At 45.7% G+C, this 71,771-nt stretch overlaps 1 protein-coding gene and 2 long non-coding RNA genes across 5 annotated transcripts in view; 2 read left to right on the top strand and 1 right to left on the bottom strand.

Moving 5' to 3' along the window:
- RBMY1F (RNA binding motif protein Y-linked family 1 member F) overlaps window positions 1–4,616 on the top strand; it is a 20,039-nt gene extending 15,423 nt beyond the window's left edge. For 2 of the 3 annotated variants that reach the window (NM_001382383.1, NM_001382382.1), the window contains 2 exons: window positions 1,705–1,851; window positions 4,445–4,616. In NM_001382383.1, coding sequence (NP_001369312.1) covers window positions 1,705–1,851; window positions 4,445–4,455 — 158 coding nt within the window. In that variant the 3' untranslated portion in view covers window positions 4,456–4,616. The remainder of the gene's footprint in view (window positions 1–1,704; window positions 1,852–4,444) is intronic. The other variant, NM_001382384.1, reaches the window with a different exon arrangement.
- A 15,344-nt stretch (window positions 4,617–19,960) lies between these two features.
- LOC102725532 (uncharacterized) lies at window positions 19,961–65,809 on the top strand. Its single transcript, XR_001756092.1, has 13 exons — window positions 19,961–20,217; window positions 20,552–20,861; window positions 27,411–27,551; window positions 37,520–37,742; window positions 38,051–38,136; window positions 45,315–45,433; window positions 45,864–46,217; window positions 59,860–59,949; window positions 61,416–61,751; window positions 63,552–63,637; window positions 63,758–63,954; window positions 64,499–64,616; window positions 65,132–65,809. It is a non-coding gene; the product is annotated as an uncharacterized LOC102725532 (long non-coding RNA).
- Window positions 20,667–22,514, bottom strand: TTTY6B (testis expressed transcript, Y-linked 6B). The gene is made up of 3 exons (NR_002175.3): window positions 22,422–22,514; window positions 22,066–22,203; window positions 20,667–20,908 (listed from the first exon to the last, which is right to left on the bottom strand). It is a non-coding gene; the product is annotated as a testis expressed transcript, Y-linked 6B (long non-coding RNA).
- Window positions 65,810–71,771: the final 5,962 nt, after the last annotated feature.

Below are 71,771 nucleotides of genomic sequence, written 5' to 3'. Positions count from 1 at the left end.
ATGAATTAATTTTCCTGATTATACAAACTAAAGAAATGAAATACATCAAGTTCCAGAAGTTTTGCAGTCCATAATTCTTACAATTGACAGACTAATCTGCAAGGAGGAAGTATTTTCTTGAAAAATTTTGACACAATCATCAATTTTTACAGGGTAAGGGTACAAATAATTTTAAAGGGAGAAGTTACCAACTTTGATTTTCAAGTGAGTTATTCATGTTATGGAGTGTTTTCATTCACCTGTAGCATTGTGAGGATGAAGTGAAAAGATAAATCTCCCGAGTCTTGTGTATCTTACTGTCCATGTGTGACGGCTCAGGTCTCTAATTCTAACACTTGGGGAGGCCGAGGCTTGCAGAGCACTTTAGGACAGGAGTTGAAGACCAGGCTGGCCAACACCATGAAACCCCATCTCTACCAAAAATACAAAAATTAGCCGGGCATGGTGGTGCCTGCCTGTAGTACGTTGCAGTTAATTGGGAGGCTCAGGCAGGACAGTGGTTTGAACCTGGGAGCCTGATGCTGCGGTGAGCCGATATTGCACCATGCACTCTAGCCTGGGTGACAGAGTGCGACTCCAACACAAAAATAATTATATCAATGAACAAATATATACATAATAAATAGGGTATCCTTCAGTTCAAGCACTTACCGATTCTTTTTTCTTTTTTAGAGACAAGGTCTCACACTGTTGTCCAGCCTAGACTGCAGTGGCACCATCATAGCTCACTGCAGCTTTGAACACGGGCTTGAAATGTGCAAGCCTTCCATTTCAGCCTCCCAAGTAGCTGGAATTACAGACACACACCAACCACCGTGCCCAGCTTTTGTGTTTGTGTGTGTGTGGTAGGGACAATGCTTTGGATATATTGTTCAGGCTGGTCTCAAACTCCCAGACCGAAATAATCCTCCTTCCCTGGCTTCCCAAAGTGTTGTGATTATAGCCGTGAGCCACTGAGTCTGGCATATCTTTTCTCATTATGAGCGACATTCCACCTCACTGAGTCTGGCGTATCTTTTCTTGGTATCAGCGACATTCCACCTTCGCTCTATTAATTATTTTGAGATGTACAATAAATCATTATTAAGTGTAGTCATCCTGTGCCACTGAACACTAGATATTATTCCTTCTAAGCAAGTATAATTTAACCCACCCCCATCCCCTCTTTGATCCCTCGCTTACCAGTTCACATTACTTGTATCAAAATATCACATGTATGCCAAAAGTATCTACAACTGTTAGGTACAAATTTTCATTCCCTTCCTCCTTCCCTCCCTTCCTTTCTTCCTTCCTGTCTTTCTTTCTTTTTGTCTCTGTATCTTTTTCTCTCACTGATTTTTTTTTTTTTTAAGAAAGAATCCTGCCCTGTCACCTAGGCTGGAGTGCAGTGGCGTGATCTCAGCTCACTGCTCCCTCCTTATCACGGGTTCAAGCAATTGTCCAGTCACACCCTCCTAAGCAGCTGCGACTGCAATCATGTGACACCAATCCTGGCAAATATTTTGTATTTTCAGTAGAGACCAGGTTTCACAATATTTGCTCAGGCTGGTCTTGAATTCCTTTCCTTTAGTGATCCACCCACATCAGCCTCTCAAAATGCTGGGATCCAGGCATGAGCCACAGTGCCCACCCAGTGGTATGCATTTCTCTCTCCCGTGATCTCTCCTATTTTATTATTTTATTCTCTTTTTATTTCTGAGACAGCGTCTCGCTCTGGTGCCCAGGCTGGAGCACAGTGGTGTGATCTCACTTTACTGCAAACTCCATCACCAGGGTTCAATGGATTCTCCTGCATCAGCCTTCCAAGTAGCTGGGATAACATCCACGGGCCACCAAGCTTGGCTAGCTTTGGTATGATACTAGACGTGGCATCTTGTCATGTCTAATTTCGTATCTGTTTTAAAGCTCGATTGATAAGCAATATTGACTTCCTGGAATGTTTTATGTTTACAAAACAATTATAGTACTACTATTTAGCCTCCTCAGATAAAATATGGTAACACACAAAACATACACACACAGACAAAGACACAGTCAGTGATCAAAAAAAATCAGTGTAGGCCACGACCTAAATGAAAGGTGAGCTGCTGCAGTTGCCTAGAATTAAAGCAGACCAGAGTTGACCCATACCAGGCTGAGAGATGTGAACAGAGGCTTTCCAACAACTCTATCAGATACATGTTAGATTATTCTCCAGCCATAGCGAAGGGACATTAAAGATCTGTTGTGCTTAGAAGAGTCTCGATGATTTGACTTTTCCAGGGTATTAGCATTCATGATGTTGGCCTTTACAGCTCTCTGCAATGAAGTCAGTAGACAACACAGTTTTTCTAGGAGTCTAAAGTGCTTTTCAGAATTATCTAAAACTTAGTGGCTTAAAACCATAATTATAATTTACTAACTGTCAGTCTCTGCAATCGCCCTCAGTCTCTCAGCCAAATGAATGTGGTTCAGGGGCACTCAGGAGTTTACAATCTAGTGACGGCTCAGGATGGGGACATTGTCAGGTGTCTTCTCATCTCCCTGGTGCCATAGCTAGCATAACTCAAATTGTGGGGCTGGACTGCTGAGATTCTTGGGCATCTCCTTCTATTTCTATGCATCTCTCCATGGGATGTCCCTACTGCATAGTGTTATCAGGGTGTTAGACTTCATAATGTCCTGGTCCATGGCTTCCAAGGGGTTTGTCCCCATGAGAGCAGGAGACTTAGGCAGAGCTGTATCACCTTGTCTAACCTAGGCCAGAGGTGGCCCAGTATCCAGAAAATGCTTTCACTGTTTTCTATTAATTAGAAGCAAGTACTGTGTTCAGTTACATCAGGAATAATTTCAAATTGGTTTGTGAAGAATTTCAAAGTGTATTTTAGACCACTACTGTGGCCATGCCTAATAATTACTTATTTTTTTAAGTGCTGGATGGGTTTTACCCAACGTAATAGCTGATACAGACTTTTAACCTTGAAACCTTTATGTAATAGCTCCAAACATTTGGTTATATGTTGAAATAACTCTCAAGCAAAAATTGATTTTGAAATTAGAGCTACAAATCTATAAAACAAATGAGATAATGTCATAAATATCTGCATGAAATGCTTATAAAGAGATCAGCCTTAAAAATATTATGAAGTCTAATATGCCACTCTTTTACTATTTCTATGGCTATTACTTGGACAGGAGGACAAGGACTCAGGGGTCTGCTGGTCAGTCTCTGGACCTTGAAACAGTGGCTGGGGCCCCAGGAGTAACACTTCGGGCCATACCATGTAGTGAGGATGAGGAGTCCACCTGGGTTAAGGGGAGTGTCACTATATATATCGCTATATGAATATATATATATATATGTACACACACATATATAAAACACTATATCAGAAACTCAGTAGTCATAGTAAAATCAAAAAATAATCATAGTCAATTTGATCTCATACCTAGACTGAAATATGAAACTTCAAAAGAAAAGAAAGTTAAGAACTTTGGGCTTGTCAAAATTTTCCTACATAGATACAATTATTGGTGACTTTCTTTCACTAGAAAACATAAACAAACATCCATGTTTTGTATATGTGTAAATGAAAATATTTTTATTTCTATCAGTTGTGACATGCAAGCAAGTAATAAAGTGAAAGTACAATAATAAATCATAAAATTATATAAGGACATTTCTGTGTCAAAAAATTCCATTGAGACTATTAATTTTATAAAACCATAGAGAATGCTTCATGAAACTACATTAAATAGTACTTTTTAGTATTTCACTTAATTTTAAAAGTCAACAAATTAAAGGAAATTCTGAATCATTATTTCTTACCAATATCATTATTCTACTCAACAAATTCTTTTGAGATTAAATATTTTAAATAAAACATTAAAAACAAATTGTATTCACTGATACCAGCTTTTGATGAAATAATACTTCTGTATTTGTAATCATGTGAAATATATCTTTCTCCTCACAATGGATCTTTTATAACACCAGTGTTATTATTTTCTCTGATAAAAACCCTGTGATACCTCAGGGCTTTACTGTGTCCATACATTACATGCCTCCAGAGAGTAGGCTTCAAACAGATGGAAAAATTATATTTGTGACAAAATTCTAGGAAAGGGAATGATAAAATGGGAGAATAATTTCTAAATTTCTAACTGTTCATCAATGGATTTGGATATATTTAGATATAGACAAATATATGCACACTGCAAGTTTGCACATGTGTATATAAATTTATATGAGATACCCATAACGTGTGGGTTGTATAATCTTTTAATTAATTCTCAATTTTACATGTGGAAAACTTGATTAAGTGTTTACCCTCATCAAATACTCAGTTTGAAGTACTATACTCAATTTGATGTAAAGCCAGCAAAATCTCTGCCAACATTCATTTCAATTAATCCAATAATGTTAACTGTTGATAACTTCATTCTCCTTGTCCCCTGTTAACAGCTGAAAGTTGATTCTCACCCTAATTCAGCAATCAGGGTGTCATCCTCAAGAGACTATCACCTTGCTTTGGATTGTGACCTCTGACTCCACCACTTTCATCCTATAGCAGTCCTACCTTTGTGTATTTAATCAACTTTGTACATGGTTAAAAAAATAAAAGTGCAGTGAAATGTCAGGCCATGCTGTGAAATGTTCCAGTGTTTCTATATCTCAAATTGACCTTTCATGTTATAGAAGATAAGAAAAACAATTCATTTCTTAGTATTCAGTCCAATGCACCCTTTCTTATTAATATGCCAAACCTGTCCCTTCAAGGCACTGACATCCAAGCACAGCTAGACGTATCAAAATTTATTCTCAACAATAACCATTATGTTAATAACTGTTGCCCAGATCTGGACCCTGCCTGTGAAATCTTTGGTTAGAAGTTGCTATAATGGCTCAAGCTAGGGGAATGACTATTTTTTTTGGCATAATTACTGCTGTCATCTTACTGAAAAAATATCACATTAGATGACAGCTTTTAGTTAGATCAATTCTGTTGATTCATTTTTAATGTCTATCATTTATGATATTGCACAAGTAAAGATCTTTGATAACTTAAATGGTTAACTGAGAAATGACTAAAATAACTCACAGCAATTCAAACATTCATTTACTTACTAGAAGTGCCATACATCATTAACTTCAGATGAAAACAAAGTTGGGAAATTGTGAGTGCTAAATTGCTTACTAAAGTATGTATTTCAGGGTATTTTATAAAACTATCCATGCCACGTATGATGCTTCACCAGCAAGGATAAAGCTTTAGCCTATATAAAAAATAGTCTTTGGTTCTTAATACATCTGTACATTTGTCTCCATAGCCTCAAAACAAGTCACCCATGTACTTGACTTTCAGCTGAGTTGACTACCAGTTATTAGGATTTAAGCAAACAGAATAAAGATTTCAAAATCTGGTGACCAAATATGAGAAATCACACTCTCACCATAAGTAATAATTATTCTCAAGTGCCACTGCAAATGCAAAACTGAAAGAAGAAATTAAGTCTAATATATTGCAATATTCTAAAATCTAAAATTTCCTCTTTGAGGTCTGGTTGTTCATGCCTGGAATTGCAGCTCTCTGGGAGGCTTAGAAGGGAGGACTGCTTCAAACCCAGAGTTTGACAGCAGCATAGGCAACACAGCAAGAACCATTTTTAAAATGTAACTAAATATTTAATTAGTTAAATTGGGCATGATGGCACACATCTGTTGTTCCACTTAGGAGTTCACAGTTGTAGTTTGCTGTTATCACACACTGCATTTCAGCCTGGGCCATGAGGCAAGACTTTGTCTCTACAAAATAATTCAATATAAAAAACAAAATAAATTAAAATAAAAACACTTTCAGGTGTTTTTTGGAAGTTTGTATAATTGCTCTAAAAGTAGAGACATTGTTTAAAGTTGAGCAGTCAATGGGGGAGTGGAGAGTGATTGTTTATATTGTTTTCCAGAAATTAGGATGAATGTATTATAATGTTATATATAAATATCTAATAACCTTTTGTGCAATAAATGTTGACAAATGTCAAGCCATTGTGTTTATAGACTTTTCCTTCAAAATATTCATAGTTTAATTGGAGAATGAAGAAAACAGCCATAATTGGAATGTACTCTGGCAAGTGTTACAATATATACAATTTAGTAACTTAGTTGCAGAGGAAGGAAGTTCTTAACTGCGTTAACAGGGGTGTGGAGAACCTTAGGGAAGGAACAATTGATCGCATCTGTAAGGATACAAATTTTCGAGAAGAATGTTTGCGAGAAAACGTTGTAGAGAAAAAAGAAACATTCTTTCTATCAATGATAGAAGTACCAACAGTGCATATGATGCCATCTGCCGAATGCTTAGAGCATTCTAGCTCAATAAATATTTCTTGAATGAATCCATGAATGGAAGATATTGGGAAAAGGCTTCTGGAAGGGATCATTAAAATCCTATAAAGGGAAGGTAAATACCCTGGACTTTACAATTTTGCCTGCTTTTGTTTATGATCTTTTTATGTTTACTACCTCACAAGCTGTTTTACTTTTTGGTCTTTTCACGAATATCATGAATGAATCATTCCTGAGAGTAATTCTCTCTTTATCTCCTGACACTGTATTTGTCTCTAATACTCCTTTGTGGGAGGCCCTGGGTTTGCATGCCCACAGCTATATCACTCCCTTCTCCCTGGCACTGTTCTGTAATAGAGAGAGGCCTGGCCCCAGGAAGGCATGGTTCCTAGGCTCCTATAAAAATTACTTCTTGTTTCAGTTCAGTCAAGGGGTGACACTGCAGAGATTAGAGAACAAGAAGATATGAGAAGTCAGTTTGTTTCCTTCTCTTTCTCAATAAGGGATATGTTTCTGCAGTGATTCCATGCCTACAGGACATGCTCTCTCTGTTTTCATTTTCCATATAGTGACCCTAATCCCAGACTGGCTCTTCAAATGCCATTTTCTCCAGTTGTCATCTGTAAAGGATTTGGGTACTATTTTGGAGTTTTAAATTTAAAAAATATTGATATGGAAGAGGGGCAGAGAAGTGCCTGGTAGAGAAGGCTGTGGTTCTTGGCTAGGGCTCCACCATCAGGCCTGTGCTCACTGACTTAGTTGAAGACACGCACCTCTGTTTTCTTGCCTAAATTGGTGAGGACATGTGTTTCTGGGTTTTTTTGCACAAGTGTTGCATTTTCCAAGACCACCCTCGCCTGCCATACTCCCATCCTGTTCTATAAGAAATCCTGAGACGCTAGCAGGGAGATACACAGCAGCTGGACTTTTAGAGGAATGATCACCAGAAGAAGACACAACATCTGGACCTGGAGAGGACACCAGAGAAAGGAGAGCACAAGGACTGAGGCTGCAGGCCATCCACTGCAGAAGAACACGAAGTTTCATGGGGCTGTGGGAGGAGAGCACTGAGCTGCCCCATTCCGAGAGAAAACCACCTTCCCATTCCATCTCCATTCTGGCTCCCCATCGATTTTCTGAACACTTCCAATCAATGAAAACTTGCACTTATTCTCCAAACCCACATGGGAGCCAATTCTTCAGGTACACCAAGGCAGGTAATCCCAGGATCCAGAAAGCCCTCTGTCTTTGCAGTAAGGCTGGATGTCTAATTGAACTAACACTAGTAGTCTACAGATGGATGAACTAAATTAACACCGTGCAACACATGCCCGCTAGGGATTCAGGAGCTGTATGCATTCACCCCTAGATGCTGCCTAGGGTCAGAGCCCCGCAACCTGTCCTCACTGATCGCCCAGCTGCAGGTAATAAGAGAGGTTTTCCCATTTTAATGAGTCTGCTTCCAATGCAGTGTGCTTTCTACAATACTGCAGTGTTACCTTATTGCATATATTTGACAAAGTAAGTTACAAACTATAACTAATCTGAGAAGAAAATAAATGGTGAAGAATAAGGAAGAAAAATGAAGCATTGTGTCTCACAATGAATACAAACAACTATAAGAATAATTAATCAATACATGAGTCTAGCCAAGCAGGTGATTAATGTCATGGGGAGGCACTCTCCATCATCTTGGGATTTCATTCTGGGACAGAGAGTGTGAACAGCTATAAGGTCAGATAGAAAAGAGGATAGAACCTGGTGAGGTGTGGATTGTATCCCGCATGTTCACCTGCAAAAAAGATGAAGACAGATGACACAGAAGTTGCTTCCAACTGAATCCCCACATCCCCTTAATTGCACAAGCAGTGCACACCGAGGTCCAGTGTTCAAGTGTGAATTCTCCAACGTGCCGTGAACCTGTGGAGTGCAAACCTAGGGGTTTGCACTTTGAGGGCTTTCATACACTGGGCCAAATGGGAGTAGGATGGATTGATGCTGTGTGGGATGTGGCCTCCACAGTTGCCTCTTTTTTTTTTTTTTTTTTTTTGGCTTCCATCTTCCTCATCAAATTAGGGTTTGCTTGGTCTTACTCACCGTCTTGCCCTTCAGCAGCACTACTGGACATACTTTTCAGGATTGCCATCGCCAAGCCTTTTGGTGGTGTGTCTGTGTGGCTCTGCTTGGGATGTGGGGATCTGTGTTCTTTATTTTTCTGTGGATCATGAAGTCACAGTGAATTGGGAGGCATGTGTACAAATCACCTCCCCCTGCAAAAAAATTCAGTCTTTTAGAAAGAAGAGGAGCACACCACACCAAAAAACTGGCATCTTCTAGTGTTTCATTGTCCTGCAGCCAAACCAGGGAGAGCCCCTGCAGTCCTATCCCATGGGCCCCATGAATTTACCTTGAATTCAGTTCCCAGCTGAATAGGTGATTCATGTCTTAAAGGAAAACTCCTCCAGCGTCTTGGGATTTCATCCTGGGACATAGAGTATGAGCAGAAATGAGGTTAGAAAGGGGTAATGATACAATGTGGTGAGGGCTGGATGGGGTCCCCCAATTTCACCTGCAAAAAATGAAGACATTACACAGAAGTGTTTCCAATTCCATTTTCACATTCCACTAATTGCACAAGTAGTCCACATCATGGCACGGTGTTCAGGTCAGAGTACTCCAATGTGCAAGGAATATTTGGAGTGCAAATAGGGGCCATGCTGGCAAACTCCCGATTTGAGGACCTTCACGCCTGGAGCTAAATGGAAGATGAATGTATTGATGCTGGGTGGGATGTGGCCTCCATGCATGCCTCTTCTTTTCCTGAGTTCCATGTTACTCATCAGTTTAGGGTTTCCTGGGTCTGGCTTGGCCTCTTCCACACTAAACATTTCCCAGTTCACAGAGAATGACCCTCATGGGAATCCATTGCATGAGAATTTCCTTCTAAACACTGTCATGTTTTAATGACAGGGCAGCTTTGATACTTCTCCTACTTCTATTGGAGGGATGCATGATTCCTGTAGAGTGAGAAGCAGGCAGCCGTGTCTGGCTTTTGCCTGATAATATAGCCTCTGTTTCATTTTGTCTGCCTGGCCTTCTTATAGTGGAGGGGTTCTTTCATTGGGCTGTTGTTGGATGGAAGAGCCTCTTGCCACAGATTATGTAGCTATTGGGAATTTCAGAGAGCAAAAGGGACATCGGCTAGTCTGGCTGCTCTGCAGGTTGTGGGTCATTGTCTCATTGTGGGGACTGTGATTGTTTGCACTTTACAGGGGGCTTTTGGTTCCTCTGACAAGGATCATTGAACCTTGCTTCAACTCCAGCACAATGCAGTTGTTTCTTTCAGGAGAGCCTTGATTTTTGTTTGCTTTCATGGGGAATCCACAGTGCCCCTTCACAGCATTACTGGACACTATTTTCAGGCTGCCATCAGCACAGATGGCCTCTGAGACACTCTCTCAACCTCACCTGCAACCATGTGAGGCCAGTCTGAGGTGTGAGGACATGCACCACCTTGGATTTGCCTTTGTAGTTTCTACCTTTCCCTGAGAGCCTCTGCAAGGCCCAGGATGAAGGGAGAGGGTGAGGTCAAGAGCCCAGCCATCTTTCACTGACACGAACCTCTGGGGTCCCAGGTATGATTCTATCACTCAATGAACCCTCAACAACACACCAGACAATATCCCAAACCCATGGGACCCAATTCTTGCACACAGCCCCTTTCTGAAACGGAGCCAGAAGATCAGTTTCCAGCGACCACCTCACAGTCTTGAAACACCTCATCCTCCAGTGGGATCCTACCATGGAGATGACCCGAAGGGGCCTTGAGGTCAAGACTTTTATGGTCCCAAAGTGGGTTTTCACAGGCAGTGTTTTTACTGATACCAGGCTGGCTCTGCCTGTACCATTTTCCTCTGCTTAAGGCAATTGACAGCTCTTACAGCCTGGCACCTGAGCCTGCCTCACAATGCGCATGCCCTAGTCTAAAAGCCTCTGGCTAGCCTCACCATGAAAGTCACCATTGCCTAGTGACAAGTCCCTGTGCCTTGGCAGAGAAAGAGACTTCCGTGGAGATGTGTCTTTGGTGGACTGTGTCCTGTCTTCTCTGTGGAATCGACCAGATAGTCCCATGTTCCAAGGAGAGGGCAGATGTGAGCCAACCTGAAGAAATGTCAAGCAGAGCCTCAGGAATAAACTGTGAATCCCTGAGGATACAAAATAATCTGCAAGATTCCTCAGGCCTGCCTAGATGTTGTAGGGGTGAGTCTTTTTGAAACTGGCCCCACTGTGATTTCTAGGTATAGCCTGCCTTTTTTCCTTGGGGTTGCTCTCTCCCAGTTGGGGCTTCCCGCAAAACTGCACAACTTTGGGAGTTGCCGGGCTGTGTGTTTCTGAGGGAGTATTGTGAGGGTTGGATTTCTGTGTGTGTGCCTATAAGTGGAGTCTACTTCAAGGAATGTGGCTACCACACTTCAGCAATTCTTTTTTTTTTTTTTTTTTTTTTTTGTCTCCCCACTTTGGTGGATTGTCTTGGTGGCTCTTCTTGGGCTGTGGGGCTCTATGTTCCTTATTATTCTGTAGATCATGAATCCTCAGTGAATAGGGAGGCGGGTTGAGATGTGCAGGCATCTGAGTCATACCCACCCCTGCAAAATAAGCCACTCTTCTTGAGAGAAGAGGGTCACATGACACCAAAAAAACAGGCATTTCCTAGAGTTTCACTGTACTGTGGCCAAACTGGGGAGAGGCAATAGCAGTCTTGTCCAAAGGGCCCCTTGAATTTACCTCGAATTTGTCCTCTGCTGAGCACATGCTTCACATCATGAGAGGGCAGTTCTCCATCATCTTGTGATTTCATCCTGGGACTTACAGTGTGAGTAGAAATCGGGTCAGATGGGGAAAGGATACAATCTGCTGAGGAATGGATGGTGTCCTGTAACTTCACCTGCAAAAACCAAAACCTAAACAAAACAAAACAACAAAAAAAAACGAAGACAGATGACACAGAAGGTGCTTCCAAATACATCCCCGCATTCCCTTATTTGCAAAAGCAGTCCACACCATTGCCGGGTGCTGAGGTAAGAGTACTCGAATGGCAAAAGCAGTCCACACCATTGCCAGGTGCTGAGGTAAGAGTACTCGAATGCAAGAAATATTTGGAGTGCCAGTTGGGGGCATCCTGGAAAACTCCTGATTTGAGGGCTTTCGTACCCAACGCTAAATGGGGAGTGGAAATGATTGATACTGGGTAAGGTGTGGCCTCAACATTTGCCTCTTCTTTTTGAATTTTATGTTCCTCACTGACCTAGGGGTTCCTGGGTATGGCTCAACAACTTCCACACTAAATATTTCTCTGTTCATGGAAAATGATCCTCATGGGAATCCATTGCATGAGTATTTCCCTCTAAACACTTTCAGGTTTGAATAACTGTGCAGCTTTAATACTTTTAAAACCATAAATTTCCATTACAGCCACCAAGAAGGAAAGTCTTATTGTCACACTTCTATTGAATGCCACATGATTTCTGTAGGATGAGAAGTGGGCAACCGTGTCTGGATTTGCCTGGTAGTATAACCTCAGTTTCATTTCATCTGCATGGCATTCTCATTGTGGAGGGACTCTTCATTGGGATGATGCTGGATGGGACTGCCTTATGCCACAGATTATTTAGCTGCCAAGGATTTCACAAAGCAAAAAGGACTTTAGGAAAAATGGCTGTGCTACTTGTTGTGGGTAATTTTCTCTTCATGGGGGCTGAGGTTGTTTGCCCTTTGCAGGAGAGTTTTGGGTCCTCTGACAGGAATTATTGAACATTGCTTAAATTTCAGCCTGAGGAGCTCATTCTCTCATGCGAGCCATGATTTTTTTTGTTATTTTGTTTTCATGGTGGAATCCACAATGCCCCTCAAAAGTGCTACTTGACATGATTTTCAAGCTTGTCGTCACCACAGATGGTCTCTGAGATAGTGACTCAACCTCATCTGCACCCGTGACAGGAAGGTCCAAAGTGCAAGAACACTCCTCCATCACATGCTTGCCTTTGTCTTGGTTCCAGCCTGTTCCAGCGAGCCCCTACAAGACCCAGGATGAGGTAGTGAGATCTAGAGTCCAGACATTTTCCACTGAAACCAGTCTCTGGGGTTTCAGGTATAATTCTATCAGCCAAAGAACACTCAACAACAAGCTAGACTATATACCAATACCCATGAAATCAGATTCTTTCACCAAAAAACAGACATCTCCCAGTGTTTCATTTCCGTGTGGCCAACACAGGGAGACACACTAGCAGTCTTGTCCTCAGGTCCTCATGAATTTACTTCAAATTCAATTCACAGCTGAGCAGATGCTTCACATCATGAGGGGTTACTCCTCTATTTTCTTGGGATTTCATCCTGAGACATAGAGTGTGAGCAGCAATGAGGTCAGATAAGGGTGAGGATACAATCTGGTAAGCAGTGGATAGTGTCCCACACTTTCACATGCAAAAAAAAAAAAAAAAAAAAAAAAAGAAGACAAATGAAACAGAAGGTGTTTCAAACTCCATTGCCATATGTTCAGATGGGAGTACATCAACGTGGAAGGAACACTTGGAGTGCAAATTGGGGCAACCTTGGCAAACTCCTGATTTAAAGCTTTCATACCCAGAGTCAAATAGAAGTCGAATGGATTGATGCTGGATGTGATATTGCCTCCAGATATCCCTCTTCCTTTCCTGAATTTCATGTTCCTCATCAGCCTAGGGTTTCCTGGGTCTCGCTCAATGACTTCCACACGAAAGGTTACCCGGTTCATAGAGAATGGCCATCATGGGAATCCACTGGGTGATTGTTCCCTTCTAAACACTGTAACATTTTAATGACTGGTCACCTTTAATACTTTTAAAACCATAAATTCCCATTAAACCCGCCAACAAGAAAACTCTTGTTCTCCCACTTCGATTAGAGGGCTGCATGACTACTGTAGGATGAGAAGCAGGCAACCATGTGTGGGTTTTTACCTGGTAATCTAGCCTCTGTTTCATTTCATCTGCATGGCCTTCTCATTGTGGAGGGGGGTTCTTGAACTGTTGCTGGATGGGACTGCCTCTTGCCGCAGATTATTTAGCTAGCAGGGATTTCAGAGAGCAAAAGGGACTTTGTGGAGGCTGGTTGTGCTCAAGTTTGTGGTTTATGGTCTTGTTTGGGGGACTGAGGTTGCTTGCAGTTTGCAGGAGCATTTTGGGTCCTCTGACAGGAATCATTGAACATTGCTTGGACTCCAGCACAAGACAACTCATTCTCTCAGGTGAGCTTTAATGTTTGTTTGCTTTCTTGGGGAATCCACAGTGCCCCTTATCAGCACTACTGGACACCCTTTTTAGGCTTGCCATCACCACAGACGGCCCCTGAGACACTGATCTCAACCTCATCTTCACCTGTGAGAGGTCAGTCCAAGTTGTGAGAATTGTGCTCCACCTTGGACTTCCCTTTGCTGTGGCTCCTGCCTTTCCCACAGAGCCCCTCAGAGGCTCAGGATGAAGGGAGGCAGTGACGTCAAGGGCCCGGCCATCTTTCACTGACACCAGCCCATGGGGCTTCAGGTATGATTCTATCATCGAAAGAACCGTCAACAACACATCAGACTTTATTCCAATCTCCACCTGACCCGATTCTTGCACACACCCTCTGTCAAAAAGGGAGACAGAAGAGTAGTTTCCACAGACCACCTCACAGTATTGATATGCTTCCTCCTTTGGCGGGACCTGACCACAGAGATGGCCTGAATGGGATGTGAGGTCAAGACTTTTACTGTCCCCCAGTGGTTTTGCGGGCATCCCTTTTCTGATACCAGGCTAGGTCTGCTTGTAGCATTTTCCTCGGCTAAGGAAGGCTGACAGCTCTGAGAGCCAGGTGCCAAGGCCGCCTCATGAATGCGCATGAGCTAGTCTCAGGGCATCATTCCTGATTGTGAGCTCTGGCTATCATCACAATTAATGTCACCGTTGCCTAGCAACAAGTTCCTGCGACTTGTCAATGAAGGAGACCTCTGTGGAGGTGTGTCCATGGTGGACTCTCGCCTGTCTTTTCTGTGGATCCACGGGAGAGTTCCATAATCCTAGGAGAGGGCAGATGTGAACCAGCCTGAGGAAACATCAAGCACAGCCACAGGAATAAACCACAAAGTCCCTAAGGATCCAAAAGTATCCACACGATTATTCAGGCCTACCTACACATTGCAGGGGTCAGTGTTTTTGAAACGTTCCCCTCTGTGATTTCTAGGCACAGCACACCTCTGTTCCTAGGGTTGCTCTCTCCTAGGTGGAGCTTCCTGCAGAATGATGCAGCCTCTGGAGCTGCATCACTGTGTGTTTCTGTGGGAGTGTTGCGAGTGTTGGATGTCTGCATGTGTGTGTGTGGCACTGTGTGTTTGTGTTGTGTGTGTGTGTGTTTGTGCCTGTAAGTAGAGTCTGCTTAAAGAAATGTGGATAACCCAATTCAGTGCTACTTTATTTGAGTCTCAACACCTTTTGGTGGCCTGTTTGTGTGGGTCTGCTTGGGCTGTGTGTTCTTTATTTTTCTGTGGATCATGAATCCACAGTTGGGAGCTTGCCAAGTCCCGCTGGCATCCAAATAAACTCCCACTGTAAAAACAAAGCCACTCTTCTGGAAAGAAGAGGAGCACACCACACCGAAAAACAGGCATCTTCCAGTGTTTCATTGTCCTGCAGCCAACCCAGGTAGAGACACTAGCAGTCCTGTCTGCAGAGCTGATTGTATTTACCTTGAATTCAGTTGACAGCTGAGGAGGTGCTTCACATCGTTGTGGGGAACTCCTTCATAGTTTTGTGATTTCATCCTGGAACACAGAGTGTGGGCAGCAGTAAGGTCAGACAGGGTGGAGGATCCAATCTGGTAAGGAGTAGATGGGTCCTGCAACTTCACTTGCAATAAAAATGAAGACAGATGACACAGATTGCTTCCAACACAATCCCCTCATTCCCTTAATTGCACAAGCAGTCCACACCATGGCCTATTGTTCAAGTGGGAGTACTCCAACGTGCAAGGAACACCTGGAGTGCAAATTGGGGATATCCTGGCAAACTCCTGATTTGAGGGCTTTCATAATTGGAGCCAAATGTAAGTGGAATGGATTGACATTGCGTGGGATGTGGACCTTCACACTTGCCTCTTCTTTTTTTGACATTCATGTACCTCATCGGCCTAGAGTTTGCTGTGTCTGGGTCAAGGACTTCCACACTAAATGTTTCCCAGTTCATGAAGAGAGACCCTTATGGAATCCACTGCATGAGGGTTTCCTTCTAAACACTCACATTTTAATGACTTGGCAGTTTTGACATTTAAAACCATGAATTCCTGTTACAGCCACCAACAAGGAAACCCTTGTTCTCCCACTTCTATCAGAGGGCTGCTTGATTCCTGTGGGATAAGAAGCAGGCAGTCATGTCTAGCTTTTGCCTGGCAGTCAAGCCTCTGTTTTATTTTATCTGCTTGGCCTCCTCATTGTGGATGGTCTCTTTCATTGGGCTTTTGTCGGATGTGACTTCCTCCTGCCACAGATTATTTAGCTGCCAGCTATTTAAGAGAGAAAGAGGGACTTCGTGTAGGCTGGCTGTGCTTTAGGTTGTGGGTTGTTTTCTGGTTGTGTGGGATGAGGTGGTTTTCACTTTGCTGGAGGGTGTTGGGTCCTCTGACAGGAAGCATTGAACATTGCTTGGACTCCAGCACAAGGCAGCTCGTTCTCTCAGGCGAGCATTGATTTTTTTGTTTGTTTCATTTCATGGGGAATCCACAGTGCCCCTCAACAGCACTACCGTCCAGGCTTGTTCAGGCTTGCCATCACCACAGACTGCCACTGAGACACTGTCTCAACCTCATCTGCACCCGTGAGCCTCCTGTCTGAGGTGTGAGAACACTGCTTTACCTTGGACTTGCCTCTCTTCTGGTTCCTGCCTTTCTCAAAGAGCCTTTGTAAGGCATAGAATAAAGGGAGGAAGGAAGGTCAAAATCCCAGACATCTTTTGCAGACATCCAACTCTGGGGTATCAGATGTGATTCTGTCATCTGAGGAACCCTCAAAAACAAACCAGACAGTATTCCAATCCCAATGGGACCTGATTCCTGCAAACAGCCCTTTCAGAAATAGAGTCAGAAAAGCAGTTTCCATCGACTATCTCACAGTCTCAAAACGCCTTCTTCTCCAGTGGAACTTGACAATGGAGATCCACCAAAAGCGCCCTGAGGTTGAGCATTTTGAGATCCCACAGTGGGTTTTCACAGGCAGCCTTTTTCCCGATACCAGGCCAGCTCTGGCTGTACCATTTTCCTCTGCTTAGGCAGGCTGACAGCTCTGACACACAGGTTCCCAAGCCTGCCTCACAAATGCACATGTGCTAGTCTCAGGGCACCAGGCCTAACTGTGAGCTATGGCTAGTGTCTCAATGAACTTTGCCATTGCCTACTCTCAAGTCCCTGCAGCTTGGCGGAGAAGGAGACCTCCACGGAGGAGCATTGGGGGTGGACTCTCCCCTATCTTCTCCGTAGGATCCCCTGGATATTCCTCTGATCCTAGGAGACTGTAGACATGAGCCAGCCTGAAGAAATGTCAAGCACAGCCCTAGGAATAAACTGTGAAATCCATAACGATCCAAAGTGATCTGCAGGTTTCCTCAGGCCTGCCTAGATGTAGGAATGACTCTTGTTGAAATTTGGCCCTTTCTGATTTCTTGGTACATCCCACCTGTGTTCCCCAGGGTTGTTCTCTCCCAGGTGGGGCTTTCTGCAGAACCAAGCAGCCTCAGGAGCTGCTGAGCTGTGTGTTTCTGTGATAAAGTTGTGAGTGATAGATGTTTGCGTGTGTGTGTGTGTTATTTTGGGTTTGTGTGTCTATGTGTATGTCTGTGTGTGCCTGTAAGTAGAGTGTGCTTAAAGGAATGTGGCTAAAGAACTTCAGTCCTTCTTTTTTTTTTTTTTTTTGAGTCTCCCAACCTTTTGTTGACATGTCTGTGTGGCTCTGCTTGGGCTGCAGGGCTCAGTGTTCTTTATTTTTCTGTGGATCACTAATTCAAAAAGAACTGGGAGTTGGGCCAAGGCATGCCAACATCCAAATCACCTCCCCATGCAAAAAAAAAAAAAAAAAAAAAAAAAAAAAAAGGCACCCTTTTAGAAAGAAGATGAGCACACCACACCCAAAAAACAGATGTCTCCCAGAGATTCATTGTCCTGTGGGAAACCCAGGGAGCACACTAGCAGTCTCATCTGCAGGCCTTTTGAATTTACCTCAAATTTGGTTCCCAGCCTAGCAGGTGCTTCATGTCATGAGGGGGCACTGCTCCATCATCTTGGGATTTCATTGTAGGACATATAGTGTGAGAATCAATAAGGTCAGATGGAGTGAGGATACAATCTGGAGAGGGGCGGATGGGGTCCTGCAACTTCACTTGCAAAAAAAAAAAAAAAAAGAAGAAGAGGACGGATGACACAGAAGATGCTTCCAACTCCATCCCCACATTCCTTAATTGCACACGCAGTCCACACCAAGGCCCGCTGTTCAAGTGGGAGTCCTCCAACATGCAAGGAAGATTGGGAGTGCAAATTGGGGCCATCCTGGCAAACTCCTGATTTGAGGGCTTTCATTGCTGTAGCCAAATGAAAGTGGAATCGATTGATGCTGGGTGCAAGCCAGCCTAAAGAAACATCAAGCAGAGCCCCAGGAATAAACTGTGAAATCCCTAAGGATCCAAAAGGATCTGAAAAAGGCCTCAGGCCTTCCTAGACATTGTAGCAGTTAGTCTTTTTGAAACTTGCCACACTGTGATTTCTAGTTTCAGCCAGCCTGTGTTCCTTAGGCATTGTCTCTTCCAGGTGGGGCTTCCTGCAGAACCATGCAGCCTCAGAAGCTGCTGGGCTGTGTGTTTCTGTGGGAGTGTTGTGAGTGTTGGGGTGTGTGTGTGTGTGTGTATCTGTGTGCCTGTAAGTGGAATCTCTTAAAGGAATGTGGCTATTGCCCTAAAGCACTTCTTATTTTTGAGACTCCTAACTTTTGGTGGCCTGTCTGTGTGGCCTTGCTTGGTCTATGGGATTACAACTTCTTCATTTTTTTGTGTGGATCATGAATCCACAGTGAACTGGGAGATTGGCTGAGACATGCCAAAGTTAAATTATGTCCCACTGCAAAAAACAAAACAAAACAAAACCCTCTTCTAGGAAGAAGAATAGCAAACCACACCCAAGAGCAGACATCTCCCAGTGTTTCATGTTCTGCAGCAAACCCAGGGAGAGACACTGGCAGTCCTGTTCTCAGGGCCCCTTGAATCTACCGCAAATTTGATTCCCAGCTGAACACGTGCTTTTCATCACAATGGGACAATCCTCCATTGTCTTGGGATTTTATTCTTGGACACAGAGTACGAGCAGTAATAAGGTCACATAGGTTTGAAGATACAGTCTGGTAAGGGGTGGTTGGAGTCATGCATATTCGCCTGCAAAAATGGTGAAGACAGATTACACTGTCACAATTTAATGACTGGGCATCTGTAATACATTTAAAACCATAAATTCCTGTTACTGACACCAACAGGGAAACTCTTGTTCTCCCTCTTCTGTCGGATGGGTGCATGATTCCCATAGGATGAGAAGCATGCAGTCATGTCTGGCTTTTGCCTGGTAATCTGTGGTCTGTTTCATTTCCACTGTAGGTCCTTTCTCATTGTGGAGAGGGTCATTCAGCCATTGCTGGATGCGACTGCCACTCACCACAGATCTTTTGGCTGCCAGCGATTTTAGGGAGCAAAATGGCCTTCAGGTAGGCTGGCTGCACTTCAGGTTGTGGGTCGTTGTCTCATTGTGGAGGCTGAGGTTGTTTGCACTTCTGAGGAAGCTTTTAGGTACTCTGACAGGAGTATCTGAATGTTGCTTGGACTCCAGCAAAAGTCAGCTCATTCTCTCGGGTGAGCCTTGAGTTTTTTGTGCTTTCATGGGGTGTCGCCATTGCCCCACAACGGCACTATTGGACGCAGTTTTCAGGCTTGCAATAGCCACAGACAGCCTCTAAGACAATGTGTCAACCTCATCTGCATCCCTGAGAGGGAAGTTCAAGGTGTGAGAACTCTGATCCATCTTAGACTTGCATTTGTTGTGGTTTATGCCTTTCCCAGAGAGCCCCTGGGGGACCCAGAATGAAGAGAGGCAGTGAGGACAGGGGTTTGGCCATATTTCACTGACAACCACCTCTGGGGTCTCACTTATGATTCCATGACACAAAGACCCCTCAACAACTCACCAGACTCTATTCCAATCCCTATGGGACCTGATTCTTACAAATAGCCTCTTTCAAGAATGAAGTCAAAAGAGCAGTTTTGCATGACAGCCTAACAGTCTCAAAACACCTCTTCCTCCAGTGGGACCCGACCAAGGAGATGGATGGAAGGGGTCCTAAGGTTGACTTATTTAGGGTCCCCCAGTTGGTTATCACAGGCAGCCTTTCTCCTGATATGAGGCCGGCTCTGCCTATACCATTTTCCTTTGCTTAGGCAGAATGGCTGCTCTGACAGCTGAGCCCCTGGGCCTGCCTTGCGAATGTGCATCTGCTAGCCTCAGGGCACCACCCCTGAGCTGTGATCTTTGGCTTGCATCACAATCAATAACTCTTTGCCTAGTGAAAAGTCCCTGAGGCTTGGCAGAGAAGGAGACCTCCGTGAAGATGCATCATGGTGGACTGTGGTCTCTTCTCTGTGGAATCCTCGGGAGAGTCCCATGATCCTAGGAGAGGGTGAGAGGGCAGATGTAAGCCAGCATTAAGAAGCCTCAAGCAGAGCCGCAGGAATAATCCGTGAATTCCCTAACAATCCTAAAGGATCTGCAGGATGCTTCAGGCCTGCCTAGATGTTGTAGGGGTGAGTATTTTGAAATTGGTCCCACTGTGATTTCTACATACAGCATGCCTGTGTTCCCCGGGATTGCTCTCTCCCACATGGGGCTTCCTGCAGAACCACACAGCTTCAGAAGCTGCCAGGAGTGTGTTTCTGTGGGAGTGTTGTGAGTGTTGGATGTCTGCATTTGTGTGTGTGTTTCCCTGTTTGTGTGCATGCCTGTAAGTGGAATCTGCTTAAAAAAATGTGGCTAACACACTGCAGCGCTTTCTTGTTTTTGAGTCTCCCAGCCTTTTGGTGGTCTGTCTTTGTGGCTTTTCTTGGGCTGCTGGGTTCCATGTTCTTTATTTTTCTGCAGATCATGAATCCGCTGTAAATTGAGAGGCTGGCTGAGACCTGCCAGGTCCAAATAACCTCCCCCTGAGGAAAAAAAAAAGCCACTCTTCTAGAAAGAAGAGGAGCACATCAAACCCAGGAACAGAAATATTTCACTGCTTTATTCTCCAGTGTACATCCCATGGAGAAACACTAGCAGTCCAGTCCTCAGGGCCCCTTGAATTTACTTCATATTCAGTTCCTAGCTGAGCAGGACCTTCACGTCACTCCTTCATTGTCTTGGAATTTCATTTTGGGACAGATACTTTGAGCAGCCATAACATCAGATAAAGGTGAGGATACAAGCTGGTGAGGGGTGGATGCGGTCCCACACATTCACCTGCAAAAAATGTGAAGATAGATGTCACAGAATGTGCTTCCAACTGTATCCCCACATTTCCTTAATTACACAAGCAAGTCCATACCATGGCCTGGTGTACAGTTGAGAGCACCACAATGTGCAGGGAATGTTTGGAGTGCAAACTGGAGCCATCCTGGCAAACTCCCTATTTGAGGACTATCATACCAGGAGCTAAATGGAAGTGAGATCATTTCACGTGAGGTTTGATGTGGCCACCACACTTGTCTCTTTTTTCCTGACTTCCATGTACCTCATCGGCCTAAGTTCTCCTGGGCCTGGCTCCACATCTTCCACGTTAACCATTTACCACTTCACGGAAGATGACCCTCAAAGTAATCCATTTCATGAGTGTTTTCTTTTAAACACTGTCAGATTTTAATGACTAGGCAGTTTCGATAGTTTTAAAACTAAATTTCTGTAACAGTAGCCAACAAAGAAACTCTTGTTATCCAGCTTTTATCAGAGGGCTGCTTGATACCTGTAGGAGAAGCAGGCAGCTGTACCTGGCTTTTGCCTGGGAATTTAGGCTCTGTTTCATTTCATCTGCTTGTCTTGTTTCATTGTGGAGGGCTCTTTCATCGGGCTGTTGTTGGATGAGGCTACCTCTCACCACAGAATTATTGGCTTCCAGGGATTTCAGAGAGCAAAAGGGACTTTGGGTAGGCTGACTGCACTTTAGGTTTGGGGTCATGGTTTACTTGTGGGGGCTGAGATTGTTTGCACTTTTCAAGAGGCTTTTGGGTCCTGTGACAGAAATCTCTAAACGTGGCTTGGACTACAGCACATGGCAGCTCATTCTCTCATGTGAGCCTTGATTTTCCTTTGCTTTCATGGGGGGTCCACAGTGCCCTTCAATAGCACTACCTGACAAACATTTCAGGATTGCAATTGTCACAGATGTCCTCTGAGACACTGTCTCATCCTCACCTGCACCTGTGGGAGTCCACTTAGAGCTGTGAGAATACTGCTCCACCTTGGACTTGCCTTTGTCATGGTTCCTCCATTTCACCAAGAGCCCCTGCAAGACTCAGGATGAATGGAGGCAGTGAGGTTAAGAACCTGGCCATATTTCACTGTCACCCACCTCTGGAGTCACAGGTATGATTCTATCACCCAAAGAACCCTCCACAACTCACCAGACAACATTCCAGTCCCCCTGGGACTCAATTCTTGCACACAGCCTCTTTCAGGAATAAAGTCAGAAGAGCAGTTCTCAGAGACCCCATCACAGTCTAGACATCTCCTCCTCCAGTGGGAACAGATCACGGGTACAGCTGAAAGGGGCCCCAAGTATGAGACTTTTAGGGTTCCACAGTGGGTTATTGCATACAGCATTTTTTTTTCCCAGTACCAGGCCCACTCTTGCCTGTACCATTTTCCTCGGCTTAGGCTGGCTGACAGCTCTGACTGCCGAGTGCCAAGCCCACTGGTGAATGCACATGTGCTAGTCTCAGGGCACCAGGCCTGAGCTGTGAGCTCTGGCTAGCCTCACCATGAATGCCACAATTCCCTGAGGCTTGGCTGAGAAGGAGACCTCTGTGGAGGTGCATCAGCCAAGGAATCTTGCCTGTCTTCTTTGTGGGATACACAGGATAGTCTCATGATCCTAGGAGAGAACAGACGTGAGCTAGCCAGAAGATATGTCAAGCCAAGCCCCAGGAATAAACCGCAAAATCTGTAAGGTTCCAAAAGGATCTGCAGGATGCCTCAGGCCTGCCTACACATGTAGAGGTGAATCTTTATGAAACTGACACTGCTATGATTTCTAGGTGCACCCCGCTTGTGTTCCCCAGAGTTGCTGTCTCCCACGTAAGTCTTCCTGCAGAACCATACAGCCTCAGAAACTGCTGGGTGGTGTGTTTCTGTAAAATTATTGTGAGTCTTTGATGTCTGTGTATGGGTGTGGCTTTTTTTAGCACTGTGTGTTTATGTGTGTGTGTGTGTGTGTGTGTGTGTGTGTGTGTGTGTGCGCACCTGTAAGTGAAGTCTGCTTAAAGGAATGTGGCTAATGCGCTGCAGCACTATTTTTTTTTTTAAGTCTCCCAACCTTTGGGTCACATGCCTGTGTGGCTCTGCTTAAGCTGCAGGGCTCTGTGTTTTTTAATTTTCTCTGGATCATGAATCCAAAGTGTACTGGGAGGCTGGCTGTGAGACACCAAGGTCCACATCACCTCTGCCTGCCAAAAAAAGCTGCTCTTCTAGAAAGAAAAGGAGCACAACACACGCAATAACAGACATCCTTCAGTATTCCATTGTCCAGTGGTCATCCCAGGAAGAAACACTAGCATTCATGTCCTCAGGGCCCTTGAATTTACCTTGAATTCAGTTCATAACTGAGCAGTTTCTTCAGATCCTGAGAAGGCACTCCTAGATCATCTTGGGATTTCATTTAGGGAAAGAGAACATGAACAGCAATAAGGTCAGAAGGGGTAAGGATGCAATCTGGTGAGAAGTGGGTGGGGTCCCACACTTCCAATTGCAAAAAATGTGAAGACAGATGACAGAGAAAGTGATTCCAACTGCATTCTCAAATTTCCTTAATTACGCAAGTAGTCCACACTATGGCCTGATGTTCAGGTGGGAGTACTCCAATGTGCAGAGAACATTTGAAATGCAAACCGGGCCATCCTGGCAAACTCCCAATTTGAGGGCTTTCATACTCTGCTCCAAATGAAAGTGAGACCTATAGATACAACGTGGGATGTGACCTCCACACTTGCCTCTTCTTTTCATGTCTTCCATATTCCTTGTCAGCCTGGGGTTTCCTGGATCTGGCTCAACATCTTCCCAGATGGCTCAACGGTAAAGGTTTTCCAGTGTTTCCTTCTAAACACTGTCACGTTTTAATGACTGGGCAGCTGTGATAATTTTAAAACCATAAACTCCTTTTACAGCTGCCAACAAGGAAACTCTTGCTCTCCAAATTTTATTGGAGTGCTGCATGATTCCTGTAGGAAGAGAAGCAGGCAGCGATGTTTGGCTTTTTTCTGGTAATCTACACTGTGTTTCATTGCATCTGCACATCCTTTCTCATTGTGGAGGTGGTCTTTCATTGGGCTGTTGCTGGATGGGGCTGCCTCTTACAACAGATCTATGGGCTGCCAGGGATTTCAGTGAGCAAAATGGACTCTGGGTAGGTTTAGTGCCTCTCCAGGTTGTGGGTCGCTGTCTCGTTATGGGTTGTTTGCACTTTGAAGGAGGCTTTTGAGTTCTCTGACAGGAATTTTTGAATATTGCTTAGATTCCAGCACAAGCCATCTTTTTCTCACACACACACCTTGATTTTTCTTTGCTTTCCTGGGAAGTCCACAGTGCCCCTCAACAGCACTACTGGACACCCTTTTCTGGCTTGCCATGGCCACAGATGGCCTCTGAGATACTGTCTCAACCTTATCTGTACCCATGAGAGGCCAGTTTGAGGTTTGAGAACACTGCTCCATTTTGGACTTGCCTTTGTCTTGGTTCCTGTGCTTCACAGAGAGACCCTGCGAGGTCCAGAATGATGGGAGACAGTGAGGTTAAGGGCCCAACCATCATTCATAGACACCCAATTCTAGGGTCTCAGGTATAATTCCATCACCCAAACACCCCTCCTCAACTCACCAGACTACATTCCAATCCCCATAAGACCTGATTCTTGCACACAGCCTCTTTCGGAAAGGGAGTCAGAAGAGCAGTTTTTAGCGACCACCTCACAGTCTCTAAATGCCTCCTACTCCTGTGGGAACTGAACACAGAGACAGCCCGAAGTGACCCTAATTTCGAGCCTTGTAGGGTCCCGCAGTGTGTTATCACAGGCAGCCTATTTCCCATTACCAGCTGGCTCTACCTGTACCATTTTCTTCTGCTTCCACAGGCTGACAGCTGTGAAAGCCAGGCCACTGAGCATGCCCTCAAATGCGCATGAGCTAGTCTCCAGGCACCAGGCCTGATTGTGAGCTCTAGCTAGCATCACAATGAATGTCACCCTTACACAGCTACAAGTCCCAGCTGCTTGGCCAAGAAGGAGACCTCCATAGAGGTGCCTTGTGGTGGACTCTTGCTTGTCTTCTCTGGGGGATCCACAGGATAGATCCATGTTCCTAGGAGAGGGCAGACGTGAGCCAGCGTGAAGAAACTTCAAGCAGAGCCCAAGGAATAAACTGCAAAGTCCCTAAGGTTACAAAAGCATCTGCAGGATTTCTCAGGCCTGCCTAGATGTAGGGTTGAGTCTTTTTGAAACTCACCCAACTGTGATTTCTAGGTAGATCCCACTGTGTTTGCCGGGGTTTCTCTCTCCCAGGTGGGGATTTCTGCAGAAACACACAGCCTCAGAAGCTGCCAGGCTCTGTTTCTGAGGGAGTGTTAAAAGGGTTGGATGTCTGGGTGTGGTGTGGCTTTTTGGCTTTGTGTGTTTTTGTGTGTGTGTGCGTGCGTGCACACACGCATGCACCTGTTAGTGGAATCTGCTTAAAGGGATGTGGATAACACACTGCAGAGCTTCTTTTATTTGAGACTTCCAACATTTTGTTTGCCCATCTGTGTGGCTCTGCTTGGTCTGGAGGCCTCCCTGTTCTTTATTTTTCTGTGAATTATGAACCTGCGGTGAATTGCAAGGCTGGCTGTGACACGCGGGGTCCTCATAACCAACCGCTGGAAAAAAACAAAGCCACCCTCTAGAAAGATGAGCAGCACACCACAGCCAAGAACAGAAATCCTTCAGTGTGTCATTTTTCTGTGGCCATCCCAGGGAGAAACACTAGCAGTCCTGCCCACAGGGCCCCACGAATTTACCTCAATTTTGGTTCATAGCCGAGCAGATACTTCCCATCATCAGGATTCACTCCTCCATCACCTTGAGATTTCATCCTGGGACATACAGTGTGAGTAGCAATAAGGTCAGATAGCGTGAGGATACAATCTGATGAGGGGTGGATGGGGTCCCACACCTTCACCTGCAAAAGTATAAAGACAGATGACACAAAACGTGCTTCAAACAGCATTCCCACATTTCCTTAATTGCACAAGCAGTCCACAACTTGGCCCAGTGTTTAGTTGGGAGTACTCCAATGTGCAGGGAATATTTGGAGTACAAACTGCGGCCACCCTGGCCAACTATCGATTTGAGGGCTTTCATAGGCAGAACAAAATGGCAGTGAGATTGATTGATACAAGGTGGGATGTGGCCTCCACACTTGCCTTTTCATATCCTGACATACGTGTGCCTCATCATCCTATGGATTCTTGGGTATGGCTCAATGTCTTCCATGCTAAACATTTCCCAGTTCATGGAAGTTGACCCTCAGGGGAATACATTGAGTGAGTGTTTCCTTCTAAACACTGTCACATTTCAATGACTGGGCAGCTGTGATAATTTTAAAATAGTAACTTCCTGTTACTGCTGCCAACAAGGAAACTCTTGTTCTCTAGGTTTTATCGAAAGGTTAAGCAGGCAGCCGTGTCTGTATTTCACCTGGTAATACCGGCTCTGTTTCATTTTATCTGCACATCCTTTCTCATTGTGTAGGGGGTCTTTTATAGGGCTGTTGGTGGATGGGGCTACTTCTCACCACAAATTTATTGGCTGACAGGGATATCAAGGAGCACAAGGGACTTCAGGCAGGCTGGCCGCATCCCAGGTTCTGTGTCTTGGTCTCATTTTGTGGGATGAGGTTGTTTGCACTTTGCAGGAGGTTTCAGGGCCCTCTGACAGGAATCTTTGAACATTGCTTGGACTCCAGCCCAAGGCAGCTCTTTCTCTCATACGAGCTTTGATTTTTTTGCTTTCATGCCAGTCACTAGCACTACTGGACACCCTTTTCAGGGTTACAATCACCAAAGACAGCCTCTGAGACACTGTCTCAACCTCATCTGCCCCTGTAAGAGGCCAGTTTGAGGTGTGGTTCCCGCTTACCCGAGAGAGATCCTATGAGGCCAAGAATGAAGGGAGGCACTGAGGTTAAGGCCCTGGTCATTTTTAATTGACACCCATCTCTGGGGTATCAGGTAGGATTCTATCACCCAAAGACCCCTAAACAATGCACCAGACTACATTCCAATCCCCATGGTACCCAATTCTTGCACACAGCCTCTTTCGGGAATGGAGTCACAAGAGCAGTTTTTCACGACAAACTCACAGTCTAAAAATAGAAATGCATTCTCATCCTGCGGGACCCAGCATCAAAGATGGCCAAAGGGGCACTAAGGATGAGACTTTTAGGGTCCCAGAGTGGGTTATCACAGGTGGCATTTTCCTGGATAACTTTCTGGCTCTGCATGTATCATTTTCCTCTGCTTAGGCAGGCTGACAGCTCTAACAGCAGGGCCTGAAAATGCGCATGCTGTAGTCTTGAGGCACCAGGCCTGACTGTGAGCTCTAACTAGTGCCACAATGAATTTCACCATTGCCTAGTGACAATTTCTGCATCTTGGCAAAGAAGGAGATGTCCGTGGAGGTGTATCAGTCATGAATTCTCACCTGCCTTCTATGTGTGATCCACAGGATTGTCCCATGAGCCTAGGAGAGGGCAGATGTAAGCCAGCCTGTAGTAGCATCAAGAAGAGGCCCAGGAATAAACCACAATATTTCTCAGGATCCAGAAACATCTGCAACATTTTTCAGATGTGTCTAGACATTGTAGAGGTGAGTCTTTTTGAAACTTGCCCTATTGTGATTTCTAGGTACAGCCTGCCTGTGTTCCCCCAGGGTTGCTCTCTCCCAGGTGGGGTTACCTTCAGAACCAAGCAGCCTCAGGAGCTGCTGGGCTGTGTGTTTTTGTGACAGTGTTGTGAGTGTTGGATGTCTCTGTGTGTGTGTAGCATTGTGTGTTTCTCTGTGTGTGTTTGTGTGTGTATGTGTGCCTGTAAAGGGAGTCTTCTTAAAGCAATGTGGCTAACATACTTCAGTGTTATTATTATTATTGTTATTTTGAGTCTTCCAACCTTTTGGTGGCCTGTCTGTGTGGCTCTTCCTGGGCTGCAAAGCTTCATGTTCTTTATTTTTCTGTGAATTATGAATCCGACATGAATTGGGAGGTGGGCTGAGTCCCACTGGTGTCCAAATCACCTCCCCCTGCAGAAAAACCCACACTTCTAGAAAGAAGATGAGCACACCACATCAAAAAAACAAACAAACAAAAAACTCCCCCACAAACAGACATTTTTTGGTGTTTCATTGTCCTGCAGCTAAACAGGGGGAGACACTAGCAGTCCTGTGCAGAGGGCCACTTGAACTCACCTTGAATTCAGTTCCAAGCCTAGCAGGTGCTTCACATCATGAGGGGACACTCCTCCACCATGCTAGGATTTTATCCTGGGACATAGAGTGTGAGCAGCAGTAAGGTCAGATACAGGTGAAGATACAATCTAGTGAAAGGTGGTTGGGGCCCTGTAACTTCACCTGCAATAAAAATAAAGTCAGATGACACAGAAAGTGTTTCCAACTCCATCCACACATTCCCTTAATTGCAGAAGCAGTCCACACAATGGCATGGTGTTAAGGTGGGAATACTGCAACATACAATGGACATTTGGAGGGCAAATTGGGGCCATCCTGGCAAACTGCCGATTTGTGGGCTTTCATATTCAGAGATCAATAAGAGTGGAATGGATTGATGCTGGGTGGGATGTGGCCTCCACATTTTCCTCTTCTTCTTCTGACTTCTATATTCCTCACCTGCCTAGAGTTTCCTGTGTCTGGCTCAACCACTTCCACACTAAAGCTTTCCCAGTTCACAGAGTGTTTCCTTCTAAACACTGTCACCTTTTAATGACTGGGTAGCTTTGATATTTTAAAACTGAAAATTCCCATTACTGCTGCCAAAATAAACTCTTTTTCTCCCACTTCTTTCAAATGGCTGCATAATACCTGTAGGATGAACAGCCTTGTCTGGCCTTTGCCTGGTAATCTAGCCTCTGTTTCATTTCATCTGGATGGCCTTTTCATTGTGGAGGGGCACTTTCACTGGGCTGTTGCTGGATGTGACTGCCTTTTGCCACAGATTATTTAGCTGCCAGAGATTTTAGAGGGCAAAAGGGACTTCGGGCAGGCTCCTGCCATCCAGGTTATGGGTCGTTGCCTTATTGGGGGGCTAAGGTTGTTTGCACTTTGCAGGGGGCTTTTAGGTCCTCTGATAAGAATCACTGAACATTGCTTGGACTCCAGCACAAAGCATCGCATTCTGTCAGACATGTCTTGATTTTTCTTTGCTTTCATGGGTAATTCACAGTGAATCTCAACGGCACTAATATTCACCTTTTTTAGGTTTGCCATCACCACAGATGGCCTCAGAGACACTGTCTCAACCTCGTCTGTGCCCGTTGGAGGCCAGTCTGAGGTGTGAGAACACTGCTTCACCTTGTAGTTGCCTTTGTCATTGTAACTGCCTTTCCCAGAGAGCCCCTGTTAGGCCCAAGATGAAGGGAGGCAGTGAGATCAAGATCTCAGCCATCTTTTGCTGACACAAGCCTCTGGGGTTGTGTCAGCAAAATAATCCTTGACAACACACCAGACTATACTGCAATCCCCATGTGACCTGATTCTTGCACACACACATTCTTATTTGGGAATGCAGTCAGAGAAGCAGTTTGCAGCGACTATCTCCCAGTCTCAAAATGCCTCCTCCTCCGATGAAAAACTGACCACAGAGACAGCCTGAAGGGGCTCTGATGTAGAGACTTTTAGGGTCCCGCAGTGGGTTTTTGCAGTCATATTTTTTCCGATACCAGGCTGGCTCTGCCTGTATTATTTTTCTCTCCTTAAGCAGACTGACTGCTGTGACAAATAGGCACCTGAGCCTGCTTCACGAATGCACATACACTAGTCTCAGGGCACCAGGACTGATTGTGAGACCTTGCTAGCATCACAATGACTGTGGCTGCTGCATAGTGAGAAGTCCCTGTGGCTTGGCAGAGAAAGAGACCTTTGTGGAGGTGCATCAGTGTTGAACTCTCACCTCTCTTCTCTGTGAGATACATGGCATAGTCCCATGATCCTAGGAGAGGGCAGACTTCAGCCAGCCTGAAGAAATGTCAAGCTCAGCCCCAGGAATAAACCACAAAATCCCTAAGATCCAAAAGGATCTGCAGAATTCCTCAGGCCTGCTAGACATTGTAGGGGTGAATCTTCTTGAAACTTGCCCCACTATGATATCTAGGTACATCCCGCCTGTGTTCACTGGGGTTGCTCTCTCCCAGGTGGGACATCCTGCAGAATCACACAGCTTCAGGTGCTGCCAGGATATTTCTTTCTGTGGGATTGTTGTGACTGTTGGATGTCTGTGTTCGTGTGTGGCACTGTGTGTGTTTTGTATTTGTGTGTGCCCGTTAGTGGAGTCTGCTTAAATGCTTAAAAGAATGTGGCTAACACACGTCAGTGCTTCTTTTTTTTTTTTTTTTTTTTTTTTTTTAGACTGTAACCCTTTTGTGGGCACCCTATATGGCTTTGCTTGGGCTGCGGGACCTCATGTTCTTGATTTTTCTGTGGATCATGAATCCACTGTGAATTGGGAGGCATGCCAAGACCTGCCGGCATCCAAATCAACTCCCCCTGCAAAAGAAAAGCCACTCTTCTAGAAAGAAGAGGAACACACCCCACCAAAAAACAGACATCTTCCTGTATTTTATTGTCCTGCAGCCATCTCAGAGAGAGACACTAGCAATCCTGTCCACTGGACCCCTGGAATTTACCTCAAATTAGATTCCTATCTGAGCAGGTACTTTACATCATGAGGGGACCCTCCTCCATCATCTTAGGATTTCATCCTGGGACATACAGTGTAAGAAGCAATACAGTCAGATGGGGTGAGGATACAATCTGGTGAGAGATGGATTGGGTCCTACAACTTCACCTGCAACACTGAGAAAGACAGATGACACAGAAGGTGCTTCCAACACCATTCGCACATTCCTTTAATTGCACAAGCAGTCCATACAATGGCCCGATGTTGAGGTGGGAGTACTCCAACACGCCAAAAACATTTGGTGTGCAAATTGGGTCCATCCTGGCTAACTCCTGATTTGATGGCTTTCATACCCAGAGTCAAACGGGAGTGCAACGGAATGACGCTGTGTGGGATGTGGCCTCCACACTTTCCTCTTTGTTTCTGACTTCCATTTTTCTCATCGGTCTAGGGTTTCCTGAGTTTGGCTCAATGAATTCCACACTAAACATTTCCCAGTTCATGAAAATCTGCCCTCATGGGAATCCATTGTGTGAGTGTTTCCTTCTAAACTCTGTCACATTTTAATGAATGGATCTCATTGATACTGTTAAAAGCATAAATTCCTGTTACAGCCTCCAAAAAGAAATTTTAGTTCTCTCACTTCCATTGCACAGCTGCATGATTCCTGTAGGATGAGAAGCTGGAAGCCATGCCTGGCTTTTGCCTATTAATCTAGCCTCTTATTTCTTTCATCTTCATGGCCTTCTCATTCTGGAAGGGCTCTATCATTGGGCTGCTGCTGGATGGGACTGACTCTCACCACAGGTTATTTAGATGCTAGGGATTTCAGAGGGCCAAATGGACTTTGGGTAGGCTGGCTGCATTATAGATACTTGGTCATTGTCTCTTTGTGGGGGTTAAGGATGTTTGCACTTTGCAGGAGGCCTGTGGATCCTCTGACAGGATTCAGTGAACATTGCTTGGGTTCCAGCATAAAGCAGCTCATTCTCTCAAGTGAGCCTTGATTTTTCAAGGCTTTCATGGGGCATCCACTCTTCCTTGTCAACAGCACTGAAACACCCATTTCACACTTGCGTCTCCACAGAGGGTCTCTGAGACACAGTCTCAACCTCATCTGCACCAAGAGAGGACAGTATGAGGTGTGAGAACACTGCTTCACCTTGGAATTGCCTTTTTATTGGTTCCTGCCTTTCCTAGAGAGGTCCTTCAAAACCCAGGATGAGGGAGGCAGTGAGATCAAGAGCCCAGCCATCTTTCACTGACACTTACCTCTAGGGTCTCAGGTATGATTCTATCATCTAAAGTACCCTCAAAAACACTCCAGACTATATTACAATCCCTATGGGACCTGATTCTTGCACACACCGTCTTTCAGAAATTGAGTCAGAAGACCAGTTTCCAGAGCCACCTCACAGTCTTGAATGGCCTCTTCCTCCAGCAAGAGGAGAGTGCCTGGATAGGCACTGAGTTTGAGACTTTTAGGGTCCCACTGTGGGTTTTCTCAGGCAGCATTTTTTGAGATACCGGGCCAGTTCTTTTTGTACCATTACCCTGAGCCTAGGCAGGGTAACAGCTCTAACAGCTGCACACTCGAACCTGCCCAGTGAATGCACATTGGCTAGTCTCAAGGCACCAGTCCTGACTGTGAGTTCTGGCTAGCTTCACAATGAACATCACCATTGCAAAGCGACATGACCCTGTATCTTGGCAGAAAAGGAGACCTCCATGGACGTGCATCGGTGGTGGACTCTTGCCTTTCTTCTCTGTGGGATCAATGCAATAGTCCCATGATCTTAGGATAGGGCAGACATAAGGCATTTTGAAGATACATCAAGTACAGTTCTGGGAATAAACCGCAAAATTTCTAATGATCCAAAAAGATCTGCAGGACTCCTCAGCCCTGCCTAGACGTTGTAGGGGTGAGTCATTTTGAAACTTGCTGCACTGTGATTTCTAGGTAAAATCTGCCTGTTTTCGCCAGGGTTGCTGTGTCTCAGGTGAAGCTTCCTGCAGAATCATGCAGCCTCAGGAGCTGCCAAACTGTGCATTTCTTGGAAATGTTGTGAGTGTTGGATGTCTGCATGTGAGTGTGACATTGTCTGTGTGTGCCTGTAAGTGGAGTCTGCTTAAAGGAATGTGCTAATGCACTTCAGCCTTTTTTTTTTTTTTTTTTTTTTGAGTCTCATGACCTATTTTTGGTCTGTGTGGTTTACATGGGCTGCAGAGCTCCATGTTGTTTATTTTCATGTGGATCATGACCCATCAGTGAACTGGGAGGCACGCCAAAATGCACCAACCTCCAAGTCACCACCCCCTGCAAAAAAGCCACTCTTCTAGACAGAAGAGGAGCACACCATACACACACAAAAAAACAGACATATCCCAGTATTTTATAGTCCTGCAACCACCTCAGGGAGAGACACTAGCAGTCCTGTAAACAAGGCCCCTTAAATTTACCTTGAATTCAGTTCCCAGCTGAGCAGATGCTTCCTGTCATGAGGGGCACTCTTACATTGACTTGGGATTTCATCCTGTGAAATAGAGTGTGAGGAGCAGTATGGTCAGATAGGGGTGAGGATACAATCTGGTGAGGGATGGGTGGGGTCCCACAACTTCACCTGAAAAAAAAATGAAGACAGATGACACAGAAGGTGCTTCCAACTCCATCCCTGCATTCCTTTAATTACAAAAGCAGTCCACACCATGACCCGGTGTTCAGGTGGGAGTACTCCAACATGCAAGGAACATTTGGAGTAGAAATTGGAGCAATCCAAGCAAACTCACGATTTGAGAGTTTTCATATTCAGAGACAAATGGGAGTGGAATGGATTGATGCTGGCTGTGATGTGGCCTTTACACTTGCCTCTTCCTATATTGACATCCGTGTTCTTCATTGGATTAGGGTTTTCTGGGTCTGGCTCAGTGACTTCTACAACAAATGTTTTCCATTTCACGGAGAAAGATCCTCATGAGAATCCATTGCATGGGTGTTTTCTTCTAACCACTGTCAGGTTTTAATGACTGGGAAGCTTTGACATTGTTAAAACTGTAAATTCCCATTACTGCCACCAACAAGAAAACTTTTGTTCTCCCATATCTACCAGGGGGCTGCATGATTCTTGCAGGATGAAAAGCACACAGATGTGTCAATTTTTCCTGGTAATCTAGCCTCTATTTCATTTCATCTGCATGGCATTCTCACTGTGAAGGGTCTTTTTCATTGGGCTGTTGCTGGATGGGACTGCCTCTAGCTACAGATTATTTAGCTGCCAGGGATTTCAGAGAGCAAAAGGGTCATCAAGTAGTCTGGCTGCATTCCATGTCATTGGTTGTGGGGGCTCAGAATGTTTGCACTATGCAGGATGCTTTTGGGTTCTTTGACAGGACTCACTGAACATTGCATAGACTCCAGCACAAGGTAGCTCATTCTCTCAGGCAAGCCTTGGGTTTTCTTCGTTTTCATGGGGAATCCACATTGCCCCTTAACAGCACTACTGGACACCATTTTCAGGCTGGCCATCCCAACAAACGGCCTCTGAGACACTGTTTCAACCTCATCTGCACCCAAGAGAGGGCAGTACAAGGTGGGAGAACAGTGATCCAACTCTGACTTGCCTTTGTTGTAGTTTCTGCCTTTCCTAGAGAGCCCCTGTGAGGTCAAAGTTGAAGGAAGGCAGTGAGGTCAAGAGTCTGGCCATCTTTTCATGATATCCACTTCTGGGGTCTCAGGTATGATTCTATCACACAAAGAACCCTCAACAACACACCAGTCTATATTTTAATCCCCATGGTACTCAATTCTTGCACACAGCCTTTTTCCAGAATGAAATCTGAAGAGCAGTTTCTAGAAACTATCTCACAGTCACAAAATGCCTCCTCCTCCAGTGGAAGTCGACCACCACGATGGCCTGGAGGGTCCCTGAGGTTGGGAGTTTTAGGACCTTGCAGTCTTTTTCACAGGCAGCCTTTTTCACAGGCAGCCTTTTTCCTGATACCAGGCCAACTCTGCCTGTAGCATTATTGTCTACTTAGGCAGGCTGATAGCTCTGACAGCCATGCTCCCCAGCTTGCCTCATGAATGTGCATGCACTAGCCTCAGGGCACTAGGCCTCATTGTGAACTCTGGCTTGCCTCAGTATAAATGTCACCATTATCTAGCAATAAGTCCCTTTGTCTCGGCAAAGGAGAATTCTGTGGAGGTGTCTCAGTGGTGAACTCTCAACTGTCTTCTCTGTGGGATCCATAGATAGTCCCATGATCTTAGGAGAGGGCATATGTGAGCCAGCCTGAAGAAACATCAAATACAGCTCCAGGAATAAACCACAAAATCCCTAAGGATCCAAAAGGATCTACAGGATTCCTCCAGCCTGCCTAGACATTGTAGGGGTGAGTCCTCTTGAAACTTGCCCCACTGTGATTTTTAAGTACAGGCCCCCTGTGTTCACCAGGGTGGCTCTCTCCAGGTGGGGCTTCTTGTAGAACCACACAGCCTCAGGAGCTCCTGGACTGTGTGTTTCTGTGGGAGTGTTGTGAGTGTTGAATATCTGTGTGTTTGATGTCTGTGTGTCTGTGTGGCATTGGGTGTGTGTGTGTGTTTCTGTGTGTGTGACTGTAAGTGCAGTCTGCTTATAACAATGTGGCTAACACACTACAGCATCTCTCTCTCTCCCTTACTTCTTTCCTTCCTTCTTTCCTTCCTTCCTTCCTTCCTTCCTTCCTTCCTTCCCTCCCTCCCTCCCTCCCTCCCTCCCTCCCTCTCTCTCTCTCTCTGTCTCTCTTTCTTTCTCTTTCTTTCTTTCTTTCTTTCTTTCTTTCTTTCTTTCTTTCTTTCTTTCTTTCTTTCTTTCTTTCTTTCTTTCTTTCTTTCTTTCTTGTCTCCCAACCCGTTGATGGCCTGTCTATGTGGCTTACCTTGGGCTGCATCGCTCTGTGTTCTTTATTTTTCTGTGAATCATGAGCCTGCAGTGGACTGGGAGGCATGCCAACATGTGCTGGCATCCAAATAACATCCGCCTGCAAAAAAAAAAAAAAAATGCCACTCTTCTAGACAGAAAAGGAGCACAAATACTAAAGGTTTCCCAGTTTGTGGAGAATGATCATCATGGGAATCCATTGTTTAGTGTTTTCTTCTAAACACTGTCACAATTTAATGAGTGGGACATTTTGATAGGTTTAAAACCATAAATTCCTGTCACAGACACCAACAAGAAAACTCTTGTCCTCTCACTTCTATCAGAGGCCTGCATGATTCCTGCAGGATGAGATACAGGCAACAGTGTCTTGCTTTTCCTGGTAATCTAGCCTCTGTTTAATGTCATCTGCATGGCCTTCTCATTGTGGAGGGGCTCTTTCATTGGGATGTTGCTGGATTGGACTGCCTTTCACCACAGATTATTTAGTGGCCAGGGATTTCAGAGATCATAAAAAATGACAGGTATTCTGGCTGCTCTCCAGGTTTTGGGCTGTTGCCTCTTTGCGGGGGCTGAGGATGTATGCACTTTGCAGGATGGTTTTGCGCCCTGTGACAGGAATCATTGAACATTGCTTGGGCTCCAGCACAAGACAGTTTGTTCTGTAGTGAGCCTTGATTTTTGTTTGCTTTCATGGGGAATCCACAGTGCCCATCAACAGCAATACTGGACACCCTTTCAAGGCTTGCCATCACCACAGCTGGACTCTGAGACACTGTCTCAACTCATTTGCACTTGTGAGAGGCCAGGCCATAGTGTGAGAACATTACTCCAACTTTGATTTGCCTTTGTCTTGGTTCTGGCTTTTCCCAGAGAGCCCTGCGAGGCTCAGGATGAAGGGAGGAATTGAGATCAAGAGCCTGGCCATCTTTCACTGACACCCACCTCTGGGGTCTCAGGTATTATTCTATCACTGAAAGAGCTGTCAACAACACAGCAGACTATATTCCAATCCCTGCTGGAACGGATTCTTGCATATAGATCTTTCTTGAATGGAGTCAGAAGAGCAGTTTCCTGTGACCACCTCACAGTAACAAAATGCTTCTGCCTCCAGCAGGACCCGACCACCGAGACAGCCTGGAGTGTTCACCAGTTTGACAGTTTTAGGGTCCTGAAGTGAGTGTTTGCAGGCAGCGTTTTTTTTTTTACACCAGCACGGCTCTGCCTTTACCATTTTCCTCTGCTTAGGTAGGGTGACAGCTCTGACAGCACTGCACCCGAGCCTCCCTCACGAATGTGCATGTGCTAGTCTTAGGGCACCAGGCCTGATTTTTGAGTTCTGGCTAGCATCACAGTGCATGCCACCGTTGCCTAGCAACAAGTCCCTGCTACTTGGTGGAGAAGATTTCCATGAAAGTGTGTTGGTTTTGATCTCTCACCTGTCTTCTCTGTGGAATCCATGACATAACCCACATTCCTAGGAGGGGGCAGACGTGAGCCAGCTTGAAGAGACATCAAGCACAGCCCCAGGAATAAACCATAATATCCCTAAGGATGCAAAAGATCTTCAGGATTCCTCAGGACAGCCTAGATGTTGTAGGGGTGAGTCTTTTTGAAACTTGCCTCATAGTGATTTCTAGGTACAGCCCAAATGTTTTTTTGGGTTGCTGTCTCCAAGATGGGGATTCCCACAGAACCATGCAGCCTCAGGAGCTGCCAGTGTGTGTTTATCTGTGGGAGTGTTGTGAGTGTTGTTTGTGTGTGTGTGTGGCATTGTGTGTGTGTGTATGTGCCTGTAAGTGGAGTATGCTTAAAATAATGTGGCTAATGCACTTCAGCGCTTCTTTTTTTGAGTATCCCAACATTCTGTTGGGTGGTCAGTGTGGCTCTGCTTGGGCTGTGGGGCTCCATGTTCTTTATTTTTCTGTGGATCATGAATCTGCAGTGAATTGGGAAGCAAGTTGAAACACATGGGCATTCAAGTTACCTCCCCCTGCAAAAAAATGCCACTCTTCTAGAAAGAAGAGGAACACACCACAGCAAAAATAAGACATCTTCCAGTGTTTTGTTGTCCTGTGGTGAACCCAGGGAGAAAATATAGCAGTACTGTCTGCAAAGCCGCTTGACTTTACCTCGTATATGGGTCACAGCTGAGCACGTGTTTCATGTCGTGAGTGGGCACTCCAACATCGCCTTGAGATTTCATCCTGGAACATAGAGGGTGAGCAGCAATAAGTTCAGGTAGGGTTGAGGATACAATCTGGTGAGTGGTTCATGGGGTCCCACAATATCTCTGCAAAAAAATAAATAGATAAGTAAATGAAGACAGATGACCCAGAAGGTGCTTCCAACTCCATAGCTAGTTGTTCAGTTGGCAGTACTCCAACGAGCAGGGAACATTTCAAGAGCAAACTGGGGCCATCCTTGTAAACTCCCACTATGTGGGCTTTTATATCCGGAGCCAAAGGAGAGTGTATTGGATTGATGCTGGATAGGATGTGGCCTATATACTTACCTCTTCTTTTTCTGCCTTTCATGTTGCTCTTCAGCCTAGGGTTTTCTGGGTCTGAATCCACGTCTTCCAAACTAAAACTTTCTGAGTTCACAGAGGAAGACCCTCATGGAAATCCACTGCGTGAGTGTTTCTTTCTAAACTGTCAAGTTTTAATGACTGGGCAGCTGTGATACTTGTAAAAACTTAAATTCCTCTTACAGCCACCAACATGGAAATTCTTGTTCTCCCACTTTTATCAGAGGGCTGCATGATTCCTGTAGGAGGATATGCAGGCAGTCGTTCTGCATTTGCCTGGTAATCTTGGCTTTGTTTCACTTCATCTGCACGTCCTTCTTCGCTGTGGAGTGGATCTTTCATTGGATCTTGCCGGATTGGACTGCCTCTCACTACAGATCTTTTGGCTACCAGGAATTTCAGGAAGCATAAAGAACTTTGTGTAGACTGGCTATGCCCCAGGTTTTGTGTCATCAGTCTCCTTGTGGAGGCTGATGTTGTTCACACTTTTCAGGAGGCTTTTGGGTCCTCTGACAAAAATCTTTGAACATTGCTTGAACTCCCACACAAGTCAGCTTGTTCTCCCAGATGAACCTAGATTCTTCTTTGCTTTTATGGGGGGTCCACTTTGCACCTCATCAGCACTACTGGATAGCCTTTTCTGGCTTGCTATCACCACAGATGCCTCTGATACACTGTCACAACCTCATCTGCACCCATGAGAGGCCAGTTTGAGGTGTGGGAACAATACTTTATCTTGGACTTGCTTTTGTCGTGGTTTCTGCCTCTCCCGGAGAGTCCCTGATAGGTCCAGGATGATGGGAGACAGTGAGGTCAAGGGGCCAGCCATCTTTTGCTCACACCTGCCTCTTGGGTCTCAGCAATGATTCCATCACCAAAGGACCCATCAAAAACTCACCAAAGGGCATTCCAATCCCCATGGGAATGGAATCTTGCACACAGCCTCTCTGGGGAATGAAGGCAGAGATGCAGATTACAAAGGCCAGTTCAGTCTCAAAGCGACTCCTCCTTCAGTGGAACCTGACCTCAGAGACTGCCAAAATGGCCCTATGGTCTAGACTTTTTCGATCTGGCAGTGGGTTATCACAGGTAGTATTTTTGGCCATGCCAGGCCAGCTCTGCCTGTACCAATTTCCTCTGCTTAAGCAGGCTGACAGCTCTGAGAGCCAGGTGCCTGATCCTTCCTCAAGAATGCACAGTCACCTGTCTCTGTGGTATCCACGGGATTGTCCCATGATCCTAGCCTGGAGAAACATCAACCACAGCTCCAGGAATACACTGCAAAATCCCTAAGGATGCAAAAGGATATGCTGGAATCCTCAGGCCTGCCGAGGCATTGTAGGAGTGAGTCTTTTTGAAACTTGCCCCACTGAAATTTCTAGGTACAGTTCTCCTGTGTTTCTTGGTGTTGCTCTCTCCCAAGTTGGGATTCCTGCAGAATCACGCAGCCACAGGAGCTATCCAACTTTTTTTTGTGTGTGGGAGTGTTGTGAATCTTGGATGTCTGCCTGTGTGTGTGGCATTGTGTATTTGTTTGTGTGTGTTTGTGTGCCTGTAAGTGGAGACTGCTTAAAATAATGTGGCTAATGCACTTCAGTGCTTCATTTTTTTTTTTGTCTCCAAACCTTTCTGGTGGAGTGTTGCAAGTGTTGGATGTCTGAATGCGTGTGTGGCATTGAGTGTTTGTGTATATGCGTGTGTGTGATTGTATGTGCAGTCTGCTTAAAGGAATGTTGCTAACGCACTTCAGTGCTTCCTTTTTTTGTGTCTACCCAACTTCTGTTGGCTTGTCTGTGTGGCTCTGCTTGGGCTGTGGGGCTCTTTCCCAGGTGGTGTTTCCTGCACAACAATGCATCCTGAGTAGTTTCTGGGTTGGGTATTTCTGTAGGAGTGTCGCAAATGTTGGATGTCTGTGTGTGTGTGGCATTGTGTGTGCCATAAAAACCACCATTCTAGAAAGAAGAGGAGCACACAACACCAAAAAATAGATATCTTTCAGTGTTTTATTGTCCTTTGGCAAACCCAGGAGAGACATTAGCAGTCCTGTCCACAGGGTCTCTTGAATTAACCTCGAATTCCCTTCCCAGCTGAACAGGTGATTCACATCTTGCTGGGGTGGGGGGCACATTTTAAAAATCATTTTGGGATTTCACCCTAGGACATAGAGTGTGGATAGCATTAAGTTCAGACAGAGGTAAAGATACAATCTTGTGAGGGGTGCATGGGGTGACAAAACTTTACCTGCAAGAAAAATGAAGACAGATGACACAGAAGGTGCTTTCAGCCTCATCGCGTAGTGTTCAGTTGGAAGTACTCCAACGGGCAGGGAACATTTGAATTGCAAACTGGGGATATCCTGGCAAACTCCGGATTTGAGGGCTTTCATACCCGCAGCCAAATGGGAGTGAGATGGATTGATGATGGGTAGGATGTGGCCTTCACACTTGCCTATTCTTTTTCTGACTTCCTTATTTCTTGTGGGCCTAGGGTTTCCTGGGTCTGGCTCTAAGTCTTTCACACTAAATGTTTCCCATTTTGCGGAGGACGACCCTCATGGGAATCCATTGCTTGAGTGTTTCCTTCTAAACACTGTGACATTTTAATGAGTGGGCAGCTGTGATACCTTTAACATGATAAATTCCCATTACAGCCACTGACAAGGAAACTGTTTTTCTCCCACTTATATCAGAGGGCTGCATGATTCCTGTAGGATGAGAAGCAGGCCATCGTGCCTGGCTTTTAACTGGTAAACTAGACTCTGTTTCATTTCAGTTGCACGTCCTTTCTCATCATGGAGGGTGTTGCTGGACAGGACTGCCTCTTGCCACAGATCTTTTGGCTGCCAGGGATTTCAGGGACCAAAAGAGACTTTGAATAGGATTGCTGTGCTCCAGGTGGTGGGTCATGGTCTCCATCTGGGGGCTGAGGTTGTTTGAATTTTGCAGGAGGATTTTGGGTCCTCTGATGGAAATCTTGGAACGTTGCTAGGCCTCCAGCACAAATCAGCTCATTCTCTCAGGAGAGCCTTCATTTTTCACTCCTTTCATGTGTGGTCCACTGTGTCCCTCAAAAGCACTACTGGATACTTTTTCCAGGCTGGCAATCACCACAGAGGGCATGTGAGACATTGTCTCAACATCATCTGCATGCATGATAGGCCTTTTGGAGGTGTGAGAATGGAGCTCCACTTTGGACTTTCCTTTGTTGGTGTTCCTGGCTTTCCCAGAGAGTGGCAGTGAGGCCCAGTGTGGAGGGAGACAGTGAGGTTAAGGACCCAGTCATCTTTCACTGACAACCACCTCTGGTGTCTCAGCTATGATTCCATTAACTAAAGATCCCTCAACAACACACTAGCCTATATTCCAATCCCCAGGGGACTTGATTCTTGCACACAACCTCTTTCATAAATGGAGTCAGAAGAGAATTTTTCAGTAACCACCTCAGCATCTCGAAACACCTCACCTTACTGTGTGACCCAGCCACAGAGGTGTCCTGAAGATGTTCTCAGGTGGAGACTTTTAGGGTCCCGCCTTAGCTTATTGCAGGCTGCCTTTTTCCTGCTCCCAAACATTCTCTGCCTGTACCATTTTCCTCTGCTTAGGCAGTCTGACAGCTCTGACATCCAGATGCCAGAGTTGGCTTCATGAATATCCATGTGCTTGTCTCAGGGCACAAGGCCTGAGCTGTGGTCTCTGGCTAGAGTCACAATGAATGCCACCTTTGCCTAGTGACAACTCCTGCAGCTTCACAGAAAAGGAGACCTCCATGGAGGTGCTTTGGTGTTGGACTTTCCCTTGTTTTCTTTGTGGGATCCAAGGAACAGTCCCATGATCCTAAGAGATGGTACAGTGAGCCAGCCTGAAGAAATGTCAAGGAGAGTCCTAGAAATAGACTGAGAAATCCCTACACATACAAAAAGATCTGCACAATGCCGCAGGCTTGCCTAGAGGTTGTAGGATGAATCTTTTTGAAACTTACCCCACTGTGATTTCTAGGTACAGCCGAGCTGTTTTCCCTAGGTTTATTCCTCCAGGTGGAGCTTCCTGCAGAACCAGGCAGCCTCAGAAGCAGCCAGGCTGTGTTTCTGTGGAAGTGTTTTGCAAGTGTTGGATGTCTTCACGTGTTTGTGGCTTAGAGTGTGTGTGTGTGTGTGTGTGCACGCGCGTTTTTATGTGTGTGCCTGTAAGTGGAATCTCCTTAAAGGAATGTGGCTAACGAATTTCAGCACTTTTTTTTTTTTGAGTCTCAGAAACTTTTGGTGGCCTCTCTGTGTGGGTCTGCTTGGGCTCCAGAGGTCCATGTTCTTTATATTTCTGTGGACTATTAATCCGCAGTGAATTTGAAGGTGAGCTGATACATGTGGGCATCCAAGTCACCTCACCCTGCAAGAAAATTGACTCCTTTAGAAAGAAAAGGGGCACACCACACCAAAAAAGAGGCATCTCTCAGTGTTTTATTTTCCTGTGGCCAACCCACAGAGAGACAATAGCAGTCCTGTCTGCAGGTCCCCTTGAATGTACCTTGAATTCGGTTCCCAGCCCAGCAGGTGCTTCACGTCATGAGGAAACACTCCTCCATCATTTTGGGATTTCCTTCTGTGAAATAGATTGTGAACAAGTCAGATAGGAGTGAAGATACAATTTGGTGAAGAGTAAATGGTGTCCTGCAACTTCACCTGCCAAAAAAAAAAAAAAAAAAATGAAGGCAGATGACACAGAAGTGGTTTCCCACTCCATCCCCACATTCTTTTAATTGCACAAGCAGTCCACGCAATGGCCTGGTGTTCAAGTGGAGTCCTGCAACGTGCCAGGAAAAGTTGGAGTGCAAATTGGGGCCATTCTGACAAACTCCAGATTTGGGGTTTTTCATACCTGGAGCCAAATGGGACTGGAAAGGACTGATGCTGAATGGGGATGTGGCCTTCATGTTTGCCTCTTCTTTCCCTGACTTCCATGTTCCTTGTCAGCCTATGGTTTCCTGAGTCTGGCTTAATCACTTGCACGCTAAAGGTTTCCCCCTGCACGGAGAACGACCCTCATGGGAATCCATTGAGTGAGTGTTTCTTTCTAAGCACTGTTATGTTTAAATGACTGGGCAGCTTTGATACTTTTAAAATCATAAATTACCACTACCGCTGCCAACAAGGAAAGTCACGGTACTACATTCCTATCCCCTTGGGACCAGATTCTTGCACACAGCCTATTCCGGAAATGAAGTCAGAAGAACAGTTTCCACCCACCACTTCACAGTCTTGAAATGCCTCATACTCCAGCGGAACCCAACCACGGAGACGATAAGAAGTAGCCCTAAGGTCGAGACATTTAGAGTACCACAGGATATTACCCCAGGCAAACTTTTTCTCAGTATGAAGGCGGCTCTACTTGTACCATCTTCCTCTGCCTAGGAAGGCTGACAGCCAGTACATGAGCCATCCACACAAATGCACGTTTGCTAGTCTCAGGGCACGAGGCCTTAGTTTTGAGCTCTGGCTAGCATCACAATGAATGCCACAGTGGCCTAAGTCTACACATCTTGGCAGAGAAGGGGACCTCTGTGGAGTTGTGGATCCTCAAGATAGTTCCATGATCCTAGAAGAAGGCAGATATGAACAAGCCTGAAGAAACATCAAGCAGAGCTTCAGGAATAAACCACAAAATTCATAAGGATCTAAAAGATCTGCGGGATGTCTCAGGCATGCCTAGATGTTGTAGCAGTGAGTCTTTTGAAACCTACCCCACTTTGATTTCTAACTACAGCCCACCTGTGTTCCCCAAAGTTCCTGTCTTTCAATTAAGGCTTCCTGCAGGACCACGCAAACTCAGAACCTGCCATGCTGTGTTCTTCTGTGGAAGTGTTGCAAGTGTTAGATATCTCCGTGTTTGTGTGGCTTTGTGTGTGTGTGTTTATGTGTTAGTGTGTGGCTAAGTGGAGTCTGCTTAATGGAATGTGGATAACACACTGCATCGCTTCCTTTTTTTGAAACTCCACACCTTTTGGTGGCCTGTTGGTGTGGCTCTGCTTGAGTTGCAGGGCTCTGTGTCCCTTATTTTTCTGTGGACTATGAATTTGCAGTGAATTAGGAGACTGTCTGAGAGAGGCATAGGTTCAAGTTACCTCCCCCTGCAAAAAAAGCCATTCTTCTAGAAAGAAGAGGAGCACATCACACCCCAAAACAATGTGTTTCATTCTGTGTTTCATTGTTCTGCAGCCAACCCAGTGTGAGAAACTAGCAGTCCTATGTGAAGGGACCTTTGAATTTACTTTGAATTCTGTTCTCAGCTGAGTAGGTGCTTCATGTCCTCATATGGCACTCCTCCATCATCTTGTGATTTCATTCTGGGACAGAGAGTGTGAGAAGTAACAAGGTAAAATAGGGGTGAGGATACAATCTGGTGAGGGGTAAATAGAGTTCAGCACATTCTCCTGCAAAAACGGTGAAGACAGATGACACAGAAGGTACTTCCAACTGCATGCCCACATTCCCTTAATTACACAGGCAGTTCATATTATGTCCTGGTGTTGAGGTGGGAGTAATACAATGTTGAGGGAACATTTGGAGTGCAAGCTGGGGCGGTTCTAACAAGCTCCCGATTTGAGAGCTCTCATACCCTGAGCCAAATGAGAGTGGGATGTGTTGATGCTGGGTGGGATGTGCCCTGCACACTTGTCTCTTCTTTTCCTGACTTCCATGTTCCTCATCGGCCTAGGGCTTCCTGGGTCTGGCTCCACATCTTCCACACTAAGCAATTCACAGTTCATGGGGGATGACCTTCATGGGAATCCAATGCATGAGTGTTTTCTTCTAAACACTGTCACATTTTAAAGACTGGAAAGATGTGATAATTTTAACACTGTAAGTTTTCGTTACAGCCACCAATAAAGAAACTCTTGTTCTCCCACTTTTATCAGAGGGCTGCATGATTCCTCTAGCATGAAAAGCAGGCAGCTGTGTTGGGCTTTTGCCTGGTAATCTAGCCCCTGTTTCATTGCATCTGCCAGTCCTTTCTCAATGCGAATGAGGTCTTTCATTGGGCTGTTGCTGGATGGGGTTGCCTCTCACCACAGACCAATTGGCTGTCAGGGATTTCAAGGATGAAAAGGGACTTTGGGTAGGCTGACTTCATCCAGGTTGTAGTTTGTGGTGTCATTGTGAGTGCTAAAGTTGTTTGCAGTCTGCAGAAGGTTTTTGGATACTCTGACTGGAATCATTGAACATTGCTTGGATGCAAGCTCAAGGCAAGTCATTTTCTGAAGTGAGCTTTGATGTTTCTTTGCTTTCATAGGGAATCCACAGTGCCCCTCAACTGCACTACTGTTCACCAGTTTCAGGCTTGCCATCACCACAGAGGGCATCTGAGATATTGTCTGAACCTCATCTGCACCCATGAGAGACCAGATCGAGGTGAGAACACTGGCCCTCTTTGGAATTCCCTTTGTCATGGTTCCTGCCTTTTGTGGAGGGCCCCAGCAAGGCCCAGGGTGGAGAGAGACAGTGAGGTAAAGAGCCCAGCCATCTTTCACTGACACCCATCTCTGGGATCTCAGGTATAATTCTGTCACCCAAAGAACCCTCAACAACACACCAGACCAAATTCTGATTCTCATGGGATGGGATTCTTGCAAAAAGCATCCTTTCGGAATGGAGTAGGAAGAGCAGTTTCTAGTCGCCACCTCAGAGTCTCAAAATGCCTCCTCCTCCAGCAAGACTCGACCATGGAGATGGCCAGAAGGGGCCCTGAGGTCGAGACCTTGGGGTCTGACAGTGGTTTCTCATGGGAAACCTTTTTCCCAAGACCAGACTGACTTTACCTGCACAATTTTTCTCTTCTTAGGCAGACTGATAGCTCTGACAGCTAGGTGCCTGTACCTGCCTCAGGAATGCATATGCACTAGTCTCAGGACACCAGTCCTCATTGTGAGCTCTGGCTAGCATCACAATGAATGTCATCATTGCCTAGAGACAAGTTCCTGCCTCTTGAGGAAGGAGACCTCCCTGTAGGTATGTCGGCTGTGGACTCTTGCCTGTCTTCTCTGTGGGATCCAAGAGATAGTCCCATGATCCTACGAGAGAGTAGATGTGAGCCAGCCAAAAGAAACATCAAACAGAGGCCCAGGAATAAATTGCAAAATCCCTAAGGATCCAAAAGATCTGCAGGATTCCTCAGGCCTGCCTAGATGTTGTAGGGGTGAGTCTTTTTCAAACTTGTTCCATTGTGATTTCTAGTTACAGCCTGCATGTTCCCCTGGGTTGCTGTCTCCCAAAAGGGGATCTAGCAAAACCATGCAGCGTCAGAAGCTAACAAGCAGTGTGTTTCTTCAGGATTCTTGCAAGTGTTGGATGTCTGCCTGTGTGTGTGGTATTTTGTGTGTGTGTGTGTGTGTGTGTGTGTGTGCGCCTGTAAGTCACTTCTGCTTAAAGGAATGTGGCAAACACACTCCAGGGCTTCATCTTTTTTGAGTCTCCCAATCATTTGTTGGCCTGTCTGTGTGGCTCTGCTTCAGTTGTGAGGCTTTGTGTTATTTATTTTTGTGTGGATCATGAGTCTGCAGCAAATTGAGAGGTGGGCAGAGACCTGCCAATGTCCAAATCACCTGCCCCTGCAAAGAAAACCACACTTCTGTAAAGAAGAGAAGCACACCACACCAAAAAACAGACATCTCCCAGTGTTTCATTGTCCTGTGTCCCACCCAGAAAGAAACACTAGCAGTCCTCTGCAGAAACCCCTGAATTTACATCGAATTTGGCTCCCAGCTGAGCGGTTCTTCATGTCATGATGGGGCACTCCTCCTTTGTCTTGGGATATCATCCTGGGACATAGAATATGAGCAGGGAGAAATTCAGATATGGGTGAGGATACAATCTGGTGAGGAGTGGATGGGGCTCTGCAAATTCATCTGCAAAAAAAAAATAAATACAAATGACAAAGATCCTTCTTTAAACTCCATCCCTGCATTTCCTTAATTACACAAGCTGTCCATACCTTGGCCCAGTGTTCAGGTGGGAGTACTCTAATGTGCAAAAAACATTTGGACTGCAAATTGAAGCCATCTTGGTAAACCCTGGATTTGAGGCCTTTTACACCCAGAGGCAAATGGGAGTGGAATGGGTTGATGCTGTGTGGGATGTGGCCTCCACACTGGCCTCTTCTTTTCTGACTTCCATGTTCCTCATCAGCCTAGGATTTCCTAGGCTGAGCCTAGGGTCTGACTCAACGACTTCCACACTAAACATTTCAGAATTCACAGAGAATGGGCCTTATGAAAATTCACTGTCTTACTGCCTCTTTCTAAACACTGTCATGTGTCAATGACTGTGCAGCTTTGAATTTTTTAAAACCATAAATTCTCATTACAGCCATCATAAGGAAACTGTTGTTCACCCATTTCTATCAGAGGGCTGAATGATTCCCGAAAAGTGAGAAGAAGACAGCCATGTCTGCTTTGACCTTGTAATCTAGCCTCTGTTTCACCTTGTCTGCATGGCCTTCTAATTGGGGAGGGTCTCTTTCACTGGGCTGTTGCTGAATGGAACTGCCCCTCACCACACATCTTTTGGCTGCCAGGGATTTGAGAGAGCAAAAGGGACTTTGGGTAGGCTGGCTGCACTCTAGCTTGTGGTGCTTTTCTCATTGTGGGAGCTGAGGTTGTTTACATTTTCCAGGAGGATTTTGGGTCCTCTGACAGGAATTATTGAACATTACTTGGACTCCAGCACAGGGAAGCTTGTTCTCTCAGGTGAGCAGTGAATTTTTTTTTTTTTTTTGCTTTCATGGGGATTCAACAGTGCCCCTCAACAGCACTACTGGACACCCTTCTTCAGAGTTGCCATCACCACATATATCCTCTGAGACACCATCTGAATCTCATCAGCACCCCTGAGAGGCCAGTATGAGGTGTGAGAACACTGCTTTACCTTTGACTTGCCTTGCCGTGGTTCCTGCTTTTCAAAGAGGGCCCCTGAAAGGCCCAAAATAAAGGGAGGCAATGAGGTCAAGTGCCAGGCTATCTTTTGCTCACATCCACCACTGGGGTCTCAGGTATGAATCTATCACTTAAAGAACCCTCAACAACACACCAGACAATATTCCAATCACCATGGGACCCATTTCTGGCACACAGCCTCTTTTGGGAATGGATTCAGAAGGTTTCCAGTGACCACCTCACAGTCTGGAAACACCTCCTCCTCCAGTAGGACCTGACCAGAGAGATGGCCAGAAAGGGTCTTTAGATTGAGAGTTTTAGGGTCCTGCAGTGGGTTTTCACAGGCAGCATTTTTCTCAATACCGGCCAGCTCTGCCTGTATTATTTTCCTCTGCTTTGGTAGGCTGACAGGTCTGACAGCCAGGTGCCCAAGCCTGCCTGCCTCATGAATGTGCATGCACAAGTCTCAGGGCACCAAGACTGTTACTGAGCTTTAGTGAGCATCCCAATGATTGTCATTGCTGGCTAGTGACAAGTCCCTTCATCTTGGCAGAGAAAAAGACATACATGGAGCTGCGTGGTTGGTGAACTCTCATCTGTCTTCTCTGTGGAATCCACAGGATAGTCCCATGAGCCTATGAGAGGGCAAATGAGAGCCGTCCTGAAGAAACGTCAACCACAGCACGAGGAATAAACCTCAAAATCCCTAAGGATCCAAAAAAATCTGAAGGATAACTTAGGCCTGCCTAGACTTTGTAGGTGTGAGTCTTTTTGAAAGTTGCAGCACTGTGATTTCTAGGAACAGCCCACCTGTATTCCCTGGGGTTGCCTATCCCAGGTTAGCTTCTTGCAGAACCACAAAACCACAGGAGCTGACAAACTGTGTTTCTGAAAGAGTGTTGTGAGAGTTGGATGTTGGCATGGGTGTGTGACATTGTTTTGTGTGTGTGTGTGTGTGTTTGTAAGTGGAGTTTGCTTAAAGAATGTGGCTACTACACTTCAGCGCTTGGTTTTTTTTGAGTCTTGCAAACTTTTGGTGGCCTGTCTGTGTGGCTCTGCTTGGGCTGTGGGGCTCCATGTTATTTATTTTTCTGTGGATCATGAATCCGCAGTGAACTGAGAGGTGGGCTGAGACCTGCCAGTGTCCAAGTCACCTGCCACTGCAAAAAAAAAAAAAAAAAAGCCACCCTTCTAGAATGAAGAGGAGCACACCACACCAAAAAACGGGCATACCACGAATTCAGTTTCACTGCTGAGCAGGTTCTTCAGGTCATGAGAGGGCACTCCTCCATCATCTGGGCATTCATCCCAGGACATACAGTATGAGCAGGAATAAGGTCAGATAGGAGTGAGGATACAATCTGGTGATGGGTGGAGGGAGCCCCAGAACTTCATCTGAAAAAAAAAATGAAGACAGATGACACAGAAGGTGATTCCAACTCCATCCCCTCATTCCCTTAATTGCGGAAGTAGTCCACACCATAACTCAGCTTCAGATTGGAGCACAGCAACGTGCAAGGAACATTTTGAGTGCAAATTGGGGACATCCTGGCAAACTTCTGATTTGAAGGATTTCAATCTGAGAGCCAAATGCGACTGGAATGAATTGATGTTGGGTGGGATGTGGCTTCCAAACTTGCCTCTTCTTTTCCTGACTTGCATGTTCCTCATTGACCTGTGGTTTCCTGGGTTTGCCTCAACAACTGTTACACTAAATGTTTCCTAGTTCATGGAGAACAACCTTCATGGAAATCCATTGAGTGAGTGTTTTCTTCTAAACACTTTCACATTTTAATGACTGGGCAGCTTTGATACCTTTAAACGGTAAATTCCCATTACAGCCACCAACAAGGAAACTCTTCTTTTCCCTCTGTTATCAGAGGGCTGAATGATTCCTGTATGATGAGAAGCAGGCAGCCGTGTCTAGATTTAGCCTGGTAATATAGCCTCTGCTTCATTTCATCTGCTCATCCTTCTCTTTGTGGATGGGCTCTTTCATTGGCCTGTTGCTGGATGGGACTGCCTCTTGCCACAGATATTTTCGTTGCCAGGAATTTCAGGAAGAAAAATCGTTGTAGAGTAGACTGGCTGCACGTTGGGTTTTCAATCATTATCTTGTGGGAGCTGAGGTTGTTTGCATTTTGAAAGAGGCTTCTTCTTTCTGTGACAGGAATATGGAAATGTTGCTTGGACCCCAGCACAAGTCAGCTCTTTCTTTCAGGTGATGCTTGATGTTTCTTGGCTTTCATGGGGGATTCACATTGCCCCTCAACCACACTACTGGATACACTTTTCAGGATTGCAATCTCCACAGGTGGCCTCTGAGACACTGTCTGAACCTCATCTGCACCTGTGAGAGACCAGTTCGAGGTCTGAGAACATTGCTTCAATTTGGACGTGCCTTTGTCATGGTTCCTGCTTTTCCCAGATAGCACCTGAGCAACCCAGAATGAAGGAATGCAGTGAGGTCAAGGCCAGGCCATCTTTCACTGACAACTTTTTTCTGGTATTTCAAGTAAGAGCCCATCACCCAAAGAACCCTCAACATCTCACCGTAATATATTCCAATCCCCATGGGACAGGATTCTTGCACAAAGCCTCTTTCAGGAATGGAGTCAGAAGAGTAGTTTCCAGTGACAACCTCACAGTCTTGAAATGGCTCTGCCTCCAGTGTGACCTGACCATGGAGACAGCGTATAAGGGCCCTAAGGTTGAGACTTTTAGGATCCTGCAATGGGTTATCACAGGCAGCCTTTTTCCTGATACCAGGCCAACTCTGTGTGTACCATTTTCCTCTGCTTAGGCAGGCTGACAGCCCTGACACCCTGGTGCTCTAATTTGAGTCACTAATGTGGATGTGCTAGTCTTAGGGCAATGGGCCTGAGCTGCGAGCTCTGGCTAGCATTACAATGAATGCCACCTTTGCCTAGTGACAATTCTCTTTGGCTTGATGGAGAAGGAGATCTCTGTGGAGGTGCATCGGCAGTAGACTCTCACCTGTCTTCTCCGTGGGATCCATGGGCTAGTCCCATGATCCTAGGAGAGGGCAGATGTGAGCCTGCCTGAAGAAATGTCAAGCAGAGCCCCAGGAATAAAGCACAAAATCCGTACAGATCCAAAAGGATCTGCAGAATTCTTCAGGCCTGCCTAGACATTGTAGCAGTTTGTCTTATTGAAATGTGTCCCACTGTAATTTCTAAGTTTAGCCTTCCTTTGTTTTCCAAGCTTTCTCTCTCCCAGGAGGGGCTTCCTGCAGAATGAAGCAGCCTCAGAAGCTACTGGGCTGTGTGTTACTGCGGGAGTATTGCAAGTGTTGGATGTCTGCATGTGTGTGTGGCTTTATGTGTTTATGTGTGTGTGTCTGTGTGTGTGCATGTAAGTGAATTCGGCTTAAAGGAATGTAACTAACACACTGCAGTGCTTTTTTATTTTTTATTCTCCCAACCTTTTGGTGGCCTGTCTGTGTGTCTCTGCTTGGACTGTGGTGCTCCCTGTTCTTTATTTTTCTGTGGATCATGAATCAGCAATGACTAGTTAAGCAGTCTGTGACAAGCTGGGTTCCCCATTATCTGCCCCTGAAAAAAAAAGGCACTCCTCTAGAAAGAAGAGGAGAGCATCACACCCAAGAACAGATAGCTCCCAATGTTTCACTATAATGCAGCCAACCCAGAGACAGTAGCACTCTGGTCCCCATAACCTCTTGAATTTACCCAGAATTCAGTTTCCAGCCAAGAAGGTGCTTCATGTCCTGTGGGTGCACTCCTCCATCAACTTGAGATTTCATGCTGGAACAGAGAGTGTGACAGCAATAAAGTCAGATACGGGTGAGGACACAATCTGGTAAGGTTTGGATGGGGTTCTGCAACTCCATCTGCAAAAAACTATGAATACAGGCGACACAAAAGGAGCTTTCAATTCCATTTCCGTCACTTTAATTGCACAAGCAGTCCTCACCATGGCCCAGTATTCAGGTGGGAGTATTCCAAAGCAAAAGAACTATTTGGAGTGCAAATTTGGGCCATCCTGGAAAACTCCTGATTTGAGGGCTTTCTTACCTGGAGTCAAATGGGAATGGAATGGATTGATGCTGGGTGGGATGTGGCCTCCAGACTTGCCTCTTCTTTTCATGACTTTCATGTTTCTCATTGGCATATGGTTTCCTGGGTCTGGCTCAATGACTTCCATACTAAACATTTCCCAGTTAACTAAGAACAAGCCCCATAAGAATCCATTGCGTGAATGTTTCCTTCTATACACTATCATGTTTTAAATACTGGGGAGATTTGATACTTTTAAAAACATAAATGCCCATTACTGCCAACAGTAAGGAAACTCTTGTTCTCCCACTTCTATCGAGGGCTACAGGATTCCTGTAGGATGAGAAGCAGGCAGCCATTTCTGGCTTTTGCCTGGTAATCTAGCTTCTGTTTTATTTCTTCTGCATGGCTGTCCCATTATGGAGGGGCTAATTCATTGGGCTGTTGCTGGATGGAATGGCTTCTTGCCACAGATTATTTAGCTGCCAGAGATTTCTGAGAGCCAAAGGGACTTCAGGTGGGTTGGCTGAGATCCAGGTTATGTGTCGTTGTCTTGCTGTGGGTGTTGAGGTTGTTTGCACTTTGTCGGAGGCTTTTGGGTCCTCTGAAATGAGTCATTGAACACTGCTTGGACTCCAGCACAAGGCAGCTCATTCTTTCAGGTGAGAGTTGATTTTTCTTTGCTTTCATGCGGAATCCACAGTGCTCCTCAACAATAGTACTGGACACCCTTTTCAGATTTGCCATAACCAGAAACAGCCTCTGAGACTCTGTCTCAACGTCATCTGCACCCGTGAGAGGCCAGTCCCAGGTGTCAGAACACTGCTTTACTTTGGACTTGCCTTTGTCGTGGTTCCTGCCTTTCACAGAGAGCCCCTGCAAAGACCAGGATGAAGGGAGGCCGTGAGGTCAAGAAAACAGCCATCTTTCACTGACACCTGCATCTGAGTTCTCAACAACACGCCACACAATATTCCAATCCCCATGTGAGCTGATTCTTGCACACAACCTCTTTTGAAAATGGATTCAGAAGGGCAGTTTACAGAACTAACTCACAGTCTTGAAACACCTCCCCCTCCAGAGAAACCTGAAAATGGGGATGGCCAAAAGGGGCCCTGAGGTTGAGACTCTTAATGTCCCAGAGTGGATTTTCTCAAGCAGCCTTTTTCATGATACCAAACTGGCTCTGCCTGTACCCTTTTTCTGCTAAGGCAGGCTGACAGCTCTGACAGAAGAGTTCCCAAACTGACCTCACAAATATGCATACACTTGTCTCAGGGCACCAGGCCTGATTGTGAGCTTTGGCTAGTGTCACATTAAATGTCATCGTTGCCTAGTGACAAGTCCCTGCTGCTTGGCTGAGAAAGAGGCCTCTGTGAAGGTGCATCAGTGGTGTACTCTTGCCTGTCTTCACTGTGGGATCCATGGGATAGTCCCAAGATCCTAAGAGAGGACAGGCATGAGCCAGTCTGAAAAACTTCAAGCACAGCCCAAGGAATAAACTGTGAAATCCCCAAAGATCCAAAAGCATTTGCAGGATTTATCAGGTCCATGAAATTGTTGTAGAAATGAGTCTCCTAGAAACTGCCCCACTGTGATAACTAGTACAGCCCCCATTTTTTCCCCAGGATTGCAGTCTCCCAGGTAGGGCTTCATGAAGAACCATGCAGCCTCTAGAGCTGCCAGGCTGTGTGTTTCTGTGGGAGTGTTGCAAATGTTGGATGTGTGGGTGTGTGTGTCTGTGTGTGTTTGTGTGTGTGTGTGCCCATAAGTGGAGCCACCTTAAAGGAATGGGGCTAACACACTTCAGTGCTTCTTTTTTTTTTTTGTTTTTTAGATTCCTATCTTTTCTTGGCCTGTCTATGTGGCTCTGCTGGAGCTGCAGGGCTCCATGTTCTTTATTTTTCTGTTGATCATGAATCCTTAGTGAATTGGGAGGTGGCCTGAGACCCCCCAGCATCCAAATTACCTCCCCCTGAAAAAAAAGGCCCTCTCTAGAAAGATGAGGAGCACACCACACACACAAAAAACGAACATATCCCAGTGTTTTATCATCCTGTGGCCAACCAAGGGGGAGACACTAGCAGTCCTGTCTGCAGGGCACCTTGAATTTACCTTGAATTCGATCACGTGCTTCATGTCATGAAGGGGTCCACTTCCATTGTCTTGGGATTTTATCCTGTGACATAGAATGTGAGCAGAAATAAGGTCAGATGCGGTGAGTATAAAACCTGCTGAGGGGTGGATGGAGTCCCACAACTTAACCTGCAAAAATAAAAAGGAAGACAGATGACACAGAAGGTGCTTCCAACACCATCCCCGCATTCCCTTAATTGCACCAGCTGTCCACACCATGACCTGGTTTCTGGTGCAAGTACTCCAACCTACCAGGAACTTTTGGTATGTAAATTAGGGCCATTCTGACAAACTCCTTATATGAGGGCTTTCATATCCAGAGCCAAATGGGAGCGGAATGCATTGGTGCTCTGTGTGATGTGGCCCCTAGATTTGCCTCTTCTTTTCCTGACTTCCATGTTCATCATTGGCCTAGCATTTTCTATGACTGGCTCAAGAATTTCCACACTAAACATTACCCAGTTCAAAGAGAGCAACCCTCATGGGAATCCATTGCAGGAGTGTTTCCTTCTCACAGTCACATTTTAATGACTGGGAATCTTAGACACTTTTAAAACTATAAATTCTCATTACAGCCACCAACAAGAAAACTCTTGTTCTCCCTCTTCCATTGGAGGGCTGCATGATTTCTGAAGAATGAAAATCAGGCAGCCATGTCTGGCTTTTGTCTGGTAATCTAGCCTTTGTTTCGTCTCATCTGCACCACCTTCTCATTGTGGAAGTGTTTTTTTATTGGGCTGCTGCTGTATTGGGCTGCCTCTCATCACAAATTATTTAGCTGCCAGGGATTTCATAAAGCAAAAAGGTCTTTGGGCAGGCTGGCTGCGCTGCAGGTTTGGGTCGTTATCTCATTGTGGTGACTGAGGTTGTTTGCACTTTGCAGCAGGGTTTTGGGTCCTCTGACAGGAAATATTGAACATTTCTTGGGCTCCAGCACAAGGCAGCCCATTCTCTCAGGCCAGTATTGATTTTCATTTGCTTTCATTTTGAATCCATAGTTTCCCTCAATAGCACCACTGGACAGTTTTGTCAGGCTTGCCATCACCACAGGCAACCTCTGAGACACGGTCTCAATTTTATCTGCATCCATGAGAGGCCAGCCCAAAGTACTGCTCCACATTGGACTTGGCTTTGTTATGGTTCCTTCATTTCCCAAAGAACTATTAAAAGACCCAGGATGAAGGGAGACAGTGAGGTCAAGAATCCGGCCATCTTTCATTGATAGCTGCCTCTGGGGTTTAAGTATGATTCTATCACCCAAACAACCCTCAACAACACACTGACAACACACTGGACTAGATTCCATTCCCCATGGTATTCGATTCTGGCACACAGCCTTCTATGGGAATGAAGCTGGAAGAGCAGTTTCCAGTGACAACCTCACAGTTTTGAAACACCTCCTCCTCCAGCAGGACCTGACCACAGAAGATGCCTGAAGGGGCCCTGAGGCTGAGAGTTTTGGAGTCCTGAAGTGGTTTTTGACAAGCAACATTTTTCCTGATGGTAGGCCAGCTCTGCCTCTACCATTTTTCTCTGCTTAGGAAGGCTGACAGTTCTGAGAGCTGGGTGCCTGAGCCTACTTCACAAATGCACATACACTAGTCTCCAGGCCAGATTGTGAGCTCTAGCTAGCATCACAAAGAATGTCACCATTGCCTAGAGACAAGTACCTTCCTCTTGGCAGAGAAGGAGACCTTTGTAGAGGTTCGTCAATGGTGGACTGTTGCCTGTCTTCTCTGTGGAATCCGCAGGATAGTCCCATGATCCTAGGAGATTTCAGATGAGAGCCAGAGTCAGGAAACATAAGCACAGCCCCAGGAATAAACCACAAAATGTTTAGGAATCCAAAGGGATCTGCAGGATACCTTAGGGCTGCCTAGACCTTGTAGGTGTGAGTGAGTCTTCTTGAAACTTGCCCCACTGTGATTTCTAGTTACAGCCCGCCTGTGTTCCCCAGGCTTGCTCTATGCCAGATGTGGCTTCCTGCAGAACCACACAGCCTCAGGAGCTGCCAGACTGTGTGTTTCTGTGGGAATGTTGGGAGTGTTGGAAGTCTACGTGTGTGTCACATCGTGATTTTGTGTGTGTGTGTGCTCTTGTAAGTGCAGGCTTCTTAAAGAAATGTGGCTACCACACTTCACCACTGTAGGGAGACCCCATGAAACTATTACTACAGAATAAAAGATGAAATGACCTGATTATTGTAAATACAAAGTTGCATGCAGGATTGTGTAAAGACAATGCCAGATTGGACTGCCAGAATGAGCCAACAGCACGTGATGTGCTTCCCCCTGCAGAGACCCTATGAATGGACATGCAGTCAGGTTTCACATCACCAAGACTCCTGTCCCAGAAAAGCAGATGTCCGTAGCTCTGGGAATGGAATGCAATCCTCATAGAGAGCCTATAAATGGACACATGGGGGGCGCCTGTCCATATGGATAAGATAAGGCTATAAATGCCCTCATCTTGCCACGGCTCTTCTAGGCCTCTTTAGGGTTAAGGCATACTCCTTTCTGAGAATTTCTGGTCTAACTGGTTGTCTAGCTTCACATCTTGTTTCCATGGATTGTTTGTAACCAGCTTTGTTGCAATTGTTACTGCTGATTAATATCTTGCTAATCATAGGTTATGGAAAGACTGTGTTTCTGTTCTAAGGCTCTGTTAGAAATTACTGATGCACACACTATATTGTAAATTCTTATCTCTCTGTATACTGTACTTCTACATAAAAAATGTACTGTACTTGTACATACAAATGCTATGTTAAAGAATTACTTCATCCCCATGTGACCATCTCACCTTATAATGAAATGACCCTAAATCCCTCACTAACCTACACCTGCCCTCACTACACTTAATAATAAATGCTGGTATATCCAGTGCATTGTTGGCACCACAGGACCAGAAAGCGGTGACCCCCCTGGACCCAGCTTTCACTATCTTGTGTGTGTCTATTATTTCTCAACCTGCCAATCCACCTAGGAACAAAGAGAGAACTCCATTGCATTGTGGGCTTCTGGCCAGATCCTGCAATACAACGCTTCTTTTTTTGTGCCTCCAAACCTTTTGTTTGACCTTTATGTGTGCTCTGCTTGGCCTGTGGGGCTCCATGTTTTTGAATTTTCTGGTTATCATGAATCCACAGTGAATTGGGAGGCAGGCTGAGACCTGCTGGTGTCCAAATCCCTCCCCCTGCAAAAATAAATAAATAAATTAATTAATAAACATAAAATAAAAATAAAAATCCACTCTGCTAGAAAGAAGAAGAGCACACCACACCCAAAAAATGGACACCTGCTACCGTTTCATTGTCCTGCATCCAACCCAGGGAGAGGAACTAGCAGTCCTGTCTGCAGGTCCCCTTGAGTTGACCATGAATTCAGTTTCCAGCTATGCAGGTGTTTTGTGTTATGAAGGGGCACTTCTCCATCATCTTGGGTTTTCATCCTGGGACACTGAGTATAAGAAGGAATAAGGTGAGATTGGAGTGAGGATATGATTTGATGAGAAGTGGAAGGGATCCCACAACTTCACCTGCAATAAAAATGAAGACAAATGACACAGGAGGTGCTTCTAACCCCATGCTCACGTTTCATTAATTGCACAAGCAATCCACACCATGGCCCAATGTTCAGGTGGAAGTTCTGCAATGTGCAAGGAGTATTGGGAGTGCCAATTGGGACCATGCTGGCAAGCTCTTGATTTGAGGCCTTTCCTACACGGAGCCAAAAGGGAGTGGAATGTTCTGATGTTGGGTGGGATGTGGTCTCCACATTTGCCTCTTCTTTTCCTGACTTCCATGTCCCTTGTCAGCCTAGGGTTTCCTGGGTCTGGCTTAACAAATTCCACAGTAAACATTTCCCAGCTCATGAAGAACGACCCTCATTAGAATCCATTGCGTGAGTGGTTCTTTCTAAACACTGTCACATTTTAATGATTGCACAGCTTTAATATTTTTAAAACTGTAAATTTGTGTTATAGCCACCAAAACAGAAACTCCTGTTCTCCCACTTGTATCAGAAAGCTGCATGATTTCTGAAGGATGAGAAGCAGGCAAACATGTCTAGATTTTGCCTGATAATCTAGCTTGTTTTATTTCATCTGCATGGCCTTCTCATTGTGGAGGCGCTCTTTCAGTGGGCTCTTCCTGGATGGGAATCCCTCTCACTACAGTTGAATTAGCTGCCAGGGATTTTAGAGAGTGAAAGGGAATTCATGTAGGCTGGATGGGTTCCGCATTGTGGTTGTTGTCTCGTTGGCAAGGCTGAGGTTGTTTGCAATTTGCAGGAGGATTTTGGGTCCTCAGACAGGAATCACTGAACATTGCTTGTACTCCAGCACAAGGCAGCTTGTTCTCTCATTTGAGCCTAGATTTTTCTTTGCTTTCATGGGGAATCCACAGTGCCCCTCAACAGCACTACTGCACATACTATTCGGACTTGTCATCGCTACAGATGGCATTTGAGACACTGTCTCAACGTCATCTGCAGCAGTGAGAGGCCTGTCTGATGTGTAAGAACAGGTCAAGTGCCCGGCCATCTTTTGCTGACAACTGCCTCTGGGGTCTCAAGTATGATTCTTTTACCCAAAAATCCCTCAACGAAGTCAGATTCTATCACCCAAAAACCCCTCAACAGCACACCAGACTATAAAACGATTTCCATGGGACCCAATTCTGGCACACATCCTCTTTTGGGAATGGAGTAAGAAGAGTAGTTTCCAGAAACCACCTCACAGTCTCAAAACGCCTTCTCCTCCAGTGAGACCCAACCACAGAGACAGACAAAGGGGCCCTGAGATGGAGGCTTTTTGGGTCCAGCAATGGTTTTTCACAGGCTGCTTTTTTCCTGATACCAGGCAGATTCTGCCTGTACCATTTTCCTTGGTTAGGCAGGCTGACTGATCTGACAGCCAGGTGCCTGAGCTTACCTCCAGAATGTGCATGCACTAGTTTCAGGGCACCAGGCCTGATTGTGAGCTTTTTTGAGCATCACAATGAATGTTATCATTGCCTAGCGACAAGGCCCTGTGACTTGGCAGAAAAAGGAGACATTCATGGGGATGCATGCAAAGTGGACTCCTGCTATTTTTCTCTGTGGGATCTACGACATAGTCCCATGATCCTAGGATAGGGCAGAAGTGGATTCCTCAGGCCTACCTAAGAATTGTAGGGGTGTCTTTTTGAAACTTGCCCCACTATGATTTCTAGTTAGAGCCCAGCTGTGTTGTCCATGGTTGCTCTATACCATGTGGGGCTTCCTACAGAACCATGCAGCTTCAGGAGTTGCCAGGATGTATGTTTCTGTGGCAGTGTTGCAAATGTTGGAAGTCTGCATGTGTGTAGCATTGTGTGTTTGTGTGTGTGTGTGTGTGTGTCTGTAAGTGGAGTCTTCTTAAAGGAATGTGGCTATCACACTGTAGCATTTTTTTTTTTGAGTCTCCAGAACTTTCGGTGGTCTGTCTCTGCTGCTTTACTTGGGATGCATGTTCTTTATTTTTCTGTGGGTCATTAATCTGCAGTTAATTGAGATGCTGGCTGTGACACACCAGGGTCCAAGTCCCCTCCCGCTGAAAAAATGTCACTTTTCAAGACAGAATAGGAGGAAACCACACCTAAGAACAGACATCACAAAGTTTTTCATTGTTATGCGGCCATCTCAGGAAGAGACAGTTGCAGTGCTGTTCACAAGGCCCTTTGGATTTACCTCGAATTTGTTTCCCAGGAGAGCAGGTTCTACATGTCATGAAGGGCAACTCCTCCATCATTTCAGGATTTTTTTTCTGGAACAGAGAGTGTGAACAGCAATAAGGACAGATACAGGTGAGGATACAATCTGCTGAGGGGTGGATGGGGTCCCACACCTTAGCCTACAAAAAAGTTGAAGACAGATGACACAGAAGGTGTTTCCAACTACATCCCCGAATTCCCTTAATTGCACAAGCAGTCCACACCATCCCTGTTGTTCAGGTGGGAGTACTCCAATATTCAGGGAATATTTGGAGTGCAAACTGGGGCCATTCTGACAAAGTCCTGATTTGAGGGCTTTTATATCTGAAGCGTAATGGGAGGGCGACGGATAGATGCTGGGTGGGATGTGGCCTCCACACTTGCCTCTTGTTTTCTTGACTTCCGTGTTCCTGGTCAGCATAGGGTTTCCTTGGTCTGGGTCAATGTCTTCCAAACTAAACACTTCCGAGTTCATGGAGGACGACACTCACGGGAATCCACTGAGTGAATATTTCCTTCTAAACAATATCAAGTTTTAATGACTGGAGAGTTGTAATAATTTTAGAACTGTAAACTCCCATTGCAGAAGCCAGCAAGGAAACTGTTGTTCTCCCACTTCTATCAGAGGGCTGCACAGTTCCTCTAGGATGAGAAGCAGGCAGCCATTTCTGTCTTTTGCCTGGTAAACTAGACTCTGTTTCATTTCATCTATATGTCCTTTCTCATTGTGGAGGGGATCTTTCATTGGCCTGTTTCTGGATGGGAGTGCCTCTCAGCACAAATCTTTTGGCTGCCAGGGATTTCTGAAAGCAAAAGGGAATTTGGGTAGGCTGGCTGTGCTCCAGCTTGTGGGTCATGGTCTCGTTGTTGCAGCTGATGCTGTTTGCAATTTGCAGGAGGCTTTACCGTCCTGTGACAGAAATCTTTGAATGTTGCTTGGACTCCAGCACAAGTCATGTGGTTCTCTCAAGAGGGCCTTGATTTTTCTTTACTTTCATCATGGGTCCACATTGCCCCTCAACAGCACTACTGGAAACCCCTTTTAGGCTTGCAATCATCACAGACGGGCTCTGAAACACTGTCTCAACCTCATCTGAATCCTTTAGGGGTCAGCTGGAGGTGAGAGAACACTGCTCTGCCTTGGACTTGCTTTTTTCATGGTCCCTTCCTTTCCCAGAGATCCCCTGCAAGGCCCAGCATGAAGGGAGGCAGTGAGGTCAAGAGCCCAGCCATCTTTTGCTGACACCCACCTCTGGTCTCTCATGTATGATTCCACCACCCAAAGAGCCCTCAACAACTCACCAGACTATAGTCTAATCTCCATCTGACCCGACTGTTGCACACAGCCTCTTTTGGGAATGGAGTCAGAGTAGCATTTCCAAAGACCACCTTATAGTCTCAAATCACCTCCTTCTCCAGCAGGACCTGAGCAGAGGGATGACCCAAAGGGACACTATGGTCGAGACTTTTATGGTCCCACTCTGGGTTATTGCAGGCAGCATTTTTTTCAATACCATGCCGTCTCTTCATGTATTTTTTTTTTCTTTTTTTTCGCTTAGGCTGGCTGACAGTTCTGACAGCCCGTCGCCCAAGTCTGCATACTCTTAGGCACAAGGACTGAGCTATGGGCTCGGGTTAGCATCACAACGAAGGCCACCATTGCCTAGGCATAAGTCTCTGCGGCTTTGCGGAGAAGAACTCTGTGGAGGTTAGTCAGTGGTGGACTCTCGCCTCATTTCTCTGTGGGATTCCCGTGATAGTCCCATGAGGCTAGGAGAGGGAGGAGGTGAGCCAGCCTGAAGAAAAGTCAAGCACAGCCCCAGGAATAAGCCGCAAAACTCCTACAGATCCAAAAGGACCTGGAGGATGCCTAAGGCCTCCCGGACTTTGTCAGGGTGAGTCTTTTTAAAACTGTGATTTGCAGGTACAGGCTGCCTGTATTCCCCGGGGTTGCTCTTTCAAAGACAGGGCCAGTTTGGGATTGGGAGGGATTGATGCTGGTGGCATGTGGCCTCCACACTTTCATCTTCAGGGCCAAGGCCCTGGTAATCTGTCACTGATATGCACTTGTGGGGTCTCAGGTATGATTCCATCACGCAAAGACGTCTCAACAATCGCCAGACTATTTTCCAATACCCATGGGACCTGATTCCTGCACACAGCCTCTTTTAGGAGTGGAGTCAGAAGAGCACTTTCCAGCAACCACCTCACAGTATCAAAACGCCTCCTCCTCCAGAGGAAATTACCCGGAGATGGCCCAAAGGTGCCCTAAGCTCAAAATTTTAGAGTTCTACAGTGAATTATCGCAGGCAACATTATTTCTGACACCTGGTCGGCTGTGTCTGTACCATTTTCCTGTTTAGGCAGGCTGACATCTCCTAGAGCTGGGCACAACCACCTGCCTCACAAATGGACATGTGCTAGTATCAGGGCAACAGGCATGAGATGTGAACTATGGCTAGCATTACAATCAATGCTGACATTGACTAGCAACAAGTCTCTATGGCTTGGCGGAAAAGGAGAATTTCATGGAGGGGCATTGGCATTGGACTCTCACCTATCATCTCTGTAGGATTCATGGGATAGTCCCGTGATCCCAGGAGAGGGCAGATGTGAGCCAGGCTGAAATAACATCAAGCAGAGCCAGGAATAAGCCCTGAAATCCATAAGGATCTAAAAAGATCTGCAGAATGCCTTAGGTCTGCTTAGATATTGTAGGGGTGAGTCTTTTGGAAAATTGTCCTACTGTGATTCCTAGGTACAGCCTGTTTTCCATATAGTTGCTCTCTCCCAGGTGGGGCTCCCTGCAGACCCACACAACCCAGGAACTGCTGGGCTGGGTGTTGCTGTGGGAGCACTGAGAATGCTGGATATCTGTGTGTGTGCGTGTGTGTGTGTGGCTTCCTGTGTCTGTGTATTTGTGTGTGTGTGTACCTGTAAGTGGAGTCTGCTTAAAAAAATATGGCTAACGCACTGTGGTGCTTCATTTTTCAAGTCTCCCAACATTTTGGTGGCCTGTCGGTGTCGTTATGCTTTGGTTGCAGGGCTCTATGTTCTCTGTTTTTCTGTGGATAATGAATCCATTGTGATTTGGGAGGCTGGCAGAGGTCCAAATCACCTTTCCCTGGAAAAACAGTCTCTCTTTTAGAAAGAAGAGGAGCACACCACATTCAACAACAGACATCTCCCAGTGTTTTTTAATCCTGCGGCCAACCCAGTGATAGACACTAGTATTGTCCACAGGGCTCCTTGAATTTACCTCGAATTCGGTTCTGAGCGGGTGCTTCACCTTGTACGGAGGCACTAATCCATCATCTTGGGGTTTCACTTTGGGTCAGAGAGTGTGAGCAGCAATGAGGTCAGATAGGGTTGAGGATACAATCTGTTGAGGGGTTGATGGGGTCCCACGCCTTCACCTGAAAAAAAGGTGAACACAAATGACAAAGAAGTTATTTCCAACTGCAGCCTTCTATTCCCTTAATATCACAAGCAGTCCAGACCATGGCCCCATTTTCAGATGGGAGTACTCTAACACACAGGGAATATTTGGAGTGCAAACTGGGGCCATCCTGGCAAACTCTCAATTTGAGGGCTTTCAAACACGGAGCCAAATGCGAGTGGGATGGATTGATACTGGGTGGGATGTAGCTTCCACACTTGCCTCTTCTTTTCCTGACTTCTATGTTCCTCGTCAGCCTAGAGTTTCCTTGGTCTGGCTCAATGTCTTCCAAACTCAACCATTCCCAGTTCATGGAAAATGACCCTCATGGGATTCCCTTGTGTGAGTATTTCCTCCTAAACACTGTTGTATTTTAATGACTGGGCAGCAGCGATACTTTTAAAACTGTAAATCCCTGCAACAGCCACAAACAAGGAAACTCTTGTTCTCCCACTTCTACAGAAAAGCTGCATGATTGCTGGAGGATGGTTTATTGTCCTACAGCCAACCCAAAAACGGCACTACCAGTCATGTTGCAGGGCCCCTTGAATTAACCTCGAATTAGGTTTCCAGATGAGCAGGTGCTTCATGTTGTGAAGGGGCCCTCCTCCATCATCCTAGAATTTCATTCTGGGACACAGAGTGTGAGCAGCAATAAGGTCAGATATGGGTGAGGATACAATCTGGTGAAGGGTAGATGGGGTCCCATGCCTTCCCCTGTAGAAATGGTAAAAACAGATGACACAGAAGGTGCTTCCAACTGCATTTAAGCATTCCCTTAATTGCAAAAGGATTCCACACCATGGCCCAGTTTTCTGGTGTGAGTACTCCAAGTTTCAGGAAACAGTGTTAGTGTGAACTTTGGCAATGCTGGCAAGTTCCCTATTGGAGGGCTTCAGTACATGGAGCCAAGGGGGAGTGGAATGGAATGATGCTGTGTGGGATATGGCCTCCACACTTGCCTTTTCTTTTCCTCACTTTCATATTCTTCATTGGCCTAGAATTTCCTGGGTCTTGCTAAATGTCTTTCACACTAAATGTTTCCCAGTTCACAGAGGATGACCCTCATGGGAATGTATTTCATCAGTGTTTCCTTCTAAACACTGTCACATTTTAATGACAGAGCTGCTGTGATACTTTTAAAACCATAAATTCCCTTTACAGGCACCAACAGATAAATTCCTTTTTTTTTTTCTTAGACAGAGTTGCACTCCGTTGCCTGGGCTGGAGTGCAGCGTCATGATCTCCAGTCACTGCAAGCTCTGCCTCCCGGGTTCATGCCATTCTCCTGCCTCAGCCTCCTGAGTAGCTGGGACTACAGGTACCTGCCACAATGCCTGGCTAATTTTTTGTTCTTTTAGTAGAGATGGGGTTTCACCATTTTAGCCAGGATGGTCTCAATCTCCTGACCTCATGATCCTCCCACCTTAGCCTCCCAAAGTTCTAGGATTACTGGAATAAACCACCGTGTCCGGCCCTTGGGAAACACTTGTTCCCCACTTCTGTCAAAAGGCTGCATAATTCCAGTATGATGAGAAGCAGACAGCCATGTCTGGCTTTTTTCTGGTAATTTACACTCTGTTTTATTTCATCTGCAAATCCTTTCTCATTGTGGAGGGTGTATAGCATTGATTGTTGCTGGATAGGGCTGCCTCTATATACAGATTTCCTGCCACTGATTTCAGAAAGGTCTGTGGTCTGTTTGTGAGAGCTGAGGTTGTTTGCAGTTCTTGGGAGGCTTTTGGTTCCTCTGAGAGGAATCTTTGAAAGTTTCTTATATTCCAGCTCAGGTCAGCTCCTTCTCTCTGGCAAGCCTTGATTTTTCTTTCTTTCCAGGCTGGGTCCACTTTGCCCCTCAACAGCATTACTGGACACCTTTGTCAGACTAGCAATTTCCACAGACACCCTCTGTGAACATTTTTCAACATCATCTGCAGCAGTGAGAGGCCAGTTTGATGTGTAAGAATACTGCTTGACTTTGGACTTGCCTTTGTCATGGTTCCTGCCTTTCTCATAGATCTCCTGCCAGGACAAGGATGATAGGAGGCAAGGAAGTCAAGGGCCCAGCCCCATTCACTGAAAGCTGCCTCTGGGATCTCAGGTATGATTCCATCACATAAAATCCCCTCAACAACTCACCAGACTATATTCCAATCTCCGTGGGACCTGATTCTTGCACACAGCCTCTTTCACGAATGGAGCCAGAAGAGCAGTTTTCAGTGACCATCTCAGTTTGGAAAAGCCTCCTCCTTCAGTGGGTCTCAGCCACAGAGTCATCCCGAAGGGGCTCTAAGGTCAATAATTTTAGGGTCTGACAGTTGATTATCACAGACAGACTTTTTCATGATAGCAGATCATCTCTGTCTATATCATTTTCCTCTGCTTAGGCAGGCTGACAGCTCTGACAGCCAGGCACTTGAATCTACCTGGCAAATGTTCATGCTCTAGTCTCAGTGCAAAAGGCCTGTTTGGGAGTTCTGGCTAGTGTCACAATAAATGCCGCCATTGCCTAGTGACAAGTCAATGTGGATTGAGGGAGGAAACCTCTATGTAGGGGCATAGGTAGTGGACTCTCACCTGTCTTCTATGTAAATTGCATGGGATAGTCCTATGAGGCTAGGAGAGGGCAGACAGAAGCCAGCCTCAAGAAACTTCAAGGGCAGCCTCAGGAATAAACTGCAGCATTCCTAATGATTTAAAAGACATGCAGTATTTCTAATGCCTGCCTAGATGTTGCAGGGGTGAGTCATTTTGAAACTTGCCCCACTGTGATTTGTAGGTAAAGCATACCTCTGTTCCTGGGGTGGCTGTCTCCCAGGGGGGGCTTCCTGAAGAATCACAAAGCCTGAGAATCTGCCAAGCTTTGTTTTTCTGTTGAGAGTGTTGTGAGTGTTGGATGTTTGCATGTATGTGTGGCTGTGTGTGTGTGTGTGTGTGTGTGTAAGGGGAGTCTGCTTAAAACAATTTTGCTAAAGAACTGCAGCCCCCCCTTTTTCAAGTCTTCCAACTTTTTAGTGGATTGTCTCAGGCTGCGGGGCTTTGTATTCTTTCTTTTTCTATGGATTATGACTCTGTAATGAAGTCTAAGGCAGGATGAGACCTGCCAGGTAACAAACCACCTCCTTCTCCCAACAAAAACCACTTTCCTAGAAAGAAGACCACACCACTCCCAAGAACAGACATCTCCCAGTGTTTTATCGTCCTTCAGCCAACCCAGGGAGAGACAGCAGCAGTCCTGTCTGCAGGGCTTTTTAAATGTAGCTCAAATTCAGTTCCCAGCCAAGCAACTGCTTCACGTCGTGAAGGAGAATTCCTCTATCATCGTGAGATTTCATTCTAGAACAGAGAATGTCAGCAGCAATAAGGTCACAGAGAGATGAAGATATAATGTGGTGAGGGGTGGATGAGAACCTGCACCTTCACATGTAAAAAAGATGAAGACAGAAGACAGAAGGTGCTTCACACTGCATCCCTGCATTCCCTTAATTGCACAGCAGTCCACGCCATGGCCTGATGTTGAGGTGGTAGTACTACAAGGTGCAGGGAACATTTGGAGTGCAAACTGAAGCCATCTTGCAAACTGTCAATTTGAGGGCTTTCATACTAGAGCCAAATGGGAGTACGATGAATTTATCCTAGGTAGGATGTGGCATCCACACTTGCCTCTTTTTTTCCTGACTTCCATGATCCTCACCAGCCTAGGGTTTTCTGGGTTTGGCTCAATATCTTCCACACTAAACATTTCCCCATACAGTGATTATGACCCTTATGAGAATCCATTGTGAGTATTTCATATTAACAATGTCACATTTTAACATTTTAATTACTTGGCAGCTGTGATACTTTTAAAACCAAGATTTCCTGTTACAGCTGCCATCAAGGAAACTCTTGTTCTACCACTTCTATCGGGGGATGCAAGATTTCTGTAGGGTGAGAAGCAGGAAGCCATATCTCACTTTTGCCTGGCATTCTAGGCACTATTCCATTTCATCTGCACATCCTTTCTCATTGTGGAAGGGACCTTTCACTGGACTGTTGCTGGATGGTACTACCTCTCATCACAGATCTTTTGGATGCCAGGGATTTCAGGGAGCAAAAGAAACTTTGGTTATGCTGGCTGAAATCCAGGTTGTAAGCCATGGTGTCATCATAGGGGCTGAGGTTGTTTGCACTTTACAGGAGGCTTTTGGGTCCTCTGACAGGAATCTTTGAACATTGCTTGGACTGCAGCCCAAGTCAGATCATTCTTTCAGGCGAGCATTGATTTTTCTTTGCTTTCATAAGGTATGCATAGTGCCCATCAACAGCAGTACTTGACACACTTTTCAGGTTTGCATGGCCACAGACAGCCTTGGAGACACTGTCTCAATCTCATCTGCACCTGTGAGAAGACAGTCCGCGGTGTGAGAACACTGCTCCATCTTGGACTTGCCTTTTTGAGGTTGCTGCCTTTCCCAGACAGCCCCTGCGAGGTCCAAAATAAAGGGAGGCAGTGAGGACAAGAGACCGGCCATCTTTCTCTGACACCCACCTTTGGGGTCTCAGATATGATTCTATCACCCAAAAAATCCTCAACAACTCACCAGACAATACTCCAATCCTCATGGGACCTGATACTTGCACATAGACTTTTTCATAAATGGAGTCTGAAGAGCAGTTTCCAGAAACCAAGTCACCATCTTGAAACACCTTCTCCTCCAGCGGGAACCTGTCACGGAGATGAATGGAAGGGGCCCTGAGTTTGTGAATTTTAAAGTCCCGCAGTTGGTTTTCACAGGCAGACTTTGTCCTGATACCAGGCCATCTCTGCTTGTACTATTTTCCTCTGCTGAGGCAGGCTGACAGCTGTGACAGTCAGGTGCCTGAGCCACCCTCACGAATGCACATGTGCTAGTCTCAAGGTAGCAGGCCTGATTGTGAGCTTTGGCAAAAGTTACAAAAAGGGTCACCATTGCCTAGTGACAAGTCCCTGCCTCTTGCCAGAGAAGGAGACCACTGGGGAGGTGTGTCAGTGGTATACTGTCACCTATCTTCTCTGTGAAATCCACAAATAGTCTCATGATCCTGGGAGAAGGCCTGGGGCTTGGTAGAGAAGGAGAATTCTGTGGAGGTCCATCGGCGGTGGAACCACACCTGTCTTCTCTGTGGGATTCACAGGATAGTCCTAGAAAAGGGCAGACGTGAGACAGACTGAGGAAACATCAAGAAGAGGAATAAATGGTGAACTGCCTAAGGATCCAAAAGGATTTGCAGGATTCCTCAGGCCTGCCTAGAAGTTGCAGGTGTGAGTCTTTTAGAAACCTGTCCCAACGTGATTTATAGGTAAAACCTGCCTGTGTTCCTCAGGGTTGCTCTCTCCCAGGTGGGGATTTCTGATGAACCATGCAGCCTCAGTAGCTGCCAGGCAGTGTGTTTCCATGGGAATGTTGCAAGTGTTGGATGTCTTTGTGGGTACGTGTGGCATTGTGTGTTTGTGTGTGTGTTTGTGTGCCTGTAGGTGGAGTCTGCTTAAAGGAATGTGGCTAATGCACTGCAGCACTTCTTTTATTTTTGAGTCTCTTATACTTATGGTGGCCTGTCTGTGTGGCTCAGCTTGGGTTGTGGGGCTTCCTGTTATTTGTCTGTGGATCATGAATCTGCAGTGAATTGGGAGGTGGGCTGAGACACGCAGGCATCGAAATCACCTCCCCTGCAACAAAAGCCACTCGTCTATAAAGATGAGCACACCATACCAAAAAAAAAAAAAAAAAAAGACATCTCCCAGTGTTTTATTGTCCAGAGTCCAAACCAGAAAGTGACCCTCACAGATCTGTGTGCATGGCCCCTTGAATTTAGCTTGGATTCAGTCTCCAGCTGAGCAGATGCTTCATGTCATGAGGAAGATCTCCTTCATCATCTTGGAATTCATTCTGGGACATAGATTGTGAGCAGAAATGAGGTCAGATGGGGTGAAGATACAATCTGGTGAGGGGTGGAAGTAATCCCCCAACTTCACCTGCAAAACATAAAGGCAGAAAACACAGAAGGTTCTTCCAACTTTATCTCTGCATCCCCTTAATTGCACAAGCAGTACACACCATGGCCCAGTGTTCTGGTGGGAGTACTTTAACCTGCAAGGAATATTTGGAGGGCAAATTGGGGCCATTTTTGCAAACTCTCCATTTAAGAGCCTTCATACATGAGCCAAATGGGAGCAGAATTGATTGATTCTGTATTGGATGTGGCCTCCGTACTTGCCTCTTTTCCCCTGACTTCTACGTTTCTCGTCAACCTAGGGTTTCCTGTTTCTGGCTCAATGACTTCCACACTACATGTTTCCTAGTTCACAGAGAACGACCCTCCTGGGAATCCATTGCATGAGTGTTTCCTTCTAAACATTGTCACCTTTTAAAGACTGGGAAGCTTTGATAGTTTTAAAACGGTAAATTCTTGTTACACCCACCAACAAGGAATCTGTTTTTTTTCCCACTTCTATCACAGGGTTGCATGTTTCCTCTAGGATGAGAAGGAGGCAGCCATGTCTGGCTTTAGCCTGATAATCTAGCCCCTGTTTCATCTCATCTGCATGGACTTCTCATTGTGGAGGGGCCCTTTCACTGGGCTGTTGCTGGCTAGGACTGCCACTTGCCACAGATTATTTTGCTGCCAGGGATTTCAGAGAGTAAAAGGGACTTTGATAAACTGGCTGCACTCCATATTGTGGATCATTGTCTCATCGTAGAGGCTGCAGTTGTTTGCACTTTGCAGGAGGCTTTTGGTTTCTGACAGGAATCTTGAACATTGCCTGGACTCCAGCAAAGGCAGCTCATTCTTAGGTGAACCTTGGTTTTTCTTTGTTTTCTTGGGGAATCCATAGTGCCCCCCAACAGCAGCACTGCACACCATTTTCAAGCTTGCCATCACCACAGATGGCCTCTGAGACACTGTCTCAACTACATCTGCACAAGTGAGAGGCCATTCCGAGATGTGAGAACACTGCTCCACATTAGACTTGCCTTTGTTATGGTTCTTGCCTTTCATAGATAGCCCCTGCAAGGCTCAGAATGAAGGGAGGCATTCAGTTCAAAAGCCCAATCATCTTTTGCTGACATCCACTTCTGGTGTCTCAGGTATGTTTCTGTCGCCCAAAGAACACTCAACGACACACCAGATTATATTCCAACCCCCTTGGGACCCAATTATTGCACACACCCTCTTTCGCTAATGGAGTTAGAAGAGCAGTTTCCAGCGACCACATCGCAGTCGCGAAACACCTCTTCCTCCAGCGGGACCTGAACAAGGAAATGGCCAGCAGGGTCCCTGAGGTCGAGATTTTCAGGGTCCTGCAGTGGGTTTTTATAGTCAGCCTTTTTCCCGATACCAGGCGGGCTCTGCCTGTTCCATTATCCCCTGCTGAGGCAGACTGACAGCTCTGACAACCTGACTTGAGTCTGCCTCACAAATGCGCATGCGCTAGTCTCAGGGTACCTGATCCGATTGTGAGCTCTGTCTAGCATCGCTATAAATGTCACCGTTGCCTAGCAAGAAGTATCTGCATCTTGGAAAAGGGGACCTCCGTGGAGGAGCGTCAGCTGTGTCTTCTCGTCTGTCTTCTCTGTGAAATCCACGGATAGTCTCATGATCCTAGGAGAGGGTAGACGTTAGCCAGCGTGAAGAAACAAGCATAGCTACAGGAATAAACCACAAAATCCTTAAGCATCCAGAAACATCTGCAAGATTTGGTAGGCCTGCCTAGACATTGTACGGGTGAATCTTTTTGAAACTTGCCCTACTGTGGTTTCTAGGTACAGCCTGCCTATGTTCCTTGGGGTTGCTCTCTCCTAGGTGGGAATTCCTGCAGAGCCATGCATCCTCATGCACTGCTGAGCTATGTTTTTCTGTGGGAGTGTTGCAACTGTTGGATGTGTGTGTGTGTGTGTGTGTTTTTCATTGTGTGTTTAAGAATGTGTTTGTTGCTGTAAGTGGAGTCTGCTTAAATAATGTGTCTAATGCACTTCAGTGCCTCTTTTTTTTTTTTTTTTGAATGTTTCAATCTTTGTTGGCCTCTCTGTTGCTTTGTTTGTGCTGTGGGGCTCCGTGTTCTTTATTTTTCTGTGGATCATGAATCTGCAGTGAATCGGGAGGTGGGCCAAGACATGCAGGTGTCAAAATCAACTCCTCCTGAAAGAAATAAAACAAAAAAGAGCCACTCTTCTAGAAAGAAGAGGAGCACACCACACCAGAAACAGACATCTTGCAGTGTTTCACTGTCTCAACCTTATCTGCACAGTCCGAGGTCAGTCTGAGGTAAGAGAATAACCACAACTGCATAGTGAAAGACCAGTCTGAGGTATGAGAACACTCCTCCACCTCGGACTTGCCATTGTCGTGGTTTCTACCTTTCCCAGAGAGCTTCTGAGAGACCCAGGATGAAGGGATGCAGTGAGGTCAAGAGCCCAACCTTCTTTCACTGACACCCACCTCTAAGGACTCAGGT

The sequence above is a fragment of the Homo sapiens genome, chromosome Y (genome assembly GCF_000001405.40).
Source record: "Homo sapiens chromosome Y, GRCh38.p14 Primary Assembly".
Classification (NCBI taxonomy): Eukaryota; Metazoa; Chordata; class Mammalia; order Primates; family Hominidae; genus Homo; species Homo sapiens.
This window is presented reverse-complemented; position numbering and strand designations above follow the sequence as displayed.